General features: G+C 37.1%; 4 protein-coding genes across 4 annotated transcripts; 3 read left to right on the top strand and 1 right to left on the bottom strand.

Annotated features, from left to right (window-relative positions):
- Positions 1–5,685: 5,685 nt before the first annotated feature.
- On the top strand, positions 5,686–15,247 carry LOC132553141 (transcription factor IIIA-like). Its single transcript, XM_060217355.1, has 9 exons — positions 5,686–5,805; positions 7,106–7,221; positions 7,461–7,551; positions 7,784–7,872; positions 8,910–8,983; positions 9,238–9,324; positions 9,813–10,036; positions 10,617–10,670; positions 14,360–15,247. Exons 1-9 carry the CDS (start codon positions 5,686–5,688, stop codon positions 15,029–15,031), a joined length of 1,527 nt encoding a protein of 508 aa, XP_060073338.1. The 3' UTR covers positions 15,032–15,247.
- Positions 15,248–24,502: 9,255 nt separating this feature from the next.
- Positions 24,503–43,006, top strand: LOC132553103 (transient-receptor-potential-like protein). Its single transcript, XM_060217314.1, has 9 exons — positions 24,503–25,438; positions 28,593–28,935; positions 29,330–29,777; positions 30,290–30,485; positions 31,975–32,187; positions 36,810–36,854; positions 37,025–37,087; positions 39,666–39,781; positions 39,895–43,006. Exons 1-9 carry the CDS (start codon positions 24,503–24,505, stop codon positions 40,247–40,249), a joined length of 2,715 nt encoding a protein of 904 aa, XP_060073297.1. The 3' UTR covers positions 40,250–43,006.
- A 584-nt stretch (positions 43,007–43,590) lies between these two features.
- Positions 43,591–46,688, bottom strand: LOC132553099 (uncharacterized). Its single transcript, XM_060217311.1, has 4 exons — positions 46,580–46,688; positions 45,793–46,137; positions 44,645–44,932; positions 43,591–43,649 (listed from the first exon to the last, which is right to left on the bottom strand). Exons 1-4 carry the CDS (start codon positions 46,686–46,688, stop codon positions 43,591–43,593), a joined length of 801 nt encoding a protein of 266 aa, XP_060073294.1.
- Positions 46,689–46,878: 190 nt separating this feature from the next.
- LOC132553093 (uncharacterized) lies at positions 46,879–54,335 on the top strand. The gene is made up of 4 exons (XM_060217303.1): positions 46,879–46,966; positions 47,378–47,734; positions 51,865–52,152; positions 54,260–54,335. The coding sequence occupies exons 1-4, from the start codon at positions 46,879–46,881 to the stop codon at positions 54,313–54,315; spliced, it is 789 nt and encodes a 262-aa protein (XP_060073286.1). The 3' UTR covers positions 54,316–54,335.
- The last annotated feature ends 17,754 nt before the right edge of the window (positions 54,336–72,089 follow it).

Genomic DNA, 72,089 nt, shown 5'->3' with positions numbered 1-72,089 from the left:
CGACGCTGACGACAAGCTTTTTACTACCGAGATAATCATGTTAGGTCATCCGCGCGTGATTTATTACTGACGTCACAATGATACTTTTACACGTGTGACAGAGGTCATTATCTATTTCAATGCCACATTTCCGTGAAGAGTTGACAATGGACCTCTGATATACTAGTCTGACACTCAACCGATAAAACTAAACAGAAGTTACCTCTACCAGAGCGGTATATTGCGAGAAGTCTGACATATTTCACACCCGGAAAGAACTCATCCTCGATTTTCCAATCGTTACATCGATGCTTATACGCATGACCAAGTATTATTCCTAAGTTCCTACACGGGCGTCTATGTTACAAAGGTAATTGCTCGCTTGAATGTCTCCGCTAGGATTCGAACCTCGGACCTCTGGCTTACTAGTTTACTGGAGCTAAAGAGAAGCTCTCTCTTGTCGAATGATATAATACGGCTTTTAACCAGGGTTACTTGTCTAACAATGTGTATGATATGAACGTAAAACCTAACACAACTTACCAGTTATGTGATAAGATTCACGGTCAAATAATTAAAAGCAATTAATTAAAATTTACTAAAATTTAATAAAGAGCAATTGCAATTAGTATCTCGTGGGAAGGACCAGTCGATTTTACATACGAGGTCTGGTCAATGTATGCAATCTAGTACTTGTCATGAAGAAGAATGTATCACTACTTTGAAAACATGGAATGTCCAAGCTGACCATAAAAAGTTCCTGCAAACAAAGACAGTTATAAAAATGGACATTCAAAGCTATATCATCACCGTATCTACCACGTGTAACGTTCTTCATTCCAGGCGCCAAATCGCACCTGTATTTATTTCAAAAGTAGCCAGGAAAGGTTTAGGAATATCATTAAGAAATACACTTACCTAGTCATTTTTTGAAACTTAGAACATTTTGGGAAGCTGTACTGTATAGTTTAATTTCTAGCGGATTTCCTTAAAATCAGGACTGACCTTAAGTGTGGGAATTTCCCCTCAGTAAAACGAAAATTATATCATTGTAACCTTTTCTATAGATATCCAATTATCATCAAGGGATGTCTTAATATAATGATTACTAACCACTACTTACATAAAAAAGTATATAAGGAAGTTGATTCTGTCAAAAATTTCCCTCCAAATAACCAGTATGCTAGGTTAAGGGAAGTGGTCACGGACGAAGTTTTCATAGCAACGTTACACTGTCCATATATCTGTTGTAATGTTAACACAACTTTTCTTTTAATCAGTATGAAGGTCTCTTTGTAATTGCTAGTGAGGAAGGGTTTACAGAAAGTCGGCAGTCTTAATAGCTTAGACTCTACAACATTCCAGCAAATCATGTACAGCTGATTGGCGCTTTATTTCAATTACTGCACTCCTGAATAGATTTAGTGGGAGTGACAGGTATTCAACAATATCTAGAGATGGACTAGCATATATTTAAAACAGGTTGCTGAGGTTAAATGTCGGACAGTCCTAGCTGTGTCGTGACGTCACATCACATTCAGGTCCCAGAAGATCGTCATATTTTCAATGAATAATTCATGAATAAATGTGTCATAGATTAAAGTCTTCTTTTTTTCAGGTTATTGTTGTCATGATCATTTTTGGATGATTACGAAATGTACGGGATGAACAAAATATTGTGAGTTGTTCGCAGTGAGGACTTTTTAGTATCAGTGTAACTAAACTGTGAAGATGAGCCGAAAACTATATGTGAGAGGTCAGACTAATGCCCGTGACCATGACCATGCGATTTTGAAACAGGACTGTTAACTTGTATACTTGTTTTATAATGTTCTGTTTTTGTCCAGATTATGCAAAAACAGAGACCAAACAATGTCGAGTTATCTTCAGATGTCTTATAACTGACTGTCCAATAAATGTGTCACTCATGCAAAAGGCACAGGTAACATGTAGAACGGTTACAGTTAATATATAGAACAATTAGAGGGAAACAATAGGACAGTTAGAGGTAAAGTAAAGGACAGTTAGAGGTAATATATAGGACAGTTAGAGGTAATATATAGGACAGTTAGAGGTCAGTTAGAGGTAATATATAGGACAGTTAGAGGTAATATATAGAACATTTACAGGAAAAGTATAGGGCAGTTAGAGGGTAAGTATAGGACAGTTAGAGGTAATATATAGAACATTTAGAGTGAAAGTATAGGACAGTTAGAGGTAATATATAGGACGTTTAGTGGTAATATATAGAACATTTACAGGAAAAGTATAGGGCAGTTAGAGGGTAAGTATAGGACAGTTAGAGGTAATATATAGAACATTTAGAGGGAAAGTATAGGACAATTAGAGGTAATATATAGGACATTTAGTGGTAATATATAGGACACTTACAGGATATATATAGGAAAGTTAGAGGTACAGTATAGGACAGTTAGAGGTAATATATAGGACAGTTAGAGGTAATATATAGGGCAGTTAGAGGTAATATATAGGAAAATTACAGGTAGTGTATCGGAATGTTACAGGTAACATACAGAACAGTTACAGATAACATATAGAACAGTTACAGGTAACATATAGAACAGTTACATATAATATATAAAACAGTCACAGATAACATATAGAACAGTTACAGGTAACATACAGAACAGTTACAGATAACATATAGAACAGTTACAGATAACATATAGAACAGTTACAGGTAACATATAGAAAACTTACAGATAACATATAGAACAGTTACAGGTAACATATAGAACAGTTACAGGTAACATATAGAAAACTTACAGGTAACATATAGAACAGTTACAGGTAACATATAGAAAACTTACAGGTAACATATAGAACAGTTACAGGTAACATATAGAACACTTACAGGTAACATATAGAACAGTTACAGGTAACATATAGAACACTTACAGATAACATATAGAACAGTTACAGGTAACATATAGAACAGTTACAGGTAACATATAGAACAGTTACAGGTAACATATAGAACAGTTACAGGTAACATATAGAACAGTTACAGGTAACATATAGAACAGTTACAGGTAACATATAGAACAGTTACAGGTAACATATAGAACAGTTACAGGTAACATATAGAACAGTTACATGTAACATATAGAAAACTTACAGGTAACATATAGAACAGTTACAGGTAACATAGAACAGTCACAGGTAACATATAGAACACTTACAGTAAACATATAGGACAGTTACAGGTAACATATAGAACACTTACAGGTAACATATAGAACAGTTACAGGTAACATATAGAACAGTTACAGATAACATGTAGAACAGTTACAGGTAACATATAGAACAATTACAGGTAGCATATAGAACACTTACAGATAACATATAGAACAGTTACAGGTAACATATAGAACAGTTACAGGTAGCATATAGAACAGTTACAGGTAACATATAGAACACTTACAGTAAACATATAGAACACTTACAGGTAACATATAGAACGGTTACAAGTAACATATACAGAAGAGTTACAGGTAAAATATAGGACAGATAGAGGTAATATGCTATTTATAGACAATGTCTGTAACTAAGGCTATGTCTGTAGCTGAGACTGTGTCTGTAGATGAGGTTATGTCTGTAGATGAGGTTATGTCTGTAGCTGATGATATGTCTGTAGCCGAGACTGTGTCTGTAGATGAGACTATGTCTGTAGATGAGACTATGTCTGTAGCTGAGACAGTGTCTGTAGCCTAGGCTATGTCTGTAGCCTAGGCTATGTCTGTAGCTGAGACTGTGTCTGTAGCTGGGGCTATGCCTGAAGCCTAGGCTATGTCTGTAGTTGAGACTGTGTCTGTAGTTGAGACCGTGTCTGTAGCTAAGACTATGTCTGTAGCTGAGGCTATGTCTATGACCGAGGTTGTGTCTATAGCTGAATGTGTGTCTTTAGCTGGGGTTGTATCTGTAGCCGAGACTGTGTCTGTAGCTGAGGCTATGCCTGTAGCCTAGGCTATGTCTGTAGCTGAGACTGTGTCTGTAGCTGAGACTGTGTATGTAGCCGAGACAGTGTCTGTAGCTGAGACTGTGTCTGTAGCTGAGACTGTGTCTGTAGCTGAGACAGTGTCTGTAGCTGAGACAGTGTCTGTAGCTGAGGCTATGCCTGTAGCCTAGGCTATGTCTGTAGTCGAGGTTGTGTCTGTAGCTGAGACAGTGTCTGTAGCTGAGACAGTGTCTGTAGCTGAGACTGTGTCTGTAGCTGAGACTGTGTCTGTAGCTGAGACAGTGTCTGTAGCTGAGACTGTGTCTGTAGCTGAGACTGTGTCTGTAGCTGAGACTGTGTCTGTAGCTGAGACTGTGTCTGTAGCTGAGACTATGTCTGTAGCTGAGACAGTGTATGTAGCTGAGACTGTGTCTGTAGCTGAGACTGTGTCTGTAGCTGAGACTGTGTCTGTAGCTGAGACTGTGTCTGTAGCCGAGACAGTGTCTGTAGCCGAGACTGTGTCTGTAGCTGAAACTGTGTCTGTAGCTGAGACTGTGTCTGTAGCCGAGACAGTGTCTGTAGCCGAGACTATGTCTGTAGCTGAGACAGTGTCTGTAGCTGAGACTGTGTCTGTAGCTGAGACTGTGTCTGTAGCTGAGACAGTGTCTGTAGCTGAGACTGTGTCTGTAGCTGAGACTGTGTCTGTAGCTGAGACAGTGTCTGTAGCTGAGACTATGTCTGTAGCTGAGACAGTGTCTGTAGCTGAGACAGTGTCTGTAGCTGAGACTGTGTCTGTAGCTGAGACTGTGTCTGTAGCTGAGACAGTGTCTGTAGCTGAGACTATGTCTGCAGCTGAGACAGTGTCTGCAGCTGAGACAGTGTCTGTAGCTGAGACAGTGTCTGTAGCTGAGACAGTGTCTGTAGCTGAGACAGTGTCTGTAGCTGAGACTGTGTCTGTAGCTGAGACAGTGTCTGTAGCTGAGACAGTGTCTGTAGCTGAGACAGTGTCTGTAGCTGAGACAGTGTCTGTAGCTGAGACTGTGTCTGTAGCTGAGACAGTGTCTGTAGCTGAGACAGTGTCTGTAGCTGAGACAGTGTCTGTAGCTGCAGCCTAATTACAATGAATCAGACTAATATCCTTTCCTCTCGGGGCTATCACCCAGGTTTGGAACAGTACCAGGCGATGTTTGTCTCTTATGTGTATTATACTTCATGTGCTAATTTATTGTTCTGATATTGGCATTCGTGATGTATGAAACCATTTTATTTATCTATCTGTATATCTGTTTATTGATCTATTGTGTAGATATTTTTCTTCTTTATAACTTTGATGAGCTGGTGTTGTCGTTATATTGTTTCAAGCCAAAAAGTATCAAGTTCTCGTGTTTTGTATTGTATACCTATGTAAAGCTATTTGTGTAATTATTGTTTGTGAACAAAATTTCATATATAGATATTCGTCATATCCGCAAACATGAGATTATACCATTCTTTATCATTTGTTGGTTCATCCCAGACATTATATGTATTTATAACAACCGGTCTAATGGAAAAATAATGTCTTTATAGGCAATGGAAAAGTAAATGGAGTGGCCGAAGAGTAAAGAACGATAACTGCATATGGGGATCGACCAATCCGGTCAGCTATCCAACTCTAATATTAATCACCTTTATGGTTATTCGGAACCTCTCTTGTATTTTCATCCCATTTCTTTACAAGAGCCCGAGAATATGTTATGTCGAAGACAATGGCGGCGAAATGTGACGTTTCGTCGACACATGAGTATATTTGCCCATTTCCTGACTGTCCGAAGACTTTCTCGAGACCCGACCGACTGAAAATTCACCAACGGTCTCATACGGGAGAGGTAAGTTGTTTATCAAATTTCTCACTTGTCGCCAAGTGACCATATTCTGCCCACGTTCTCTTTACCAGTAACCCACGTGTTCTGCTATGGATGATGGGCACACGTATCTGTAATAAGTGTAGGTTAGGTAAAGTATTCTAGTATTTATTTATTTCTATCAGTAACGATAGGGAAGTATGTATTAACAAACCAAAGGGATCTGTATTTTAAACACACTTGCAAATCAGACTGTTATTATTACTTTAAATCTGTGATAGAATTTGAGATGGTTTTTAAATTTGAATAATCTGCCATCGTCAGGTTCGGCAAGTCTCAAAAATATACTTGTTTTGTAAAAATGTATATGAGTTTAGTTTTTTTTTCTTTTTTTTTATAAGAAAAATTGTCTTGCAGCTTTTCATATTCTTTTCGTATAGATATAACTAATGTTATGTGAAATTAATAAGCAATTTTGACGCTTGTTTGATGTAATTGTTTGAAAGGTGACAATTTTTACTTTGATGTTTTATGTGTCAAGACTCATATGCATTCATTGAACCTGTTATCCTGTCTGCAGTTCTGAAAAAAGACTTCATCATAATCACCGGGAAGACTTTAACTTATTTGAAAAATTATAACTTTCAGTGGTGTTAAACTTACTCATGAAAAAGTTGTGCTATCTATACAATCCTTTGCATAGATATAGTATGATATACGAGATGCATCAGAAAACCACTGGGACACTTGAGAAAAATATGGAGTTTATGACAGGTATATGTGTTGTCTTAAGAAATGGAAATGTTAAGAAAAGTTGAATATATTGCTGAACACCTGTTTCATGTCTAAATCAGTTGGTCAGGAAACCTGAAGATGGTTAACATATAAAATACATGTATATGCAGTAAATATTTTGATATTTGATTTCTTTCAACCTGTCATCATTGATCATTTAACAATTATGCCTAAATCAATGCTTTTAATTGTCTAGAATCAATTTAAATAGATAAATAATGAATAACTATAGTCAGTTTTAATCAAACCTAAGAACACCATGTTAACCTGTGAATGTAGATGTCACATGATTGTGTGTTAAAAACAAAATCACCAAAATATTCCTGAGGTTGCCTTTTAGTTTCATGGTACAGGGAATTTTTCCTTTGGCTTAACTGGAAAAGTTGGAGACTGGTAATAAATTCACTTCCTACGAAAAACTGATAATTTCATATCCTGCATAAATTTGATTGGTTTGTATGTAGATATAGTTTCATTTGCTATTCAACTTCATGATGTTAAATTACAAACAACTGATTTTGTGTTTCAGAAACCCTTTAAATGTATTGTCCCAGGCTGTGGAAAAAGCTATGCTCGTTCAGCTCATCTCCGCAGACATGAAGACAATAGTCATGAACTTAATGGAGAAACACAAAATCAAGTGAGGTAGGTATGAGTGACATCACAGAAGCACAATGTAGGTTGGGTAAATTAGTCAGGTGGGTATGAGTGATATCACAGAAGCTCGATGTAGGTTGGGTAAATAAGTTAGGTATGTATGAGTGACATCATGGCAGCACCTTGTTGGATGGGGTCTAAAAGTCAAATTGATGTTCCAGCACATTTTTCTTCAGAGGCAACATAACCATTGCATAAGTATGTGTTACTTTTATTGTTTGTTACAGTTGTACAGTGGATGGATGTGGAATGATCTTCACCTTGGTGCAGAACCTTAAAAAACATATGAAGAGGAAACATGAAAAGCGACAGTTCACGGTGAGTTCAAAGTCCAACAGGGCATTAACAGAATTGTTAATTCACTGTATCTGACTTAACAGCATTACAATAGAGTCATTTAAGGCTATCATGAAATAAATTGTTTATGTTCAGCAGCAACGAACAGGTTTTGGAAAGTTACGGAAAAGAATAAAATATTTGAAAAGAAGATTGCATATGATTTTAGGGGGCTGTCAGTTATGTGTACAGGACTGTATATTTGATATTTCAGTGTGAATACAATGGCTGTGGAAGATCCTTCAAGAAAAATCAACATCTCAAGGTTCATGAGTTTGAACACACAAATATCAAGCCTTTTATGTGAGTATAACAAATACATACACTGGTATCTGAACTGAAAGTGTCCTCCAGTCATTGCTCCATAGTGTCTTTCTAAATAGTTTTTGTGTTGCCTGCAGAACTGTTGGACACTTAGACATCCCTTTGTCCGTCGTCACCCGTTGGCGGCGTTGACAGCATCTGTACGTAAGTTTTCCGGACTTTTTTTGATTATCCTTTTAGTTATTGAAATGAAATTTGTTATATGGCTTCTTGTTGGAAGGGTACAGATTAAGATCAATTCCTGGCTGTCTGTGACCCTTCTTTGCAGAGTTATGCCCCTTTGAACTTAGAAAATTCTCTGGGAATATTGTTCTCTGGACTTTCTTTGCTTATGCTTTGAGTTATAGAAATGAAATTTGGTATTACAACTTTATGGTTGAATGTTGCACATCCAGTGTGATTTCTGGGTGACCGTGACACTTTATGCAGGCGACACATACAGTTTCGAGGAACTTTTGTTTCTGTTTCTGCCCCTTTGTACAGTTATAGCTTATATACAATGACAGCTGATTATACTAGGACTATTCCAGTAAGACATCTATATCCCACCCCAGGACTCCCTGTTTGTTATGGTATACCTATAGAATTTTATTTGTTTAGAAGTAAGAGACAGGAAACCGAAACATGGCAGTATCTTCTTTATTTGGAAACTTTGGATCAAATGTTGGTAAAAGTTTTACTGGAATAGCCCCAATGATCATACAGCCTTAAATTGCAGAGAAAATCTTAAAATCCTGTCAAAAGTGAAGATTTTAGAATAAGACTGTCAGTGTGTAGCAGCTGTGTCAATGTTTATGACATTTACGAGACTATCATATTTACATATAGATTTGATGGTCTTCTGTAGTTATGTATGAAATTTTAGGACCAGTTGGAGTTAGCAGTAGTCTAGGTAATGTTGGTACTGTTATACTGTGTTATACTTATTAGTCACAGGAAAGATATGAGTCCACTAGATAACACTAAATTGTAATGTGTATTTTGATCTGGTCAACATATTTAGCTTTCTTTTACAGGTGTTCATATGAGGGATGTGGCATGAGGTTCCAGGTGCCAAGCAAACTTCACCGCCATGAAAAAGTACACTCTGGTAAAACATTTAAATACATTTTTATATTTGTGTCAGATAGGATGGAGTGATATTTTGATGATTGGTAAACTAAATTCTTGTCAGGGAACATTTACAGCTATTTTATACATAGATGTTGGTGATGACCACATCATATATCATATATATGATTTATGTATAGTACTATTCACTTTACATCATCAACTTAATGTCCATACTGAACACTAATGGTGCCAAAAATATCATATCAGTATGATGTGTGACTTTTTCTTCAGGATACAGATGTGATGAAGCAGGTTGTAGTGAAATTTTCTCAAAGTGGACTTTATTAAGAAAACACAAAGCTACTCAACATGCATTGGGTAAGTGAGAGTTAGCTCCCTTGAGAAATTATATAAATGGTGGTTAAAGAGATTAGTTTAAGGAAACATAATTTTATTTCAGAAAAAAAACCATACCAATGAAGGAGATGTGATATTTTGTAGACATATTCAGTGATATAGGTTCTTAATCAAAATGTTTTAATTTCTGATGGAAGAAAGAATTCAGTCACTGTCTCTGTCAGTGATTTTGATAAGTTAAAGTTAATATGGTAAGTAAAATCAAACAGACAACAGACTTAAGCTCCATTAGCTGTTACTTCCAGTAGCAATATCAATCTTTTTAAACCAATGGCTCTTATTCTTTAGTATTCAAATTATTGTTCACAAAACCTTTCTCTATACTGATACATTTTATATTTTTGTAAATGCAATTATTTTATAACATGTGCTATCATTGTGTAGCTACAGTGTAAGCAGGTTTAGTAAGTATATTGTTCCTATTGTGTCAATCCCTTTGTTGTTTACAGAGAGAAAGTGTCCGCAGTGTTATAAAACCTTCAGTACAAAGCGATGGTTAAAGCAACATATGCATGTTCACTCCTCAGAGCGGGAAATGTTTTCTTGTCCACGTGACAACTGCGGTCGTTCCTATCTTGATCAGCGAAATCTTCTTGCCCACATTCGTTCATACCATGATGGTAATCGTATAGAATGTCCACACCCTGACTGCCACAGACGCTTCACCACTGAGGTACGGTGTATATAACATCTAGTTCCTAGGTTTATCCGAACATGGATTGTTATTTAACATCAGAGAAAAATATCATCATATAACACAGTAATGTTGATGACTACTGTTCTAATGCCAAGTGATAGGACTTACCTTCATTGTCTGCTTTGATTACAGTCTACTTGTCTTAATACCTAAGTTTGTTCATTGACTATCGACTGTTTCAAACCCTAATACAGATTTCCGCTGTTACAAATTTCCTCTTATCTTGTGGAAATCGTTATAAACAAGCTAACTGTAGTTAAAATCAAATCTCTCATTTCAATATCTACTATATGTGCTGTTGCATGAGGGTCTGAGAGACCTGTTATCACAATTGTAAAATTAATTTTCTTAGGTGTATATAGTAAATTTCTGCTGCCATTTTATAATTTCTGAAATGTCGAATAAAGGGTGTTTGTTAACAAAAAGTTGGGCTCCATCAGGTCTCCATTTAACAAGGTTTAAAGCAAAGTGAGGGACCTGATTCTAATTTGATTTATTTAATAAGTAATGCTATTTATATCTTAGATGAAAGTCTTGTGATCACTTTTTGTTTCAGCAAAAGCTTGCCCAACATCAAGCCATACATGATCCAAATAAACTTCCCCCTAAGGTAAGTATCAGGAGTTACTATCCACAATGAAAAAAAGCTCCAAAACTCCCTCCACAAAATACAAATTACACAAACTTCCTCCTACAGTGAATACCCCAGAGACTCCCTCCACAAAATACAAATTACACAAACTTCCTCCTACAGTGAATACCCCAGAGACTCCCTCCACAAAATACAAATTACACAAACTTCCTCCTACAGTGAATACCCCAGAGACTCCCTCCACAAAATACAAATTACACAAACTTTGTCCTATAGTTAATACCCCAGAGACTCCCTCCACAAAATACAAATTACACAAACTTCCTCCTACAGTGAATACCCCAGAGACTCCCTCCACAAAATACAAATTACACAAACTTCCTCCTATAGATAATACCCCAGAGACTCCCTCCACAAAATACAAATTACACAAACTTTGTCCTATAGTTAATACCCCAGAGACTCCCTCCACAAAATACAAATTACACAAACTTTGTCCTATAGTTAATACCCAGAGACTCCCTCCACAAAATACAAATTACACAAACTTTGTCCTATAGTTAACCCAACCCTCCACAAAATACAAATTACACAAACTTTGTCCTATAGTTAACACCCCAGAGACTCCTCCACAAAATACAAATTACACAAACTTTGTCCTATAGATAATACCCCAGAGACTCCCTCCACAAAATACAAATTACACAAACTTTGTCCTATAGTTAGTACCCCAGAGACTCCCTCCACAAAATACAAATTACACAAACTTCGTCCTATAGTTAACACCCCAGAGACTCCCTCCACAAAATACAAATTACACAAACTTTGTCCTATAGTTAACACCCCAGAGACTCCCTCCACAAAATACAAATTACACAAACTTTGTCCTATAGTTAACACCCCAGAGGCTCCCTCCACAAAATACAAATTACACAAACTTTGTCCTACAGTGAATACCACAGAGACTCCCTCCACAAAATACAAATTACACAAACTTTGTCCTACAGTGAATACCCCAGAGACTCCCTCCACAAAATACAAATTACACAAACTTTGTCCCATAGTTAACACCCCAGAGACTCCCTCCACAAAATACAAATTACACAAACGTCCTCCTACAGTGAATACCACAGAGACTCCCTCCACAAAATACAAATTACACAAACTTTGTCCTATAGTTAACACCCCAGAGGCTCCCTCCACAAAATACAAATTACACAAACTTTGTCCTATAGTTAGTACCCCAGAGACTCCCTCCACAAAATACAAATTACACAAACTTTGTCCTATAGTTAATACCCCAGAGACTCCCTCCACAAAATACAAATTACACAAACTTCCTCCTATAGTTAATACCCCAGAGACTCCCTCCACAAAATACAAATTACACAAACTTTGTCCTATAGTTAATACCCCAGAGACTCCCTCCACAAAATACAAATTACACAAACTTTGTCCTATAGTTAATACCCCAGAGACTCCCTCCACAAAATACAAATTACACAAACTTTGTCCTATAGTTAACACCCCAGAGACTCCCTCCACAAAATACAAATTACACAAACTTTGTCCTATAGTTAACACCCCAGAGGCTCCCTCCACAAAATACAAATTACACAAACTTTGTCCTATAGTTAACACCCCAGAGACTCCCTCCACAAAATACAAATTACACAAACTTTGTCCTATAGATAACACCCCAGAAATTACTCCCTCCACAAAATACAAATTACACAAACTTTGTCCTATAGTTAATACCCCAGAGACTCCCTCCACAAAATACAAATTACACAAACTTTGTCCTATAGTTAATACCCCAGAGACTCCCTCCACAAAATACAAATTACACAAACTTTGTCCTATAGTTAACACCCCAGAGACTCCCTCCACAAAATACAAATTACACAAACTTTGTCCTATAGTTAATACCCCAGAGACTCCCTCCACAAAATACAAATTACACAAACTTTGTCCTATAGTTAACACCCCAGAGACTCCCTCCACAAAATACAAATTACACAAACTTTGTCCTATAGTTAATACCCCAGAGACTCCCTCCACAAAATACAAATTACACAAACTTTGTCCTATAGTTAACACCCCAGAGACTCCCTCCACAAAATACAAATTACACAAACTTTGTTTGTCCTATTACACAAACTTTGTTAAGTAATACCCCAGAGACTCCCTCCACAAAATACAAATTACACAAACTTTGTCCTATAGTTAATACCCCAGAGACTCCCTCCACAAAATACAAATTACACAAACTTTGTCCTATAGTTAATACCCCAGAGACTCCCTCCACAAAATACAAATTACACAAACGTCCTCCTACAGTGAATACCACAGAGACTCCCTCCACAAAATACAAATTACACAAACTTTGTCCTATAGTTAACACCCCGAGGCTCCCTCCCCAAACTTTGAGACTCCCTCCACAAAATACAAATTACACAAACTTTGTCATAGTTAATACTTTACAAATTACACAAACTTTGTCCTATAGTTAATACCCCAGAGACTCCCTCCACAAAATACAAATTACACAAACTTTGTCCTATAGTTAATACCCCAGAGACTCCCTCCACAAAATACAAATTACACAAACTTTGTCCTATAGTTAATACCCTTTGTCAGAGACTCCCTCCACAAAATACAAATTACACAAACTTTGTCCTATAGTTAATACCCCAGAGACTCCCTCCACAAAATACAAATTACACAAACTTTGTCCTATAGTTAATACCCCAGAGACTCCCTCCACAAAATACAAATTACACAAACTTTGTCCTATACAAATTACACAAACTTTGTTAATACCCCAGAGACTCCCTCCACAAAATACAAATTACACAAACTTTGTCCTATAGTTAACACCCCAGAGACTCCCTCCACAAAATACAAATTACACAAACTTTGTCCTATAGTTAATACCCCAGAGACTCCCTCCACAAAATACAAATTACACAAACTTTGTCCTATAGTTAACACCCCAGAGACTCCCTCCACAAAATACAAATTACACAAACTTTGTCCTATAGTTAATACCCCAGAGACTCCCTCCACAAAATACAAATTACACAAACTTTGTCCTATAGTTAACACCCCAGAGACTCCCTCCACAAAATACAAATTACACAAACTTTGTCCTATAGTTAATACCCCAGAGACTCCCTCCACAAAATACAAATTACACAAACTTTGTCCTATAGTTAACACCCCAGAGACTCCCTCCACAAAATACAAATTACACAAACTTCCTCCTTTAGTTAATACCACAAAACTTTTTCCACAAAATACAAATTACACAAACTTTGTCCCATAGTTAACACCCCAGAGACTCCCTCCACAAAATACAAATTAATACCTCAGGAACTTTCTTATACTGTAAATACCCAGCACATTACCTCCACATTATAATCTACAAACATCGTCCTACAGTAAATACCCCACAGACTCTCTCCACAAAATGCAATTCAAATACACTTTGTTCCAGCATTAAGTCCTTGGCAAACTTTCTTTTACAGTAAATACCTAAAAGATTCCCTCCACAATATCTTCCTCCTACAGTAAATATCCAGAAGATTCCCTTTATAAAATACTCCACAAACTTCTTCCTACAGACTATGCCTGTCAAATGCCAGCTGCAAAATCTTCCTTCTTCAGCAAATATTTAGTGATGATAATACTTTCATGAATTTCAGAAACGATCAAGGAAAACAAAACAAAAAAATGTTGCTGCTTTGCTTTCTGGTGTGAAGGAGAAAGTTTCCCATGATCTTGATGACATTACCACTCCTCCAGAGGATCGGCTATGTGAGAATCCTTACGACATGGTGGACATCACAACTCGGCTAGAGGATGGGAAAAATCAGACCTCCAACAATAAGGATGGCATCACAAGTTGGCTGGAGGATGGACTGAGAAAAAATTCAAATGTTAAGACTTATGTAGGGACAAAGGAGGAAGGATGTGTTTTAGATGTGGATAGCTGTGAAGGAAAGGGAGTGAACTGTGTAGATCATGCAGAGCAGGATTGTGTAGAGATCTTAGATAACAATGTTGGGACAAAGACAACAGGTCCTTGTGAGGATACAGAATCTATATTTAGTGTAACAAATATATCTGATGATTGTCATATATTGGAAAATGACAGACATAGTCAGTCTTCTTGTGATACAAACTTGGTACAATTCACCTCTGACTTTAACTGTTTAACTTCCGCCCAAAAATCTATGACCTATACATCGCCATCTGTTCCCATGAAGAAAGTGTGTACATGTTTCTGTTACAAACTTGTAGATGAAGATTTAGGTGATCTCTGTGTTGAGTGTTGTGTATCCTCAGCTAGTCCTGAGGTTCAATGTAACAGTTAGAGACATGTAAGCTGACCGTACATGTATGGGACATAATCTCATCTGGTTCAGCAGAGAACGAAGAGAGAAATTTATGATAAGTGATAACTGGCTGTCAGTAGAATAGCCTTCAGAGAAAACTTGCTGATTCCAGCAGATTAAAATACCAAGTGTTTGTCAGTAGTTTTTTGGTCATCTGTTGTATTGAGGAGAATATACACATTTCCAATATTACAACTTAAACATGTAGCATGGAACTGTAACAGTATAACACACTGTGTAAACATTGACAAGAAAAATATTGTAATGTGAGTTTTTAAAGGGTAAACAAAAACATGTCTTTATGTGGACATGTTCAATGCCATCTATCAGAGTTGTCCATTTGTCTTTATACAATTCTGTTTGCTAATGTTTCTTTATAAAATGGATCTTTCTTATCTATAATTATGTATGAAGTTTCCTCATGGTCCCTGGGTGACTAGTAATTATATAAAAGGAAGTGGCCATCGGGTGACTAGTAATTATATAAAAGGAAGTGGCCATCGGGTGACTAGTAATTATATAAAAGGAAGTGGCCATTGGGTGACTAGTAATTATATAAAAGGAAGTGGCCATCGGGTGACTAGTAATTATATAAAAGGAAGTGGCCATCGGGTGACTAGTAATTATATAAAAGGAAGTGGCCATCGGGTGACTAGTAATTATATAAAAGGAAGTGGCCATTGGGTGACGGGTGGCCATCTAGTAATTATATAAAAGGAAGTGGCCATTGGGTGACTAGTAATTATATAAAAGGAAGTGGCCATCGGGTGACTAGTAATTATATAAAAGGAAGTGGCCATCGGGTGACTAGTAATTATATAAAAGGAAGTGGCCATCGGGTGACTAGTAATTATATAAAAGGAAGTGGCCATCGGGTGACTAGTAATTATATAAAAGGAAGTGGCCATAGTAATTACATAAAAGGAAGTGGCCATCGGGTGACTAGTAATTATATAAAAGGAAGTGGCCATCGGGTGACTAGTAATTATATAAAAGGAAGTGGCCATTGGGTGACTAGTAATTACATAAAAGGAAGTGGCCATCGGATGACTAGTAATTATATAAAAGGAAGTGGCCATCGGGTGACTAGTAATTATATAAAAGGAAGTGGCTCAACACCTTGTATTACTGGTACACATGTACTCAGCACCATGTATTACTGGGACACATGTACTCAGCACCATGTATTACTGGTACACATGTACTCAGCACCATGTATTACTGGTACACATGTACTCAACACCATGTATTACTGGTACACATGTACTCAGCACCATGTATTACTGGGACACATGTACTCAACACCATGTATTACTGGTACACATGTACTCAGCACCATGTATTACTGGGACACATGTACTCAGCACCATGTATTACTGGTACACATGTACTCAGCACCATGTATTACTGGTACACATGTACTCAACACCATGTATTACTGGTACACATGTACTCGGCACCATGTATTACTGGGGCACATGTACTCAACACCATGTATTACTGGTACACATGTACTCAGCACCATGTATTACTGGGACACATGTACTCAACACCATGTATTACTGGGGCACATGTACTCAACACCATGTATTACTGGTACACATGTACTCAGCACCGTGTATTACTGGGACACATGTACTCAACACCATGTATTACTGGGACACATGTACTCAACACCATGTATTACTGGTACACATGTACTCAGCACCATGTATTACTGGGACACATGCACTCAACACCATGTATTACTGGGACACATGTACTCAACACCATGTATTACTGGGACACATGTACTCAACACCGTATATTACTGGGACACATGTACTCAACACCATGTATTACTGGGACACATGTACTCAACACCGTGTATTACTTGGACACATACACTCAACACCGTGTATTACTGGGACACATACACTCAACACCGTGTATTACTGGGACACATGTACTCAACACCGTGTATTACTGAGACACATGTACTCAACACTGTGTATTACTGGGACACAAGTACTCAACACCATGTATTACTGAGACACATACACTCCACACCGTGTATTACTGGGGCACTTGTATCTGAACACATTTTGCAACAGCTTTTGGTGGTCTCCTGTCACATTGATGATATATATATATTGAAGAAGTGCGGGAAGTGCTCAACAGCCTGCCTGCCCACCAGGTTGAAGACCGTGCAGTAGTCCCTAGACCTGATATCTGGAGACGTTATAGGTCTCTGGGAAGGAAAATACACCTGAATGATACGATTTGATATAGATTACTTGGCTCTACTGTATCTAATTATAAATATGCATGAAAGATGTCACTCACTTTTATCTTCAGTTCAATTATAAACGATATTCTGAAAAGTGGACAGATTTATCACAAACTTGTGTAGAATATGGACAACAACATCACAAATCATGCGTGATATCTACGTCTGACGTGTTGTCCAGTAGGTTATTACAAAACGTTTACTAGTTTCAATTAGCTTATCACTAGGACAAATGGTCGAGAGATGATAGTACAGCTGCGACAACAGCAGTCTGATGAATAAATCCGATGTAACAGACTGGAGAACGTCTACAAAATAGAAAAAGTTTAAAATTGTTTTACGATAAGATAGAAGTTGATGTAAAATGAGAAATGCAAGAAAATGAGAGAAAACATGTTTCAATGTTGTTTATAGACAATTAAACGAGTCGTGGTGTAAACATCTGATTCTCGGCGAAATGGAAAATATAAAAATCCGTGCACGTGAGAGAGTTATTGTTGAGATATAAGGTACTATTCCCTTATATGTCTTATGCACAATCTTTAAGATAGCAGGTGGTAGATATTACTGGTGGACTTTTAAGTCCCCGATGTTTGCCGTAACCAACCTGCATGACGTTACACATGCATTTGACGCTATCAAAAATTATCTGATAATTGAAAATTACAAAATTTATTTAATTAAGGAGCTACTACATCTCTCCGTCTAGATGTTCACTTTTCTATCACTTTGGAATTTCCTTAGTCGCCTCATAGGCTTAAAACGAGAAGGACGAAATAGCTATATGATGCAATTGAATTTATTGTTTGGCTCAACTGTATCTAACTCAAAATTTGTACCACAGCATTCTATTCTCTTGTGTGTCTCCTAAACAATATATAAAGGAGTATACATGTGGATTGAACTGATCCACAGATTCTACACACTTGTGTTAGAATTCACGCAAACTGCTGTAACTGTGAAAACGTGCGATAACATAGAAATAATCTGATTGTCATATCTATTTCTAGATACTGACAGTCGACATTTGGTATTTTCAATAGATATTTTATTTAAAAAATACTATTTGTTGAATAACCGGAATCTTATAGAGACGATATAAAGGATTTAGAAACTATTTCGTACGTGTGCAGCAATGAAACGTCGAGAATACCACTGAATATTAAAAAAATTAGATCTGACGTGTTATTGAGTTACGAAACCATACCAAAGCCGAGCGATGGAAGGAGGACGAGATCATGAGAGGCGAAGATATCTTCGTCAAACTGTGTGTGTGACCCTGTGAGGTTCTGTGATTATCGATTTTTGGACTTGTGCTGTGCCGAAGCTGTTTGTAGAGAGTATGCGACCCTCCTAACAGTTTTCTCTGCATGTTGGATAACCGACTGTTTCAATTGTATTCCCGTCACAAGCCTTTATCTCGAATGGATTTGTAGTTATTTCGGATGAAGTGAGTGGTATGTATCTTTCCTCTTTAATACTGTTTACCATTCTTGTGTCTAGAACTCGATTTGTAAATATAAGTGGACGATCACAGACGGTAACGAGTACCTTCTCCAGATTTTATACCCTACTGGTAGTTTGGTTTACACAATATCGGTACAGATCGGCAATTCCGTGCAAATGTTGTTCCCATTTATATATATATATATATATATATTGAATATCAGTATCAGTATTGGGTGTGTTATCAGTATAGGTGGTCGGTAGGTATATATATATATATATATATATATATTGTGTGTGTTATCAGTATAGGTGGTCGGTAGGTATTCTATATATATATATATATATATGAATATCAGTATCAGTATTGTGTGTGTTATCAGTATAGGTGGTCGGTAGGTATTCTATATATATATATATATATATATATATATCATGAATATCAGTATCAGTATTGTGTGTGTTATCAGTATAGGTGGTATAGGTATATATATATATATATATATATATATATATATAATGAATATCAGTATCAGTATTGTGTGTGTTATCAGTATAGGTGGTCGGTAGGTATTCTATATATATATATATATATATAATGAATATCAGTATCAGTATTGTGTGTGTTATCAGTATAGGTGATCGGTAGGTATTCTATATATATATATATATATAATGAATATCAGTATCAGTATTGTGTGTGTTATCAGTGTAGGTGATCGGTAGGTATTCTATATATATATATATATATATAATGAATATCAGTATCAGTATTGTGTGTGTTATCAGTATAGGTGATCGGTAGGTATTCTATATATATATATATATAATGAATATCAGTATCAGTATTGTGTGTGTTATCAGTATAGGTGGTCGGTAGGTATTCTATATATATATAATGAATATCAGTATCAGTATTGTGTGTGTTATCAGTATAGGTGGTCGGTATATATATATATATAATGAATATCAGTATCAGTATTGTGTGTGTTATCAGTATAGGTGGTCGGTAGGTATTCTATATATATATATATATAGTATCAGTATTGTGTGTGTTAATATAGGTGGTCGGTAGGTATATATATATATAATGAATATCAGTATCAGTTTTGTGTGTGTTATCAGTATAGGTGGTCTGTAGGTATTATATATATATATAATGAATATCAGTATCAGTATTGTGTGTGTTATCAGTATAGGTGGTCGGTAGGTATTCTATATATATATATAATGAATATCAGTATCAGTATTGGGTGTGTTATCAGTATAGGTGGTCGGTAGGTATTCTATATATATATATATAATGAATATCAGTATCAGTATTGGGTGTGTTATCAGTATAGGTGGTCGGTAGGTATTGTATATATATATAATGAATATCAGTATCAGTATTGTGTGTGTTATCAGTATAGGTGGTCGGTAGGTATTCTATATATATATAATGAATATCAGTATCAGTATTGTGTGTGTTATCAGTATAGGTGGTCGGTAGGTATTCTATATATATATAATGAATATCAGTATCAGTATTGTGTGTGTTATCAGTATAGGTGGTCAGTATCAGTATTGTGTGTGTTATCAGTATATATATATATATATATATATATATAATGAATATCAGTATCAGTATTGGGTGTGTTATCAGTGTAGGTGATCGGTAGGTATTCTATATATATATATATATATATATATAATGAATATCAGTATCAGTATTGGGTGTGTTATCAGTATAGGTGGTCGGTAGGTATTCTATATATATATATATATATATATATATATATATATATATATATATGAATATCAGTATCAGTATTGGGTGTGTTATCAGTATAGGTGGTCGGTAGGTATTCTATATATATATATATATATATATATATATATATAATGAATATCAGTATCAGTATTGGGTGTGTTATCAGTATAGGTGGTCGGTAGGTATGTATATATATATATATATATATATATATATATAAATATCAGTATTTGTATTGGGTGTGTTATCAGTATAGGTGATCGGTAGGTATTCTATATATATATATATATATATATATAATATATCAGTATTTGTATTGGGTGTGTTATCAGTATAGGTGATCGGTAGGTATTCTATATATATATATATATATATATATATAAATATCAGTATTTGTATTGGGTGTGTTATCAGTATAGGTGATCGGTAGGTATTCTATATATATATATATAATGAATGTCAGTATCAGTATTGGGTGTGTTATCAGTATAGGTGGTCGGTAGGTATTCTATATATATATATATATAATGAATGTCAGTATCAGTATTGGGTGTGTTATCAGTATAGGTGGTCGGTAGGTATTCTATATATATATATATCATGAATATCAGTATCAGTATTGGGTGTGTTATCAGTGTAGGTGATCGGTAGGTATTCTATATATATATATATATAATGAATGTCAGTATCAGTATTGGGTGTGTTATCAGTATAGGTGATCGGTAGGTATATATATATATATATATATATATAATGAATATCAGTGTGTTATCAGTATAGGTGATCGGTAGGTATTCTATATATATATATATATATATATATAATGAATATCAGTATCAGTATTGTGTGTTATCAGTATAGGTGGTCGGTAGGTATTCTATATATATATATATATATATATATATATGAATATCAGTATCAGTATTGGGTGTGTTATCAGTATAGGTGGTCGGTAGGTATATATATATATATATATATATATATATATAATGAATATCAGTATCAGTATTGGGTGTGTTATCAGTATAGGTGGTCGGTAGGTATTCTATATATATATATATATATATATGAATATCAGTATCAGTATTGGGTGTGTTATCAGTATAGGTGATCGGTAGGTATTATATATATATATATATATATATATATGAATATCAGTATCAGTATTGCGTGTGTTATCAGTATAGGTGATCGGTAGGTATTATATATATATATATATATATATATATATATGATAAAAATCCCCCTAGATACTTTTATTATGACCATCATACATGTATGCCCCTATATATATATATATATATATATATATAATATCAGTATCAGTATTGGGTGTGTTATCAGTATAGGTGGTCGGTATATATATATATATATATATATATATATATATAATGAATATCAGTATCAGTATTGGGTGTGTTATCAGTATAGGTGGTCGGTAGGTATTCTATATATATATATATATATATATCATGAATATCAGTATCAGTATTGGGTGTGTTATCAGTATAGGTGGTCGGTAGGTATTCTATATATATATATATATATAATGAATATCAGTATCAGTATTGGGTGTGTTATCAGTATAGGTGGTCGGTAGGTATTCTATATATATATATATAATGAATATCAGTATCAGTATTGCGTGTGTTATCAGTATAGGTGGTCGGTAGGTATGTATATATATATATATATATATATATATATAATGAATATCAGTATCAGTATTGCGTGTGTTATCAGTATAGGTGGTCGGTAGGTATTCTATATATATATATATATATATATATATATATATATATATAATGACTATGTGTCTCAGTATGGGGTGTGTTATCAGTATAGGTGGTCGGTAGGTATTCTATATATATATATATATATATATATATAATGAATATCAGTATCAGTATTGGGTGTGTTATCAGTATAGGTGGTCGGTAGGTATTCTATATATATATATATATATAATGAATATCAGTATCAGTATTGTGTGTGTTATCAGTATAGGTATATATATATATATATATATATGAATATCAGTATCAGTATTGTGTGTGTTATCAGTATAGGTGGTCGGTAGGTATTCTATATATATATATATATATATATATATATATATATATATATATATAATAATGAATATCAGTATCAGTATTGTGTGTGTTATCAGTATAGGTGGTCGGTAGGTATTCTATATATATATATATATATATATAGTATTGTGTGTGTTATCAGTATAGGTGGTCGGTAGGTATTCTATATATATATATATATATATGAATATCAGTATCAGTATTGTGTGTGTTATCAGTATAGGTGGTCGGTAGGTATTCTATATATATATATATATTATATATATATATATATATATATATAATGAATATCAGTATCAGTATTGTGTGTGTTATCAGTATAGGTGGTCGGTAGGTATTGTATATATATATATATATATATATATATATATATATATATAATGAATATCAGTATCAGTATTGTGTGTGTTATCAGTATAGGTGGTCGGTAGGTATATATATATAATGAATATATATATATATGTGTTATATATATATATATATATATATATATATATAATGAATATCAGTATCAGTATTGGGTGTGTTATCAGTATAGGTGGTCGGTAGGTATTGTATATATATATAATGAATATCAGTATCAGTATTGTGTGTGTTATCAGTATAGGTGGTCGGTAGGTATTGTATATATATATATATATATATATATATATATAATGAATATCAGTATCAGTATTGTGTGTGTTATCAGTATAGGTGGTCGGTAGGTATATATATATATATATATATATATATATATGAATATCAGTATCAGTATTGTGTGTGTTATCAGTATAGGTGGTCGGTAGGTATATATATATAATGAATATCAGTATCATATTGTGTGTGTTATCATATATATATATATATATATATAATGAATATCAGTATCAGTATTGTGTGTGTTATCAGTATAGGTGGTCGGTAGGTATATATATATAATGAATATCAGTATCAGTATTGTGTGTGTTATCAGTATAGGTGGTCGGTAGGTATTCTATATATAATGTAACGTCTTTCTTCTTTTGTCAAAAATCATTTTTATTTATAATTTATTCGCATCTCGTCAAATCAAGTTTTTTCTATATATATATATGTATGGTATAATATTTGTATAAAGACTTGTTATGATTGTTAGAGCTGTATTATGTAATTGCTTGTTCGCTAGCGTGTTACACATATGGAATATCAGATACCTTTACCAAGTAAAGCTGGTATTGTTTTAATGGCCTGACAACATCGTATACAACTTTAGTGCGATCCTGGTTTACCATGGTCGTCCCCGATATCTCGTGTTCATTCCGTGTTCAGACAACTGAACAACAACATACCAATATACACTTAAAGTTTTATAAAGGACAATTGCTGCGTTACTATGGCAATAGAATGTTTGATATACTGGTGATAATGATTGTCAGGTGAGTCGTTCTTCTTCAGATGAGTTATTGATCAGCTTTGTGTTTCCATAACAACTCCACAGTCTTTCAGATGTAACATATAACTTATTATCGACCGGTCTAAGCTGCATTTGTATAAATATGTTTTTTATTGTCGTCTATGTATGCAGTCATCTACTTTCTTAAAAAATATTTTACAATTCACGGCTATGAATCAGGCATCATCTCCCAACAACATCTGTAATACAAAGCATTGTCTCATAAATCGTTAAAAATGATGCATGACATACGGACCTCACTTGGATTGTCATGGAGGTTGTTGTCGATAAATCGGAAGGCATTTGTCCACCCGGATAACCTTGTCCTTTTTCCTTGAACGTTTTCAAGGACGACCTTCATATTTTGTTCTCTGTTCACTATCAACTTGACTTTTATATTGTATTTTGTTGATAATTGTTTCAACAGTAACTTCTATTTAAATATTGCTCCTTTATTTGCAGTCTAAAGCAGGGCATGACCCGTTCGTCTGTGAAAAGACGAAGTTCACACCGCTCATCTAAGATCCGTCCCATCACCATGCCATTGGAACCCTTGAAGGAGTTCCAGGGCATGGACACGACGGAACGGATCTTCCTGGAGGCGGTGGAGCGAGGGGACAAACACACCGTCATCCGCTGTCTCCAGGGCTCCAACCCTGTCAATGTAAACTGTACCAACATGCTGGGTCGTTCCGCCATTCAGATCGCCGTAGACAACGAGAACGTTGAATTGGTGGAAGTACTTCTACAACAAGATGGCGTCCGCATTGGGGACGCGTTGCTGTACGCTATTAGGGAAGGCGTGTACAAGATTGTGGAAATGTTAATTGATCACCCGTCAATTACTTTAGACATGTTGGGCTCAGATTGGTCAAAGTGTCGTCGCTCGGGAGAGGAGAGTTCCGATTACTCGCAGGACATATCTCCCGTCATTTTAGCATCCCATTGCAACCAGTTCGAGATTCTGCAACTGCTCATCCTCCGGGGAGCGGAGATCAAACAGCCCCATCAACTCTCCTGTTCATGTAAGGTTTGTCAGGAGCACGTGCATGAAGACAGTTTACGTCACTCTTTGTTGAGGATTAACACATACAAAGCTCTTGCTAGTCCAGCGTGGATCTCCTTGACCAGTCCTGATCCGATTCTCACGGCTTTCCGACTTTCATGGGTACTACAAAAACTGGCACTCAGAGAGAACGAATTTAAGGACACTTATATGCTCCTGAGCGAACAGTGTAAGAAATATGCTTGTGATTTGATTGATCAATGTCGCACGAGTGAGGAAGTCATCGCCGTCCTCAACAAAGAGAGCGACGACGAGGATTCTGATGACAGACAGTACGGTTTGATGGACAATAACAAACTCACTCTAGCCAGGTTAAAACTTGCTCTTAAATACGAGCAAAAACAGGTGGGTATCATATTTAACGTTATGAGCTTTAAACCAGTGAGGATCTATAATCCTATCAGGACCAGATGATAACGTATCTACCGCATGATTGATGACGTGAAGGACAAGAATGGACAATTCTGTAAACCTGGACTACTATACCACTATTGTTTAGTTGGCAGTAACCCTGTAACATTATTGTGTGATTGACAGTGACCCAGTAACATTATTGTTTGGTTGACAGTAACCCTGTAACATTATTGTGTGATTGACAGTGACCCTGTAACATTATTGTTTGGTTGACAGTGACCCTGTAACATTATTGTGTGATTGACAGTGACCCTGTAACATTATTGTTTGGTTGACATTGACCCTGTAACATTATTGTGTGATTGACAGTGACCCTGTAACATTATTGTTTGGTTGACAGTGACCCTGTAACATTATTGTGTGATTGACAGTGACCCAGTAACATTATTGTTTGGTTGACAGTGACCCTGTAACATTATTGTTTGGTTGACAGTGACCCTGTAACATTATTGTTTGGTTGACAGTGACCCAGTAACATTATTGTTTGGTTGACAGTGACCCTGTAACTTTATTGTTTGGCTGACAGTGACCCAGTAACATTATTGTTTGGTTGACAGTGACCCTGTAACATTATTGTTTGGTTGACAGTGACCCTGTAACATTATTGTTTGGTTGACAGTGACCCTGTAACATTATTGTTTGGTTGACAGTGACCCAGTAACATTATTGTTTGGTTGACAGTGACCCTGTAACATTATTGTATGACTGACAGTGACCCTGTAACATTATTGTTAGATTGACAGTGAGTGACAGTGACCCTGTAACATTTTTGTGACCCTGACAGTGACCCTGTAACATTATTGTTAGACCCTGTAACATTATTGTTTGTGACAGTGACCCTGTAACATTATTGTTTGATTGACAGTGACCCTGTAACATTATTGTTTGGTTGACAGTGACCCTGTAACATTATTGTTTGGTTGACAGTGACCCTGTAACATTATTGTTAGATTGACAGTGACCCTGTAACATTATTGTATGACTGACAGTGACCCTGTAACATTATTGTTAGATTGACAGTGACCCTGTAACTTTATTGTTTGACTGACAGTGACCCTGTAACTTTATTGTTTGGTTGACAGTGACCCAGTAACATTATTGTTTGGTTGACAGTGACCCTGTAACTTTATTGTTTGGTTGACAGTGACCCAGTAACATTATTGTTTGACTGACAGTGACCCTGTAACATTATTGTTAGATTGACAGTGACCCTGTAACATTATTGTTAGATTGACAGTGACCCAGTAACATTATTGTATGACTGACAGTGACCCTGTAACATTATTGTTTTGTTGACAGTGACTCAGTAACATTATTGTTTGGTTGACAGTGACCCTGTAACTTTATTGTTTGGTTGACAGTGACCCTGTAACATTATTGTTTTGTTGACAGTGACCCTGTAACATTATTGTTTGACTGACAGTGACCCTGTAACATTATTGTTAGATTGACAGTGACCCTGTAACTTTATTGTTTTGTTGACAGTGACCCTGTAACATTATTGTTTGACTGACAGTGACCCAGTAACATTATTGTTTGGTTGACAGTGACCCTGTAACATTATTGTTTGGTTGACAGTGACCCTGTAACTTTATTGTTTTGTTGACAGTGACCCTGTAACATTATTGTTAGATTGACAGTGACCCTGTAACATTATTGTATGACTGTAACTTTATTGTTTGACTGACAGTGACCCTGTAACATTATTGTTAGATTGACAGTGACCCTGTAACTTTATTGTTTTGTTGAAAGTGACCCTGTAACATTATTGTTTGACTGACAGTGACCCTGTAACATTATTGTTAGATTGACAGTGACCCTGTAACATTATTGTATGACTGACAGTGACCCTGTAACATTATTGTTAGATTGACAGTGACCCTGTAACATTATTGTTTGACTGACAGTGACCCTGTAACATTATTGTTAGATTGACAGTGACCCTGTAACATTATTGTATGACTGACAGTGACCCTGTAACATTATTGTTAGATTGACAGTGACCCTGTAACTTTATTGTTTTGTTGACAGTGACAGTGACTGACAGTGTAACATTGATTGTTTTGTTGACAGTTGTGACCCTGTACTTTATTGTTTGACCCTGTAACATTATTGTTAGATTGACAGTGACCCTGTAACTTTATTGTTTTGTTGACAGTGACCCTGTAACTTTATTGTTTTGTTGACAGTGACCCTGTAACATTATTGTTTGGTTGACAGTGACCCTGTAACTTTATTGTTTGACTGACAGTGACCCTGTAACATTATTGTTAGATTGACAGTGACCCTGTAACTTTATTGTTTTGTTGACAGTGACTCAGTAACATTATTGTTTGGTTGACAGTGACCCTGTAACTTTATTGTTTGACTGACAGTGACCCTGTAACATTATTGTTAGATTGACAGTGACCCTGTAACTTTATTGTTTTGTTGACAGTGACCCTGTAACATTATTGTTAGATTGACAGTGACTCAGTAACATTATTGTTTAGTTGACAGTGACCCTGTAACTTTATTGTTTTGTTGACAGTGACCCTGTAACATTATTGTTTGGTTGACAGTGACCCTGTAACTTTATTGTTTGACTGACAGTGACCCTGTAACATTATTGTTTGACTGACAGTGACCCTGTAACTTTATTGTTTTGTTGACAGTGACCCTGTAACTTTATTGTTAGATTGACAGTGACCCTGTAACTTTATTGTTTTGTTGACAGTGACCCTGTAACATTATTGTTAGATTGACAGTGACTCAGTAACTTTATTGTTAGATTGACAGTGACCCTGTAACATTATTGTTAGATTGACAGTGACCCTGTAACTTTATTGTTTTGTTGACAGTGACCCTGTAACTTTATTGTTTGGTTTAATGACATACTTTAGATTTCGTTATTGACATACTTTAGATTTCGTGTAATGAAATACTTTAGATTTCGTTTAATGACATATTTTAGATTTCGTTAAATGACACACTTTAGATTTCGTGTAAAGACATACTTTAGATTTCGTTTAATGACATGGTTTTGTTTTCTTTAATAACATGTTTTCGTGTCGTGACACATTTTCGTATAATGTCCTATTTTCAGTTTGTGGCACATCCGCACTGCCAGCAGCTATTGACGTCCATTTGGTATGAAGGTTTGCCCGGCTGGAGGAAGAGGAATGGAGTGACTAAATTCTTACTTTGTATCGGCCTCATTCTCCTTGTCCCGTTCATGGCTGTGTATTATCTCATTTTCCCACGCAGTAAGATTGGCCAGCTTCTACGAAGTCCATTCATGAAATTTCTATATCACAGCGCATCATTCGGAGTGTTTCTGTTTCTACTAGTATGTGTTTCCACTGAAATCAGTGGCGACTCGAACAGGGAACGTTTCAGAGGACCACCGCCGTCACAGCTAGAATGGTTCATTGTGTTTTGGGTGACTGGTATGCATACATATTATTAGTGGCGACCTCGTCAGTCATAATTTTACATTTGTCACATATTCTAGTCTTATGTCCTACTGAGTAAATCCCCCCTTGCCTTACCCAGTAGGCCACATACCCTCAGTGAGAGAAACAGCTACATGAGGAAGTTTCGTTCATCGTTGTTTCTCTACTGTATCTAACTCGATATTTTTATCAATATATGCTATTCGTTTGTGTGTACTTTGTAAAATCTTCAGAATATTGTGTACATTTCACATATGTTCCATGGAACATTTATTTTTGAACTGGATGAGTCAGCAGATTTGTGTATTGACAATGAAGCGTCTTACATGCGTTTGTTTCATATTATACGTGCTTGTGTGGTTGTGATCTTAGTATTTTGATGTTTCAGGATTTGTGTGGCAGGAAGTGAAACAGTTATGGGAAGAGGGACTAAAAGCTTATATCCGTCAATGGTGGAACTGGTTGGATTTTATAATGTTGTCACTGTACCTGGCTACTTTCTCTTTACGTCTCGTCGCGTACATCCTTATCACATCAGATAAATACGGTCCCAGAGAAATGGCTCGGAGTGATTGGCCTTCTTTTGATCCAACACTTATTTCGGAGAGTTTGTTTGCTGTAGCAAACGTGTTCAGTTTCTCTAGAATAATTTACCTATTCCAGGCGAACCAACACCTAGGGCCGATGCAGATCTCGCTTGGTTGCATGCTTATTGATATTGCTAAGTTCCTCTTCATTTTCTTCCTCGTCCTTACATCGTTTGCCTGTGGCCTGAACCAGCTCTATTGGTACTATAATGGAAGTCGATCAGAGGGAGACCCAGACTCCTTTTATACGTAAGTATACTCTATATATAGCAACGGAAGTCCATCAGAGGGAGACCCATACTCCTTTAATACGTATGTATACTCTATATATAGCAATGGAATTCATCAGAGGGAGACCTCAGGCTATTTTTATACGTAAGTATACTCTAAATATAGCAACGGGAGTCATCAGAGGGAGGCCCAGACTCCTTTATACCTAAATATACTCTATATATAGCAACGGAAGTATATCAGAGGGAGACCCAAACCCATTTTATGCCTAAGTATACTCTATATATAGCAACGGCGGTCATCAGAGAGGGAGACTAAGACTCCTTTTATACGTAAGTATACTCTATATATAGCAACGGAAGTCATCAGAGGGAGACCCAGACTCCTTTTATACCTAAGTATACCCTATATATATCTTGTGAATGTACATTTATACTGATAAAACGTAATGATTTTCTCCCTTTTGATCCCGATGAAGACCGATACTACCCATTCTGTACTTACTGAGCATGTAGATTACTGTATTACAGGTTGGGCGAGTCTTACATTACATTATACTGGTCACTGTTTGGACTGACCGCCCTGAAGGACATAAAGATTCCTCAAGGTCAGTACTTCACTGAACTGATGGGAATGCTGCTTTTTATGGCTTATCACGGTATGGCTTCAATCGTCCTCATCAACATGCTGATAGCCATGATGTCCAACTCCTACCAAAATATAGAGGTATGTAGCATTACAGGAACTAAAACGCGAGTAAGCGCGTGAGTTAAGGTGGGAGTATGACGGGGGTAAGGACGGGAGTAGGACTGGAGTTAGGAGGGAGTAGGATGGGAATTAGGACGGGAGTAGGACTGGAGTTAGGAGGGAGTAAGGACGGGAGTAGGACTGGAGTTAGGAGGGAGTAGGATGGGAGTAAGGACGGGAGTAGGACTGGAGTTAGGAGGGAGTAGGATGGGAGTAGGACTGGAGTAAGGACGGGAGTAGGACGGCAGTAGGGTGGGAGTAGGATGGGAATTAGGAGGAAGTAGGATGGGAGTAAGAACGGGAGTAGGGACATGAGTAGGACTGGAGTAAGAAAGGAGTAGGATGGGAGTTAGGAGGGAGTAGGATGGGAGTTAGGACGGGTGTAGGACGGGGGTAAGGACGGGAGTAGGACGGACGTATCATTTCCTATTCCACTTAAGACACACAGTAAACCCCCGTCTACCCCTGTCAACGCTAGTATGTACATGGATCAACATTTTCTGCAGCACTCATTTCCAGGCTTCTGATAAAGCTTGTCAGAAAACGTGTGCTCTTTGATAATATATTGGTTGTGAATGCTATGCGTGTAGGTGTATGCTGCACAATCTGGAGTGAATATAAAGAATTCCCATAATGGAAAATTTAAGTATTTCCACAAATTCTACGAGTCCAGTGAAAATTCTATGAGTGCAAGATTCGGGATTTGCATGTAGACTTATCACTGTGTATACTATTTCAGCTTTACTTCAATATATCTACTGCCATTTAGACCGACTACTGAATTTGTCGCAAATGTATATATTTATCTGTTGAACGATCGTCAGATTGTTATTAGTTTTGAATCTGTGAGATAATCTATCAAGACATCCTTATAAGGACAACCTGGCATCAGTACAGTAGCTAAAATGTACATTTCCGACATCATATTTAGACACGAATCCAAAGCAACATAAAGTAAGTGACATCAACGTGAAGCGTTTACAAACTTGTCTTCACGTTGGATATTTCATCTCATAAATTAAAAAAAGTATTTACAGTGGTTCATTATAATAATAACAACAGACAGAAAGTCAGATATAAACATTATCGTGTCAAGATCGAAAAGTTTTAGCGTCACGACAGCCATTTACTACAGCTGTTCACAGTTATGCCACGCCTACTTTCTCCAGACAGCAGATGAACAAAAGGAAAATGTTGATGTATTTGAATAATTGTATCTAAATAAAGTTGCACTATCTTATCTATTTCCAACTTTATGAGTATTTAGAGTATACGATTTAGTCCATATTCTGGCATTTGTTTCTTTACGGGGACACGTGGCTTGTAGTAGCAAGTCCACTGATATTTACATATATTCATACGCGATTAACTGCTACTACATTTTCCTGTTGTGCGTAACCTTTTGTTTGTTTCATAAAATTATGTATAGAACGTGCGCTGACAAAGATTATTGTAATGTCACCGACAGAACCACGCGGATATGGAGTGGAAATTTTGCCGCTCCAAGCTTTGGATGGGCTACTTTGACGAAGGATCAACCCTTCCCGCTCCCTTCAACCTCATCATCAGTCCAAAGTCCATTTATTACTGTCTTCGTTCGTGTAACGCTTTCCTCTGCAAGTGTTTCCGTTCCCGCCGGTACAAAAAACGTCAGCATCGCACCTCATCCGGGACGATCAAGGTAGGTCACTCCAGCGAGCACTTCCTGGAAACCATATATGAAACTGACTGATGCATTGTGGGTAAGAACAATTGAGAATTGACAGCATGTGGTGTGTTTTGCCGGGAGTGCGTGACTGCAAGGATTTCATTTAAGTAGTTCACCATCATCAGATGGGCTGTTCAAATTCTGCGTTCGTGGTCCGTCTTTCTCACACTGGTATGAAGGTTCCTCTTAATTCTTTGATGTGGCCTTTTGATTTTTGGGTTTATCAGATAAACAAAATGGCTGACGTTCGTCTGTCTTAGATTCTGAAAATGAAATACTAGCTAGATATATCTCGAATTTAATATTTTTGTTCCTTCTGATACCTTGTACTATTTCGAATTTGAAATTGATCCCTAGTTTTGTGATGCATGTTCTTGTAATTTTGAGACTGATCAGGAAAGAAAATGGTTGTTTTTAAAGAAACAATTAAGATCATACCAAGATGGGTCCAAAGATTCCCCTTGTTTCATCACGAATTATTATCAATTACTTAAACCCCACCCCTTCCCAATTTTATGTGCATCACATCATTAATATTTTCAAAGTTTTTACTTTTATGTTCAATAATCCCCTTAAAATCACGCAGCCATCCTGGAATTTAAGTTATAACATAGAATACATTTGGACTTTCATATATAGGTAATTGGGATTTTTTTTATTTAGTCGAGACATGGAACAAAGCGGCATTGGCCTAGTGTACAACCATTCGTGAATCTTGTAGATAATTTTACTTGTTTCCAAAAATGTCAGCATCAAAATTAAATTGTACCCAACTAGTACAGGACTGTTGCAACGGCATTATACATGATGTGTACAATATATGTATTTGTCGCACATACATGTATAGATACAAATATTTTGTTCTGACAAATAAGTATTTCACAACCTTTTTAATAGTAAGCTCTGGAATGAAAATGTTACTTAGAAACGTAATACATACAGCTCAACATTTTCTTTAAAACAATATCGTTGCGATATTAATATTAAAAAAACAGTGCTTGAATTTACATTTGGCGGAAGACTTATCCATATATCGACAGTTCTTTTTGTAAATGAAAATAGTCTATTGTTTAATCTGGAAAGGTTTTTCAAAAACAATTTTTAAGTCGTGTCCATTTGTTGATGAATCGTCCCTGAAAGATGATGGACACATCATAATCATATCGTGTTTTTGTAGACTTCCATCCTATCTCCGCGGGATCTTCTACACATTAGTGTAGGTGTGTAAGTCTCTGTAACTTCCCGGTAAGTCATACAATAGGAGTAAGTCTAGGTTATTTTCTCTTTGCTTTTCCATATCTTTTATTTTCCTAAAAAAGACGTAAACATGTCTGATATTTGATAATTTATAAAATTCTAACTTGGAAAGGACGCAAACATACCTAATCTTTGATCATTTATAAAGATCTAACTTAGGAAGTAAACGTGCCTTATATTTGATCATTTATAAAGATCAAACTCGGAAAGGACGCAAACATACCTGATATTTGATCATTTATAAAGGTCTAACTTGGAAAGGACGCAAACATACCTGATATTTGATCATTTATAATGATGTCACTTGGAAAGGACGTAAACATACCTGATATTTGATCATTTATAATGATGTCACTTGGAAAGGACGTAAACATACCTGATATTTGATCATTTATAATGATGTCACTTGGAAAGGACGTAAACATACCTGATATTTGATCATTTATAATGATGTCACTTGGAAAGGACGTAAACATACCTGATATTTGATCATTTATAAAGATCAAACTTGTAAAGGAGGTAAACAATTACTTTTTGGCGAACGATAAACTAAAAGACTGTTTAAACGGATTCTGAAGGCTATTTGTTGGTAACTTTGGAAGAAATATTTGATAATTTATAAAGACGTAACTTGGCGATCCATTCATCTACCTTCGTACATTAAGAATAAACAGTATCATGCATACACTTTGTACTCACAGCTTTGTTAATTATTACCTCTATTTAAAATTATGGTCATCTTACCTGTTCAACGAATGATTATTTCTGGATAACTGAAGTAAGACAATTCATTTTTGGCTCCAAAATCGAACTCTACGAGATACCAGGTACAATGATATTCTATTGGAATCCGGTGATCGGTTGTCATGGTAATATGAGGTGTATAAACATTTAACTTGAATTCGTTTATTTTTCTTGTCTGTTTTCCTTTCTATTTATTTTCAAATGATAATTGTTTGATTTTGCTATGTAGCAGAATTTCTCACCCAGCACGGGAGAACATGCTTCTAGGTTACCGGGGCTAGCTTTAGACAACCTGTCAGTGTTTACGGTGAGGGTCACGTGATTATCGTTACATTTCCGGTGGTACTAAATATACGTACAACTGTATCTGCCAATGTCTGTCGATGTTGTCCTCCAATTTGATCACGTCGTGTTTTCCTCCCTGTTGTCTCAAGTAGGACAGAAATTTTATGCTGAATCCTGAAAACCTCATGATATCGTCCGATGATATTTTGAGAAACGCACACATCACACCATGGTCGTGCACTGTCTTGTATCTTGTGTCAGTTCCAAACTTCCTGTTGTCATCGCTTGGTAACAATTTCCATAGATACAGCTTGTTTATATATTGCACAAAAAATCATACCTTTCCTCCTTGACGTCGCTGAACGTGCAAGTATAAACTTCGTTGTGTAATACCCATTACGCGACATCTATTGTTCTTTGATGACCGCAATCTCTCTACAGTGACCGATCATACTGTTAATAGTCAAGTTGTTGACATATTGGTTACACTGTTTGTTCAATCGTCTGAACCACACTAGGTAGCTGTGTGACGATCAACGTAGAATTGGACCCCGTAAAATGTTACAGAAAGACAGGCTGGCTGGAGGCGAAGATTAGCACCTACCTCGGATGTTAAAAAGGACGCCCACCTTTATAAAGAATCTGTGATCATACGACAGTAGTACAAACAGAAGACATGAAGACACCAGTATCTTACATGTCTGATCTAACAATTCACGAGTTCGTCTTTGTCGCTTCTGTGTCTCCTCTGTTGTTGTGCTATTAAGTATCATATTTGCGATTCTTTTCATAGTGATAAGACCTCATATTTCTGTATGGGCTCTTACTTCGCCACATACATGCTTCTGATCTAACTAGGCTCTCGCAAAATGTACCTCTGGAGTCTTTCGCCTTGTCCAGCACTTTCGTCTACCGTGTCTTTCTAATCTGTTTCTGATCTAATTGCATCCTCGTCTTCTTATCTATCTGTTCCGACAATACTCTCACCTTCTGTATCTATCTGTTCCGACAATACTCCCACCTTCTGTATCTATCTGTTCCGACAATACTCCCACCTTCTGTATCCATCTGTTCCGACAATACTCTCACCTTCTGTATCTATCTGTTCCGACAATACTCTCACCTTCTGTATCTATCTGTTCCGACAATACTCTCACCTTCTGTATCTATCTGTTCCGACAATACTCTTACCTTCTGTATCCATCTGTTCCGACAATACTCTCACCTTCTGTATCTGTCTGTTCCGACAATACTCTCACCTTCTGTATCTATCTGTTCCGACAATACTCTCACCTTCTGTATCTATCTGTTCCGACAATACTCTCACCTTCTGTATCCTTCTGTATCTATCTGTTCCGACAATACTTTCAACTTCTGTATTTCACCTTCTGTATCTATCTGTTCCGACAATACTCTCACCTTCTGTATCTATCTGTTCCGACAATACTCTCACCTTCTGTATCTGTCTATTCCGACAATACTCTCACCTTCTGTATCTATCTGTTCCGACAATACTCCCACCTTCTGTATCTGTCTATTCCGACAATACTCTCACCTTCTGTATCTATCTGTTCCGACAATACTCTCACCTTCAGTACAATGTATCTAGCAGTTCTCTCTCACCTTCTGTATCTATCTGTTCCGACAATACTCCCACCTTCTGTATCTGTCTGTTCCGACAATACTCTCAACTTCTGTATTTATCTGTTCCGACAATACTCTCACCTTCTGTACCTATCTGTTCCGACAATACTCCCACCTTCTGTATCTGTCTGTTCCGACAATACTCTCAACTTTTGTATTTATCTGTTCCGACAATACTCTCACTTTCTGTATCTATCTGTTCCGAAAATACTCTCACTTTCTGTATCTTTCTTGTTGGGCTACGTCCTGGTCACTTTTTATTTTCTGGTCAGGCAGTATTTTTGTCTACAATGCCTTTCAAGTTGTGTGTTGTCCTTGCTAAATGTATGGTTCTGTCGAGGCTATATCCTCCTCACGTAATCTATATGTGTTGTCATTATGTCCCGATTACTATGGTAAACATGTTTTGTAGTGTCAAATAAAGACAATTGCCTCATACGGTGCTATGTGATTTAGGAATGTTTCATTGGTTCCTGTTGTACAGACAATGTCCCAATTTATTTAGGCTATAACTATTTTACAAAACACGATATTCAATATTCTGACTTGGTGATTCGTGCCCATAGTAAATATTAAGTGTAACCAATGAATACCTCCGCACCACTGATTTTGTTCCTAGATCATTCACAACACTAACCTTTTGTTTTATTTACAAACCACTACAGACCGGGGAGAGTGGATCCGGACTGCGACGTATAGTGAAACAGTCCGTAAGTGTGGTCACTACCCACCTCTATACTAAAATAATCCTTAACTTTATTGATTGTATATTAACATGATATTGTTTTTTGCTCATTACTAAGATTTTAGAATCCATTGCCAATTAATTTTAAATGTCATCAATGTAGATACTATATGCTGTATCCCATCTTTACTTTAGAGACCTGCTTTCAACGGAGAACCTTACAGCATCCCTCCATCCTACTCCCAGTTAATATACCAGGTAACGAATTCCTCCATCTTACTCCCAGTTAATATACCTCCATCTTACTCCCTGTTAATATACCAGGTAACGAATTCCTCCATCTTACTCCAACTTAATATACCTCCATCTTACTCCCAGTTAGTATACCTCCATCTTACTCCCAGTTAATATACCTCCATCTTACTCCCAGTTAATATACCTCCATCTTACTCCCAGTTAATATACCTCCATCTTACTCCCAGTTAATATACCTCCATCTTACTCCCAGTTAATATACCAGGTAACGAATTCCTCCATCTTACTCCCAGTTAATATACCTCCATCTTACTCCCTGTTAATATACCAGGTGACTCCCTGTTAATATAGCAGTTAACGTATTCCTCCATCTTACTCCCAGTTAATATACCTCCATCTTACTCCCAGTTAATATACCTCCATCTTATCCCTTAGTTAATATACCTCCATCTTACTCCCAGTTAATATACCTCCTCCCCATCTTACTCCCAGTTAATATACCTCCAGGTAACGAATTCCTAATATACCAGTTAATATTCCTCTATCTTACTCCCAGTTATCTTACTCCCAGTTAATATACCTCCATACCCCAGTTAATATACCAGGTAACCCTCCATCTTACTCCCAGTTAATATACCTCCATCTTACTCCCAGTTAATATACTTACTCCCAGTTAATATACCAATTCCTCCATCTTACTCCCAGTTAATATACCTCCATCTTACTCCCAGTTAATATACCTCCATCTTACTCCCAGTTAATATACCTCCATCTTACTCCCAGTTAATATACCTCCATCTTACTCCCAGTTAATATACCTCCATCTTACTCCCAGTTAATATACCTCCATCTTACTCCCAGTTAATATACCTCCATCTTACTCCCTGTTAATATACCAGGTAACGAATTCCCCTATCTTACTCCCTGTTAATATACCTCCATCTTACTCCCAGTTAATATACCTCCATCTTACTCCCAGTTAATATACCTCCATCTTACTCCCAGTTAATATACCAGGTCTTCCACTTACTCCAGTTAATATACCAGGTAACGAATTCCTCCATCTTACTCCCAGTTAATATACCTCCATCTTACTCCCAGTTAATATACCAGGTAACGAATTCCTCCATCTTACTCCCAGTTAATATACCTCCATCTTACTCCCTGTTAATATACCAGGTAACGAATTCCTCCATCTTACTCCCAGTTAATATACCTCCATCTTACTCCCAGTTAATATACCAGGTAACGAATTCCTCCATCTTACTCCCAGTTAATATACCTCCATCTTACTCCCAGTTAGTATACCAGGTAACGAATTCCTCCATCTTACTCCCAGTTAATATACCTCCATCTTACTCCCAGTTAATATACCAGGTAACGAATTCCTCCATCTTACTCCCAGTTAATATACCAGGTAACGAATTCCTCCATCTTACTCCCAGTTAATATACCTCCATCTTACTCCCAGTTAATATACCAGGTAACGAATTCCTCCATCTTACTCCCAGTTAATATACCTCCATCTTACTCCCAGTTAATATACCAGGTAACGAATTCCTCCATCTTACTCCCAGTTAATATACCTCCATCTTACTCCCAGTTAATATACCTCCATCTTACTCCCAGTTAATATACCAGGTAACGAATTCCTCCATCTTACTCCCAGTTAATATACCTCCATCGAATTCCTCCATCTTACTCCCAGATAATATACCTCCATCTTACTCCCAGTTAATATACCTCCATCTTACTCCCAGTTAATATACCAGGTAACGAATTCCTCCATCTTACTCCCAGTTAATATACCTCCATCTTACTCCCAGTTAATATACCTCCATCCCAGTTAATATACCTCCTCCCAGTTAATATACCAGGTAACCATCTTACTCCCAGTTAATATACCAGGTAACGAATTCCTCCATCTTACTTCCAGATAATATACCTCCATCTTACTCCCAGTTAATACACCTCCATCTTACTCCCAGTTTATATACCAGGTAACGAATTCCTAAATCTTACTCCCAGTTAATATACCTCCCTGTTAATATACTTACTCCCAGTTAATATACCAGGTAACGAATTCCTCCATCTTACTCCCAGATAATATACCTCCATCTTACTCCCAGTTAATATACCTCCATCTTACTCCCAGTTAATATGCCTCCATCTTACTCCCAGTTAATATGCCTCTATCTTACTCCCAGTTAATATACCAGGTAACTGCAGAAGGAATTTTAAGACAATGACAACTATAGGTTCTAACCCTGCTTTTGAAATGATTGTCATATCGCAAGAGTTTGTCGTTAATGAAAAATCTCCTAAGAACTTTGGACAGTGCATAAATTATGGCCTAAACACATGTGCAGGTATATAGATTTCCTACCGTCGATTCTAGAGTACATCCCCGATGTCTGAATAACGTTTCATAAAAGGATCTTTATAATTCTGATTTATTTTGAGTTTTGGCTGAGTAATTCTGACATTGATCCATGGCACAGATTGAGAATAAGATAGAAACTCTCCATCGATTGAAATAAGACAGTGAGAAGCCTTCGGTCACAGTGATGTGTATTTATAGGATGTAATGAGACGGCTGGTCAGTAGATACATTCACCAAACCAAGAAACAACGACAACAGGACGGGGTCAATGAAGACGACTTGTTAGAGATCAAACAAGACATATCTAGTCTAAGGTGAGTTGTGAGTAATGTGAACACGTGCTGAAGATGTAGACAAGTAAATAGTATTGATAGATGAAATTATTCGGATAATGCATAAAGTACTCAGAGTTTGTTCATTTTTGTAGGTATGAGCTGAGAGAAGATCGAAAGCGGGAAATAGCTCGCGGGGAGAATCATTTTGAAAGTTTGAAGCACGAGATTCTGTCGGTTGTAAAGAAAGGTTCTACTGCTGGGAGTCATCACCATGGACTCGCAGGGAGCTGTAATGATAGCCAGGGGACCGGTACATCTAGCCATTCAGTTGCTGATTTTCAACACCTGAAGCAGGAACTCATCTGTAGTCTGCGGCAGGAACTGAGGGAGGCTGTGTCCGAATTGTCCAGTTACAGCTCCGCACAGGGATTAACTGGAAATACAGGCCTCACTTTACCACCGGCTGAGTCTGAGCTGTACCAAACCCATCTCTACACACAGTTGTGATGTTCCACACACTTCTCTGTATACAGGTGTGATGTTTCGCACACCAACCTATATACAAGTGGGATGCTCCACACACCTCTCTATATACAATTGTGACGTATCACACACCTTTCTACATACAGTTGTGACGTATCACACACCTTTCTACATACATTTGTGACGTATCACACACCTTTCTATATACAATTGTGACGTATCACACACCTTTCTACATATAGTTGTGACGTATCACACACCTCTCTATATACAATTGTGACGTATCACACACCTCTTTATATACCATTGTGACGTATCACACACCTTTCTACATACAGTTGTGACGTATCAATCACCTCTCTTTATACACTTATGACGTATCACACACCTCTCTATATACAGTAGTGACGTATCACACACCTCTCTATACACAATTGTGACGTATCACACACCTTTCTACATACAGTAGTGACGTGTCACACCTATGTATATACAATTGTGACGTATCACACATCTTTTTACATACTGTACCACATTTTAGACTTGCTAACAGCTCAGTAAATGTTGCTGGTGTATTGTTTATATAAATAATTCTGAAATGTGACGAAGATTTTTTAATATATGGTTAATTATGGTGTTAAAAGCGTAGACTGACGGTATGTTCAAATTGCTTTTAATTTTATTTCATTCAAACATTTTCTTTAGTACATATTTTTGCGTAGTAAGCGGTATGGGAAGGTTGTTAATTCCACAGGTCTTTTCGGCATCGTTATAATTTCTATATACACTGAGTATTACCCGGTACAGGGTGGTAACATATTCAACTGGTTTTTTCGGCTCTGCTTTACATGTAGTTCTACAATTTTGCGTACTTTAAAGCGTACGAGATCGTGATCAAATCTACTGGACTTTTTGGGCTACGCTATAAATTCGTGTACGGTAAGGTAGTAGAAAATGTACGAATGTGATACACTAGGATTACAATTAGGTCGAGTAGTAACAATGTATGTAATTTAAGTAGAAGTAAATCCTGCTATAGTGTTGATTTGCCCAAGCATTCTCCGACCATCTCGTGTTTATTACTTATATGTCGGCAAGATGAGGCGTGCATTTCAACAGGTCAGTCAATGGATTTAGTTTCTTACCAACTTTTTAAAGCTTAAACAGGGTGGCTATGGGATATATTGTGAAGTTTTGGGTTGGATTGCACTGAAACCGTTAATTTGTTTTGAAGCATTACCACGATTTGTCTTGTAAGCCATCTGGTTATGTTGTAGCAGGCCGGTTATAAATCGGGAAGAGGGGTCCCATACATTCTCGCACATTTACGATTAAATTTTAAACAACGCATGTCGTAATCGACTTAAAAACATAACATATATCCATTTGACTACTCATTTGTCTCATAAAAAGATGGTAAAGTGTGATTACCGAAACGTCACAAACAGATTCGAAAATCATATTACACATTACTTACCAACTGATAAAAATGTTTCACAACTTCGGATTTAGAAAAAAAACCCACATCACAACATTTAAACAGTTTAAGACACACCATACTATGTGTAACAGTTAGGACACGATAACATTGTTAATAGTTTTTGGTTTCTAGAACATATAGATATTTTCTCTGTAATTAAAGACCTCCGGCAACATTTGTTATATTTTAACATGTGAGCTCTAATCAAATACAAGATATCATGTGGTGAAGACAGGTGGTGACTTAGAGACGAAGACAAGATATCGTGTGGTGAAGACAGGTGGTAACTTAGAGACGAAGACAAGATATCGTGTGGTGAAGACAGGTGGTAACTTAGAGACGAAGACAAGATATCGTGTGGTGAAGACAGGTGGTAACTTAGAGACGAAGACAAGATATTGTGTGGTGAAGACACGTGGTAACTTAGAGACGAAGACAAGATATCGTGAGGTGAAGACAGGTGGTAACTTAGAGATGAAGACACGATATCGTGTGGTGAAGACACGTGGTAACTTAGAGACGAAGACATGCTATCGTGGTAAAGACACGTGGTAACTTACAGACGAAGACAAGATATTGTGTGGTGAAGACAGGTGGAAACTTAGAGATGAAGACACGATATCGTGTGGTGAAGACAGGTGGTAATTTAGAGACGAAGACAAAATATCGTGTGGTGAAGACAGGTGGTAACTTAGAGACGAAGACACGATATCGTGGTAAAGACACGTGGTTACTAAGAGATGAAGATCGATATCATGTGGTAAATACACGTGGTAACTTAGTAATTGATGCTTGTGCGTCAAGCTATTAGGTGCTATAGCCTTGCGGTCATAGGTGTTACATAGTCGTGGTATAGTTATAGATGTCATAGCGTCGCGGTTATAGATGTCATAGCGTCGCGGTTATAGATGTTATAGCGTCGCGGTTATAGATTTTTTTGTGTCGCGGTTATAAATGTTATAGTATCGCGTTTATTGATATTATAGCGTCGTGATGATTGATATCATATCATCCCGATTATGAATTTTTAGCATCGCGGTAATAGATGTTATAGCGTCGAGTTTATAGATGTTATGGCGTCGCGGTTATAGATGTTATAGCGACGCGATTGTAGATAACATATCATGGCGGTTATAGATGTTATAGCGTCGCGGTTATAGATTAAGTAATAAGACATTACTATCATAGATGTTACGTTTTATATATGGGGGCTTCACTGTTGTAGATGATTATCTTAAAACATGTTGATTATCTCGATCGTTTGTTGTAATTAATTTTATACCAATAAAATAGATTTTGTATTTTGTTGCTTCTCTTTGTGTTTTCCAAATAGTTTCAGAAATAAGCAATAACATTTTTATCACTGTGTCTCTACATTACTGTCTGGTAGATATATATATCTAGAATAACACCATAAACACGGACGGTTGGACACTGATCACTGTGTCTCTACATTAATGTCTGGTAGATACATATGTCTAGAATAACACTATAAACACGGACGGTTGGACACTGATCACTTTGTCTCTACATTACTGTCTGGTAGATATATATGTCTAAAATAACACTATAAACACGGACGGTTGGAACCTAATCACTGTGTCTCTACATCACTGTCTGGTAGATATATATGTCTAGAATTACACTATCAACACGGACGGTTGGAACCTAATCACCGTTTCTCTACATTACTGTCTGGTAGATACATATGTCTAGAATTACATGATGATCATGTTGATTTAACGATTTAAAGGGAATAAGACACAACAGAAACTAGTACAATCCATTGTTTTAATTATAAACATCATTCATTTTACGCTCAGGGATTTGCTCATTTTGAACCTCATTCCTTTGTGTACACGGATACCCTCGGACATCTTCCTTTCTAATCGTTAAGATTGAAAGGAGTGTTATGCATACCTAAGACATCGCCTGCAGCGCCTCCTGTTGAGGAAAACAAAAACATGAAGAAATTAGACAATTAAAAAAACCCTCTTAAATATACAAATGAAATAAAACAATTAATAAATAATTTAACTGGCTGTTATCAGACAGATTGTGATCATATGGTTTGGTTAGATATTCACTGACCGGGTGTGAGCGACATTTTATACTTGTCACATTTGTTCGTTAGGTATCCTCAAACAGGGACTGAGGGACGTGTATTCACTGAAAAGGGGTGAGGGACGTGTATTCACTGCCAATGGGTTAGGGACGTGTATTCACTGCCAAGGGGTGAGGGGCGTGTTATGCTCGCTATGTTGGTTTTGTTGGCTATTCACTGACAGGGTCTGGGACTGAGGGGCGTGTTATGCTCGCTATGTTGGTTTTGTTAGCTATTCACTGACAGGGTCTTGGACTGAGGGGCGTGTTATGCTCGCTATGTTGGTTTTGTTAGCTATTCACTGACAGGGTCTGGGACTGAGGGGCGTGTTATGCTCGCTGTGTTGGTTTTGTTAGCTATTCACTGACAGGGTCTGGGACTGAGGGGCGTGTTATGCTCGCTATGTTGGTTTTGTTAGCTATTCACTGACAGGGTCTGGGACTGAGGGGCGTGTTATGCTCGCTATGTTGGTTTTGTTAGCTATTCACTGACAGGGTCTGGGACTGAGGGGCGTGTTATGCTCGCTATGTTGGTTTTGTTAGCTATTCACTGACAGGGTCTGGGACTGAGGGGCGTGTTACGCTCGCTATGTTGGTTTTGTTAGCTATTCACTGACAGGGTCTGGGACTGAGGGGCGTGTTATGCTCGCTATGTTGGTTTTGTTAGCTATTCACTGACAGGGTCTGGGACTGAGGGGCGTGTTATGCTCGCTATGTTGGTTTTGTTAGCTATTCACTGACAGGGTCTGGGACTGAGGGGCGTGTTATGCTCGCTATGTTGGTTTTGTTAGCTATTCACTGACAGGGTCTGGGACTGAGGGGCGTGTTATTCTCACCATATTTGTTCTGATTAGGCATGATCTGGTGAAGAGCATGTTTGTAATGAGATCGGTCCAGCCACAAGCCTTTCCATTTCCCAGCGTTGACCGGTTTAATGCTTCTGATTTTTCGCGGGAACGAGCCATAGCCAGTATCAAGTTTGAGGAGTTTAAATCCTATCGGAAACCTCGCTGAGAATTCTATCTTGGCTATGTCGTCATCTATCGTTACCTCAAGGAAACCAGAGTCACAGGAATACACTGTGTCTACCAGAAATATGTCGAGATCATCGAAATACGAGTCCTCTGAAACGAAAGGTCCCATTACTATCTGAACAGAAAATGTACATACATGTATTCCCTACCCTCATAAGGAATGTCTCCCATCATGCATTGCACTGTCAATTTACAGGCGTCAGAAAATCCCAGTTCTAACCCAAAGTCTATACCTTCGGGTAGTATATCAGTGTCCCACATACGTAAATAATGGCTAACTCTGTCAAGTTAAGGGTAACAGAAATTCACCATCCCCAGAAAAGGTGTCGATATTTGGTCAAATATTGGGACAACTTTGTTAACAAAATGTTCGAAAATAACCTACAGCAAGACACTGCAATGAATACACTATACTATATTAACATATGCGTTGTACGCCAATTAAGTTCGGCCAATACTACTTCTGTAAAGTGACATATCGATAATCATTACTATTTCTGTAAAGTGACATATCGATAATCATTACTATTTCTGTAAAGTGACATATCGATAATCATTACTATTTCTGTAAAGTGACATATCGATAATCATTACTATTTCTGTAAAGTGACATATCGATAATCATTACTATTTCTGTAAAGTGACATATCGATAATCATTACTATTTCTGTAAAGTGACATATCGATAATCATTACTATTTCTGTAAAGTGACATATCGATAATCAATACTATTTCTGTAAAGTGACATATCGATAATCATTACTATTTCTGTAAAGTGACATATCGATAATCAATACTATTTCTGTAAAGTGACATATCGATAATCATTACTATTTTTGTAAAGTGACATATCGATAATCAATACTATTTCTGTAAAGTGACATATCGATAATCATATAGAAATAACGATATGTGGTTTTTCGTATATTAAAAAAAGATTGATTTTTACCAAAATTCTCAAGGTCAATGGTCATCTCCCCCGGCATCTCATCCAGAGAGGATTTTTCTTTGCCGTTCAGCACTACACGGACTGTCTTACTTTTGCCCTTACTCGTTAGAGATCTTTCGTACACAAAGCTGGCCTCGGTATCTTCCAGTTTTGAGCTGGAGTGGAGAATACGTTGTTTGTCGTCCCACGCAGGATGGAAATCCCAAAGAAATTCTGTCAAGAGGAAATTCTGGGGCCGTCTGAACATCCATTCTCTAAACGTCCGTTCCTTCCGAAGTGCTACAAATCCAGGGGCACACGGGGAACGTTTGCTGCTGAAAGTTGGAATCGGAATGAGGTGCTCACCTGCAATTATACATGTAACAAGGCATTAGATCGATGGGTCGCTGGTTCGAATCCAGCCGGGGGCAGAGTTTTATTTTATTACTTTTTCTTATTACATAGTAATGACATTCATTAAAGTGTACTATAACAGCCAGTTTTCACATTGAAAAAATAAAGCTACATTTTCTGAAACAATGCATGTACTGTATTTTTCAATCTGCTCATTTCAAACGGTATGAAGTTTGTTTCTAACACAATATTGGAAGTGACTTATACTAAACCAATAACGGACTGTATAGACGAAGAATGATTTATTTTCTATTTATATCCAGCGTATACAGTATACGTATACATGCTGAATTACCGTGATTGAAGAGAGACATCATCCGAAAATTATAGCATTTGGCTGTGTTACTAGAAATGTTCCTGTGGAGCTCAGTCTTTTGATGTCGTTGAATTTTACCTGCAAACAGCCTGACCACTTCACTTCCGACAAGTTCCCAAGCGAGGTTCGCGTCGGTCAAATCTAGCTTTTGGAAAATGCTTTTTTTCATGGTAAGATGGCGGGCCATCGTGGCACTCAAAGCCACAGCTCTCTATCTCTTTTGTTGACGCCACCTGTTGTCATGCAGCGTTTTGACGTCATACAATCCAGCCTACTATGACGTCATAGATTGACGAAAATAGGTAGACAATAGCAACGCGTCACGATTCCCATGTCATTGTTTATCTTTTGGTATCGTGTTGCTGGCAGTATCAGAAATGCAGAACCAGTTGTTTAAACAATTGGTGCCTAAAGCGAGGAAGAACTGGCCATTTGTCGGCGATGTTGTATGCGTGCAGTTGATGGGTATGTATTAACGAACAACATGTATTATCTTGCCCTAAGTCTTTGCAGCAGGATATCTATGGAGGGAAGTCCGAGAATAGGTTACACCACAACTATTGACTGGATATAAAGAGACTACATTAGAGGGAGAGATAAGTACATACCAGTATGATATTTGATAAAGTTTGTGGATTACAATGCAATTTCTTATTTGGTAATATGTAACCTCGTTGTCTCGACCTTTGTATGAGAGAACTGGTCGTTATCAATGCTGGATTGTGTCAATGGAGAGGACGTACCGGCTCTTGAGACAAAGGGTCTGTTACAGGCGATTGAGTATTCCATATGTCAAAAGAAACCATGTTACTTATCTATTACATGCGATGGAGTTTTCTATGTGACCAGGAATACAATTCAACTTGTTTATTACAGGTGAGGGAGTATTTCCTGTTCCGTTTCTCAAAGATGCATCCTATTATGACCTCGGCGGTGTTATCGTAAAGGAAGCTCGATCACCTTTTGAAAAGCTTCGCCGACGTGTTCCGGGTGCTATGGCAGTCGGGCGTCTGCAGGATTTTGTTGTTAAGGAAAAATCCTCGTTCCTGATGGAGGACATGAAACCGGTACGAGAGGAAGGCTCGACATTAAATCAAAGCTACAGTTTCTCAGAGAACGATATGCGAAATGGACTGAAAAAGTCGATAAGTGTTGAAGTAAATGGTTGTTACAAAAAGTATTATCCTGTCCTTCCGGAAGTAAACTCTTTACTAGTAGACATCCTCAATAAAGGTAAGTATATAGGAGGTTTAATTATGTGTTTATCATGTTATCGTAATATATGTATTGCTTTAAAGTGTTCTGTACTAGAAGTTAGAGTTTTTTCCCCGAAATTCTGTCACAATAACTGATCTTGTTATGGTATACCATGTGTCGTCCGTCCATTACTGTTCTTTTCCTTGTGACCACTTTTGTCTGTTTTCCGATTTCTTTATCTGATCCAACAGAGTTTCTAATGTAGTAGGCAGATTCAGGAGGTGAGAGTTGCCACACTTTTAGAGGTACCTGAAAGTGCTAGGCCTGATGCAAGTATCTAAAGTCAAAATTGTGGCCAACAGACAGCTCCCGAGTAAACCTTCGGATACTTTACCCTTGATCAGTCCAAGTGTCAGGAACGATCCACAACAATACCAAAGGTTCCACGTGTCTTATAACTTCCGGAGTTCAGTGTAGTTCAACAAAAGTAAATAACTGAACGAAGGAAAAACCAGATAACTTAGGTGTAAAGCCAGTAGAAAAATATAACAGAGTGAACTAGGTGTACAGACAGTAATCAAACTTATTGTTTCCATACGAAACTCAAATACACAATTTTTGTGTCATTTTTTTTATACAGATATTGTGAATCATGCAATTCTACATTGTTCATTAACAGAAATTGTACGTGACGATTTATGGTGCGCAATTGTGTCTATTTCGAGTATTGAATTTAATTCATACTTACAATCGTTGCCAGAGTATATATTGCTTCACATTTTACTAGGAGGTCCTCTAGCATATCAGTTAGACAAACATGATTTTGAACAATTTAGACTGAGGTCAGCATGTTCTATAAAAAGGATGCTTTAACTATTTGGCTATGTATAGTGCGCCAGGAGGCCTTCTGTATTATATACACTTAAAACCTATTATTGTGACATATATACTTAGTATGTTATTATTTCATAACATTATAACTTGTAATATAATTCTTCACAGAGTATAAATTACATAAAACTAATATATTGCATGTATAATCATAATTTGTAACATCTACATTCATTTCCACCTTAATTGTATGCTTTTCAAGTTGATTTATTTTGTAATTTGTATGTAATGCTCTTCATCTTTGCAGGAAATAAAGACAATAATAATAAGAGCAGAGTGAACTAGGTGTACAGACAGTAGACATATATAACAGAGTAAACTAGGTGTACAGACAGTGGACACCTATAACAGAGTAAACTAGGTGTACAGACAGTAGAAATACATAACAGAGTAAACTAGGTGTACAGACAGTAGAAACATATAACAGAGTAAACTAGGTGTACAGACAGTAGACATATATAACAGAGTAAACTAGGTGTACAGACAGTAGAAACATATAACAGAGTAAACTAGGTGTACAGACAGTAGACATATATAACAGAGTAAACTAGGTGTACAGACAGTGGACACCTATAACAGAGTAAACTAGGTGTACAGACAGTGGACACATATAACAGAGTAAACTAGGTGTACAGACAGTAGAAATATATAACGGAGTAAACTAGGTGTACAGACAGTAGACATATACAACAGAGAAAACTAGGTGTACAGACAGTAGACATATACAACAGAGTAAACTAGGTGTACAGACAGTAGAAATATATAACAGAGTAAACTAGGTTTACAGTCGGTAGAAAAATATAAGAGAGTGAACTAGGTGTACAGACAGTAGAAATATATAACAGAGCAAACTAGGTATACAGACAGTAGAAAAATATAGCAGAGTAAACTAGGTGTACAGACAGTAGAAAAATATAGCAGAGTGAACTAGGTGTACAGACAGTGGACACCTGTAACAGAGTAAACTATGTACAGAAAAATATAACAGAGTAAACTAGGTGTACAGACAGTGAGTAAACTAGGTGTACAGACAGTAGAAATATATAACTAAACTAGGTGTACAGACAGTAGACATATACAACAGAGTAAACTAGGTGTACAGACAGTAGACATATACAACAGAGTAAACTAGGTGTACAGACAGTAGAAATAGTTAACAGAGCAAACTAGGTGTACAGACAGTAGAAAAATATAACAGAGTAAACTAGGTGTACAGACAGTAGAACCTATATACTGAGTAAACTAGGTGTACAGACAGTGGACACATATAACAGAGTAAACTAGGTGTACAGACAGTGGACACATATAACAGAGTAAACTAGGTGTACAGACAGTAGAAATATATAACGGAGTAAACTAGGTGTACAGACAGTAGACATATACAACAGAGTAAACTAGGTGTACAGACAGTAGACATATACAACAGAGTAAACTAGGTGTACAGACAGTAGAAATATATAACAGAGTAAACTAGGTGTACAGACAGTAGAAAAATATAGCAGAGTAAACTAGGTGTACAGACAGTAGAAATATATAGCAGAGTAAACTAGGTGTACAGACAGTAGAAAAATATAACAGAGTAAACTAGGTGTACAGACAGTGGAAATATATAGCAGAGTAAACTAGTAACAGAGTAAAATATATAACTATGTGTACAGACAGTAGAAATATATAACAGAATGAACTAGGTGTACAGACAGTAGACATATATAACAGAGTAAACTAGGTGTACAGACAGTAGACATATATAACAGAGTAAACTAGGTGTACAGACAGTGGACACATATAACAGAGTAAACTAGGTGTACAGACAGTAGAAATACATAACAGAGTAAACTAGGTGTACAGACAGTAGAAACATATAACAGAGTAAACTAGGTGTACAGACAGTAGACATATATAACAGAGTAAACTAGGTGTACAGACAGTGGACATATAACAGAGTAAACTAGGTGTACAGACAGTAGAAATATATAACAGAGTAAACTAGGTGTACAGACAGTAGACATATATAACAGAGTAAACTAGGTGTACAGACAGTAGAAAAATATAACAGAGTAAACTAGGTGTACAGACAGTGGAAATATATAGCAGAGTAAACTAGGTGTACAGACAGTAGAAATATATAACAGAGTAAACTAGGTGTACAGACAGTAGAACTAGGTGTACAGACAGTAGAAATACATAACAGAGTAAACTAGGTGTACAGACAGTAGAAATAGTTAACAGAGCAAACTAGGTGTACAGACAGTAGAAAAATATAACAGAGTAAACTAGGTGTACAGACAGTGGACACCTATAACAGAGTAAACTATGTGTACAGACAGTAGAAATACATAACAGAGTAAACTAGGTGTACAGACAGTAGACATATATAACAGAGTGAACTAGGTGTACAGACAGTAGAAATATATAACAGAGTAAACTAGGTGTACAGACAGTAGAAATATATAAAAGAGTAAACTAGGTGTACAGACAGTCGAAATATATAACAGAGTAAACTATGTGTACAGACAGTAGACATATACAACAGAGTAAACTAGGTGTACAGACAGTAGAAATATATAACAGAGTAAACTAGGTGTACAGACAGTAGAAAAATATAGCAGAGTAAACTAGGTGTACAGACAGTAGAAATATATAGCAGAGTAAACTAGGTGTACAGACAGTGGACACCTGTAACAGAGTAAACTATGTGTACAGACAGTAGAAATATATAACAGAATGAACTAGGTGTACAGACAGTAGACATATATAACAGAGTAAACTAGGTGTACAGACAGTGGAAATATATAGCAGAGTAAAATAGGTGTACAGACAGTAGAAATATATAACAGAGTAAACTAGGTGTACAGACAGTAGACATATATAACAGAGTAAACTAGGTGTACAGACAGTAGACATATATAACAGAGTAAACTAGGTGTACAGACAGTGGACACCTATAACAGAGTAAACTAGGTGTACAGACAGTAGAAACATATAACAGAGTAAACTAGGTGTACAGACAGTAGACACATAAAACAGAGTAAACTAAATTATATATAAAGTACATAAACAAATTATAAATGTTATAAAACAGTTTATAATTAATATATAACTAATCGTACAGATGATGACAACACACGGATTATATTTAAACTTTCTGGTTACCATGTTTTAGAGCGCTTGAACTGTGTATCTTTGTCACAAGTTCTAGTTACCTGTTGATGCTAGCCTGTACTAATAAGTCACACATTTTTTTCACGTGTTTGCCATGTTGTCACCTGCTGCAGGTTTTCACCACCTGACCAAGTTTTACCTCATACACACGGTATATTACGCCACGTCAGTACGTATTGACGTCACTGTAGGCGATGAGAGGGACCAATATTACGTCCACGATACCATTCCACTCGGATTCAAACTGCGCAAGTACAATTTTGCACAGGACGGGAAACTTACTAAATACAAGGACTTATCCGACCAGAAATGGATGGTTACGTGGATAGAAAAGTCCAAAATCAGAACTCCAATGGATCGTCTTCCAAATGTTCCGCATGACCGCCCTAGCCACAGTGAAGGTAAGCACCATAGTGACTAGTTATATAATCCCCAACAACGACTATACGTCCGTCCGTACATCGGTCCTTGTCGTTGGTTCAGAGGCTAAACACGGAGAAGGTGAGCATGTAACATGTAGCAGCTTCTACCCACATTATCTGATGATGTTGCCGTTATGAAATATTTATCACATCGTGACACAGACTTAAGAAACCGGACCAGATCTCTTTAACTCCGAGGACATTTCGGGAGGTCAAATGTCATTATCGCATTGGTTTGATTCATATTTAAAATGCATCGTTGATGGCAACATAATCATATATTTCCTCATATACTTTCTAAAGCTTCACAATACCCGGGAAACACCTAAAATTCACAAAATGATTAAGGTCGGAATACCCGTAAGAGATCCACTACGTCCTGTCAAGGTCGAAATATTTGTAGGCCTCACTGGTGGATTGTTCTAATACGTCCTCTTCAGGTCGGTATACTGGTGGTTCGTTCTACTACGTCCTATTAAGGTCGGTACACTGGTGGATCGTCCTACTACGTCCTGTTAAGGTCGGTATACTGGTGGATCGTCCTACTACCTCATATGAAGGTCGGTACACTGGTGGATTGTTCTAATACGTCCTGTTAAGGTCGGTATACTGGTGGTTTGTTCTACTTCGTCCTGTTAAGGTCGGTATACTGGTGGATCGTTCTACGACGTCCTGTTAAGGTCGGTATACTGGTGGATCGTTCTACGACGTCCTGTTAAGGTCGGTATACTGGTGGTTTGTTCTACTACGTCCTGTTAGGGTCAGTATATTTGTGGATCGTTTTACATGTACATTTGCATCCCTTGTTAATATTGCAGATCAAGGATTTATTTTTTAATGTTAGAAGCTGTTTGTTATTAATTCTTTGTCTAATAGTGATAGGATAATCATTGTAATATTGTTTCTTGTACTTGTACTAGATGTTTTTGGCAAGCGAATTCGATGTAGACACGTTTGTTTTTAAGATTACTTAGTGTAGATATACATGTATTTTATTAAGTGTAGACACGTGATCTTGGTTTATGTAACCAAGGGAAGACACATGATTTTTGTGTATGTTATCAAGGGTAGACACGTGATTTTGGTGTATGTTACCAAGGGTAGACACGTGGTTTTAGTGTATGTTACCAAAGGCAGACACGTGATTTTGGTATATGTTACCAGGTGTAGACACGTGATTTTGGTGTATGTTACCAGGTGTAGACACGTGATTTTGGTGTATGTTACCAGGTGTAGACACGTGATTTTAGTGTATGTTACCAAGGGTAGACACGTGATTTTGGTATAGGTTATTAAATGTACTCGGTATAGTATGACACGTGATCGCTAAATAAATAAATCCACAAACAAAATCCGATGTTATGTTTTGTTTTATATTGAATCCCAAAACATAAAAAAATATGAATTTCTGTCAATTGTTTTAATGTGAAAATGACGAAAGTGTGTTTACTTGTATGATAATTACAGCATACATATTTACATGTATATAAAGGCGTTGTATTCTGGGTTCCATTATGTTGGTTTCCTATAAGAATTAATTGGAATATGAAATCCCTCTCTGTGGATGTTTTAGATAAATCTGTATCAAAAGACAAAGACAACATTTGTACACAATATCGATTTATTTGTGAAAACAAACCCCAATAACAATGTCAATTTTTATGAATCGTATCTGAAAAAATGTATCAAGTGGTTTTACAGGTACTGCGAAGTGAAAACTAAGTTTTATGATAAAATTACTGGAACTCTGACAGGAAACGTCAGCGACTAAATTAATCAAGTTTGTCGTTATAAGACATCACCTGTTTTATAGTAGTTTCTAAATATCTCAACATCCATCGCTAAATTGTAGGAATTCATCAACGTAACCGTCACTTTCTTATTTTACGGTATCGGAGATTAGCTTATATCTATGTTATTAAGAATATCCTTAAAATAATCCTGCAATTTTCATTCAATTTTGGTTTTTGAATGTCATTTGGGTTTAGATATATACATTCAGTAAAAGTATATGCTTACAAAACAGAAATACTGGGGCTTCGTTTGTTATATCATAATGTGCTGACTCCATTATATTATTTTTCAGATTCTGATGGTTACGTCACACTTCCCGGCGCACGTGCAGGCACCCGCGACAGCTGATTGGTGAATGAATTCTGTGGTCTTCTTCATTGTAGTCATCGTAATTAAGGCGCTACAAATAAATACCATTGGTTTTAACAAAGCATTTTCTGATTAATATATAATAATATATTTGTACAAGTTTTCTCCGATTAATAGCTTAGGTATATTGTTTATCTTAGCAAGCAAGTACACTTGTAGCCATTCTTGCACGCGTCGATGTAGACGCAGTTTTGAACGATGTAGTGATCATAACATACACCATTGTGTACAATTAACAATCATAATTAATTGAATATTTATTTAACGTATTGTAGTGGAATATAGACTCAAGTGGAATTTCATTCTGTTTAACGGTTAAAGCGCTCGCTATATATGCCTTGGTAACAAAGCTGGTAATATTTGTACATAAACATGCTTTTAGAAGTTAATATGTAGTCAATCGACATCGTTCTACAGTGAATAACTTACTACACTATTTCATAGTCATTTGATAAACATTCTACACTATTTCATAGTCATTTGATCAGCATTCTACACTATTTCATAGTCATCTGATCAACATTCTACACTATTTCATAGTCATTTGATCAACATTCTACACTATTTCATAGTCATTTGATCAACATTCTACACTATTTCATAGTCATTTGATAAACATTCTACACTATTTCATAGTCATTTGATCAACATTCTACACTATTTCATAGTCATTTGATCAGCATTCTACACTATTTCATAGTCATCTGATCAACATTCTACACTATTTCATAGTCATTTGATCAACATTCTACACTATTTCATAGTCATTTGATCAACATTCTACACTATTTCATAGTCATTTGATCAACATTCTACACTATTTCATAGTCATTTGATCAACATTCTACACTATTTCATAGTCATTTGATACACATTCTACACTATTTCATAGTCATTTGATCAACATTCTACACTATTTCATAGTCATTTGATCAACATTCTACACTATTTCATAGTCATTTGATCAACATTCTACACTATTTCATAGTCATTTGATCAACATTCTACACTATTTCATAGTCTTTTGATAAACATTTGAATATATTTCATAGTCATCTGATCAACATTCTACACTATTTCATAGTCATCTGATCAACATTCTACACTATTTCATAGTCATTTGATCAACATTCTACACTATTTCATAGTCATTTGATCAACATTCTACACTATTTCATAGCCATTTGATAAACATTTGAATCTATTTCATAGTCATTTGATCAACATTCTACACTATTTCATAGTCATTTGATAAACATTTGACACTATTTCATAGTCATTTGATCAACATTCTACACTATTTCATAGTCATAGTCATTTGATAAACATTCTACACTATTTCATAGTCATTTGATAAACATTTGACACTATTTCATAGTCATTTGATCAACATTCTACACTATTTCATAGTCATAGTCATTTGATCAACATTCTACACTATTTCATAGTCATCTGATCAACATTCTACACTATTTCATAGTCATCTGATCAACATTCTACACTATTTCATAGCCATTTGATAAACATTTGAATCTATTTCATAGCCATTTGATAAACATTTGAATCTATTTCATAGTCATTTGATCAACATTCTACACTATTTCATAGTCATTTGATCAACATTCTACACTATTTCATAGTCATTTGATCAACATTCTACACTATTTCATAGTCATAGTCATTTGATAAACATTCTACACTATTTCATAGTCATTTGATCAACATTCTACACTATTTCATAGTCATTTGATCAACATTCTACACTATTTCATAGTCATAGTCATTTGATCAACATTCTACACTATTTTATAGTCATTTGATCAACATTCTACACTATTTCATAGTCATCTGATCAACATTCTACACTATTTCATAGTCATAGTCATTTGATCAACATTCTACACTATTTCATAGTCATCTGATCAACATTCTACACTATTTCATAGTCATTTGATCAACATTCTACACTATTTCATAGTCATTTGATAAACATTCTACACTATTTCATAGTCATTTGATAAACATTTGACACTATTTCATAGTCATTTGATCAACATTCTACACTATTTCATAGTCATTTGATAAACATTCTACACTATTTCATAGTCATTTGATAAACATTCTACACTATTTCATAGTCATTTGATCAACATTCTACACTATTTCATAGTCATTTGATCAACATTCTACACTATTTCATAGTCATCTGATCAACATTCTACACTATTTCATAGTCATTTGATCAACATTCTACACTATTTCATAGTCATTTGATCAACATTCTACACTATTTCATAGTCATTTGATAAACATTCTACACTATTTCATAGTCATTTGGTCAACATTCTACACTATTTCATAGTCATTTGATCAACATTCTACACTATTTCATAGTCATTTGATCAACATTCTACACTATTTCATAGTCATCTAATAAACATTCTACACTATTTCATAGTCATCTGATCAACATTCTACACTATTTCATATTGATTAACATTAAGGTAAACAGTGACACTGTCTAACAGTGAGAAGGTTAGCATTGACATTGTCTTACAATGAGAAGGTTAGCATTGATACTGTCTAACAATGAGAAGGTTAGCATTGACACTGTCTAACAGAGATAAGGTTAGAATTGACACTGTCTTACAATGAGAAGGTTAGCATTGACACTGTCTAACAGTGAGAAGATTAGCATTGACACTGTCTAACAATGAGAAGGTTAGCATTGACTCTGTCTAACAGAGATAAGGTTAGCATTGACACTGTCTAACAATGAGAAGTTTAGCATTGACACTGTCTAACAGTGAGAAGATTGGCATTGACACTGTCTAACAGTGAGAAGGTTAGCATTGACACTGTCTAACAATGAGAAGGTTAGCATTGACACTGTCTAACAGAGATAAGGTTAGCATTGACACTGTCATACAAAGAGAAGGTTAGCATTGACACTGTCATACAGAGAGAGGGTTAGCATTGACACTGTCTTACAGAGAGAGGGTTAGCATTGACACTGTCTTACAATGAGAAGGTTAGCATTGATAGTGTCTAACAGAGAGAAGGTTAGTATTCACACTAACAGTGAGAAGGTTAGCATTGACACTGTCATACAGAGAGAGGGTTAGCATTGACACTGTCATACAGTGAGAAGATTGGCATTGACACTGTCTAACAGTGAGAAGGTTAGCATTGACACTGTCTAACAATGAGAAGGTTAGCATTGACACTGTCTTACAATGAGAAGGTTAGCATTGACACTGTCTAACAGTGAGAAGATTGGCATTGACACTGTCTAACAGTGAGAAGGTTAGCATTGACACTGTCTAACAATGAGAAGGTTAGCATTGACACTGTCTAACAGAGATAAGGTTAGCATTGACACTGTCATACAAAGAGAAGGTTAGCATTGACACTGTCATACAGAGAGAGGGTTAGCATTGACACTGTCTTACAGAGAGAGGGTTAGCATTGACACTGTCTTACAATGAGAAGGTTAGCATTGATAGTGTCTAACAGAGAGAAGGTTAGTATTCACACTAACAGTGAGAAGGTTAGCATTGACACTGTCATACAGAGAGAGGGTTAGCATTGACACTGTCATACAGTGAGAAGATTGGCATTGACACTGTCTAACAGTGAGAAGGTTAGCATTGACACTGTCTAACAATGAGAAGGTTAGCATTGACACTGTCTTACAATGAGAAGGTTAGCATTGATAGTGTCTAACAGAGAGAAGGTTAGTATTCACACTAACAGTGAGAAGGTTAGCATTGACACTGTCTTACAATGAGAAGGTTAGCATTGACACTGTCTTACAATGAGAAGGTTAGCATTGATAGTGTCTTACAATGAGAAGGTTAGCATTGATAGTGTCTAACAGAGAGAAGGTTAGTATTCACACTAACAGTGAGAAGGTTAGCATTGACACTGTCTTACAATGAGAAGGTTAGCATTGATAGTGTCTAACAGTGAGAAGGTTATCATTGACACTGTCTAACAGAGAGAAGGTTAGTATTCACACTAACAGTGAGAAGGTTAGCATTGACACTGTCTTACAATGAGAAGGTTAGCATTGATAGTGTCTAACAGTGAGAAGGTTATCATTGACACTGTCTAACAGAGAGAAGGTTAGCATTGACACTGTCTAACAGTTTCTAGATTGAGATAACACAAGGTTTTACTGTTTTGTTTTAATTATAAATTAACTGATGTCTTAGAAAATTGCTACACTTGTCGGCTGTATATAGGAACATACGACACGGTATAGCATCAGTCAAGGTTACAAAGACTTATGTCGATAAAAAGACAGCATTCTGAATATTGAGATGGTAACCCTTGAAAATCTGTGTAAATAAAAAAGTACTTTGTTTTCGTAATGAACTCAGTTAAATATGATTCTCTGGCGGACTAGAAATGTCCATATTGAAAACAGCTGAGACAAGGTCATGCCCTGTAGTGTCTCCTTGATACGGGCGTACTTGGATAAAGTCCCACCTGTGGTCTGAGGGGGACACACTGCTTCTTCTATGTCCTTGTTGACCTCATCACAATTAACATCAGCAGGGGTAGCATCATTATGTTCACAAATACCTGCAAAACATCATCAGGCATCTATATCATGATCGATTAGAACGTAGGAATCAAGCAGTGGTTATAAACGTTTGGAACCTGATGACGTCTCGTTAAATGGAAAAACTAGAGATTAACGATGTATTAACAACACTGTAGTTCTCACATAAAATTCATAAATAAAACAAAAGCAAACAAGGTACGTATTTGCTGTGTATTGCTGTACTGTTTGGTTGATAAAAGTGTGATTTGGTACCATAATCCGAATATATTTCCTAAAACTCACAATAGGTGAGTATCGTTGGCATAAATATTGGTGACGTGCATGTGAAGAAATTGCTACCTCCCAATAACGCTCAGAAGATATTTCTGAAGTTCATCTAAATAACTATTTGACAAGGGGTCAACCAAGTTCTAGCATGATCCTAGAAATACAGGAAAACAGGCATGAATGAACATCATACTGTCCTGGTAAATTACTTAATTGGTGCCAACTGATATACATACCTTGGTGGTCTAGAATTATTGAGGATAACATTGATTATAGCTACTGGATTAATCAAGGTTTGAGACAACTAAAGGTCATTGCAATGACTGTAGTTATAGTTGTTTGGGTCTGTGATTATAACGACCTGAGATACCTTATTACCTGGGTGACCTATAGGTGTCGTGACAGTGACCGTGATGTTTATTACCTGGGTGACCTATAGGTGTCGTAACAGTGACCGTGATGTTTATTACCTGGGTGACCTATAGGTGTCGTGAGAGTGACCGTGATGATTATTACCTGGGTGACCTATAGGTGTCGTGAGAGTGACCGTGATGTTTATTACCTGGGTGACCTATAGGTGTCGTGAGAGTGACCGTGATGATTATTACCTGGGTGACCTATAGGTGTCGTGAAAGTGACCGTGATGATTATTACCTGGGTGACTTATACGTGTCGTTGGAGTGACCATGATGAATAATAACCTGGGTGACCTATAGGTGTCGTTAGAGTCACCGTGATGATTATTACCTGGGTGACCTATACGTGTCCTTGGAGTGACCGTGATGATTATTACCTGGGTGACCTATACGTGTCCTTGGAGTGACCGTGATGATTATTACCTGGGTGACCTATAGATGTCGTTAGAGTCACCGTGATGATTATTACCTGGGTGACCTTTACGTGTCCTTGGAGTGACCGTAATGAATAATAACCTGGGTGACCTATAGGTGTCGTGACAGTGACCGTGATGATTATTACCTGGTTGACCTATAGGTGTCGTGATAGTGACCGTGATGATTGTTACCTGGGTGACCTTTAGGTGTCCTTGAGAGTGACCGTGAATAATAACCTGGGTGACCTATAGGTGTCGTGACAGTGACCGTGATGATTATTACCTGGTTGACCTATAGGTGTCGTGATAGTGACCGTGATGATTGTTACCTGGGTGACCTATAGGTGTCTTGAGAGTGACCGTGATGATTATTACCTGGGTGACCTATAGGTGTCGTGAGAGTGACCGTGATGATTGAGGTGTCGTGAGAGTGACCGTGATGATTATTACCTGGGTGACCTATAGGTGTCGTGAGAGTGACCGTGATGTTTATTACCTGGGTGACCTATAGGTGTCGTGAGAGTGACCGTGATGATTATTACCTGGGTGACCTATAGGTGTCGTGAGAGTGACCGTGATGTTTATTACCTGGGTGACCTATAGGTGTCGTGAGAGTGACCGTGATGATTATTACCTGGGTGACCTATAGGTGTCGTGAAAGTGACCGTGATGATTATTACCTGGGTGACCTATAGAGTGACCGTGATGATTGTTACCTGGGTGACCTATAGGTGTCTTGAGAGTGACCGTGATGATTATTACCTGGGTGACCTATAGGTGTCGTGAGAGTGACCGTGATGATTGTAACCTGGGTGACCTATAGGTGTCGTTAGAGTCACCGTGATGATTATTACCTGGGTGACCTATAGGTGTCGTGAGAGTGTGATGATTATTACCTGTGACCTGTGTCCTTGGAGTGACCGTAATGAATAATAACCTGGGTGACCTATAGGTGTCGTGAGAGTGACCGTGATGATTATTACCTGGGTGACCTATAGGTGTCGTGAGAGTGACCGTGATGATTATTACCTGGGTGACCTATAGGTGTCGTGAGAGTGACCGTGATGATTATTACCTGGGTGACCTATAGGTGTCGTGAGAGTGACCGTGATGATTATTACCTGGGTGACCTATAGGTGTCGTGAGAGTGACCGTGATGTTTATTACCTGGGTGACCTATAGGTGTCGTGAGAGTGACCGTGATGATTATTACCTGGGTGACCTATAGGTGTCGTGAGAGTGACCGTGATGATTATTACCTGGGTGACCTATAGGTGTCGTGAGAGTGACCGTGATGATTATTACCTGGGTGACCTATAGGTGTCGTGAGAGTGACCGTGATGATTACCTGGGTGACCTATAGGTGTCGTGAGAGTGACCGTGACCGTGATGATTATTACCTGGGTGACCTATAGGTGTCGTGAGAGTGACCGTGATGATTATTACCTGGGTGACCTATAGGTGTCGTGAGAGTGACCGTGATGATTATTACCTGGGTGACCTATAGGTGTCGTGAGAGTGACCGTGATGATTATTACCTGGGTGACCTATAGGTGTCGTGAGAGTGACCGTGATGATTATTACCTGGGTGACCTATAGGTGTCGTGAGAGTGACCGTGTTGATTATTACCTGGGTGACCTATAGGTGTCGTGAGAGTGACCGTGTCGTGAGAGTGATTGTTTATTACCTGGGTGACCTATAGGTGTCGTGAGAGTGACCGTGATGATTATTACCTGGGTGACCTATAGGTGTCGTGAGAGTGACCGTGATGATTATTACCTGGGTGACCTATAGGTGTCGTTAGAGTCACCGTGATGATTATTACCTGGGTGACCTATAGGTGTCGTGAGAGTGACCGTGATGATTATTACCTGGGTGACCTATAGGTGTCGTGAGAGTGACCGTGATGATTATTACCTGGGTGACCTATAGGTGTCGTGAGAGTGACCGTGATGATTGTTACCTGGGTGACCTATAGGTGTCGTGAGAGTGACCGTGATGATTATTACCTGGGTGACCTATAGGTGTCGTTAGAGTCACCGTGATGATTGTTACCTGGGTGACCTATAGGTGTCGTGAGAGTGACCGTGATGATTATTACCTGGGTGACCTATAGGTGTCGTTAGAGTCACCGTGATGATTGTTACCTGGGTGACCTATAGGTGTCGTGAGAGTGACCGTGATGATTATTACCTGGGTGACCTATAGGTGTCGTGAGAGTGACCGTGATGAATAATAACCTGGGTGACCTATAGGTGTCGTTAGAGTCACCGTGATGATTATTACCTGGGTGACCTATACGTGTCCTTGGAGTGACCGTGATGATTATTACCTGGGTGACCTATAGGTGTCGTTAGAGTCACCGTGATGATTATTACCTGGATGACCTATAGGTGTCGTGAGAGTGACCGTGATGATTATTACCTGGGTGACCTATAGGTGTCGTTAGAGTCACCGTGTTGATTATTACCTGGGTGACCTATAGGTGTTGTTAGAGTCACCGTGTTGATTATTACCTGGGTGACCTATAGGTGTCGTGAGAGTGACCGTGATGATTATTACCTGGGTGACCTATAGGTGTCGTTAGAGTCACCGTGATGATTATTACCTGGGTGACCTATACGTGTCCTTGGAGTGACCGTGATGATTATTACCTGGGTGACCTATAGGTGTCGTGACAGTGACCGTGATGATTATTACCTGGGTGACCTATAGGTGTCGTGAGAGTGACCGTGATGATTATTACCTGGGTGACCTATAGGTGTCGTGACCGTGATGATTATTACCTGGGTGACCTATAGGTGTCGTGAGAGTGACCGTGATGATTATTACCTGGGTGACCTATAGGTGTCGTGAGAGTGACCGTGATGATTATTACCTGGGTGACCTATAGGTGTCGTGACCGTGATGATTATTACCTGGGTGACCTATAGGTGTCGTGAGAGTCACCGTGATGATTGTTACCTGGGTGACCTATAGGTGTCGTGACAGTGACCGTGATGATTATTACCTGGGTGACCGATTGGTGTCGTGAGAGTGACTGCGATGATTATTACCTGGGTGACCTATAGGTGTCGTGAGAGTGACCGCGATGATTATTACCTGGGTGACCTATAGGTGTCGTGACAGTGACCGTGATGATTATTACCTGGGTGACCGATAGGTGTCGTGAGAGTGACCGTGATGTTTATTACCTGGGTGACATATAGGTGTCGTTGGAGTGACCGTGATGATTATTACCTGGGTGACCTATAGGTGTCGTAAGAGTGACTGAAGTCACGTCCTTTCTCCATTGTTTTGCCAGAGAACAGTTAAGAAACCCAAGCTCTTTTCCATTACTTATACCATCTTTGTCTGAATCAGCGTCACACAAGCTGGACGTCCAAGTATTATTTTCAGTATAAAACGCCTGTAGAAATAAGATTAAACACGAATGCAGTAAGATAACACATCACCAAAACACTGATGTTCGTCGGTGACACGATACTTGCTAACGGGATGAGTCTCGGAGACGGAAAACCTGTCAACCAACCAACCACTTAATTATGTAAAAACAACGAAAACAATTATTACGCTTAACATTAAAATTTAAAGTAGGCTACATGTAATGAATATCTAATAATGTCACTGTTTCTCCCATGGTTTGTAAACAATATTGTCATATTGAAAAATAACGTTGGAAATGAAGACATCCAACTTCACATTTCACAAGGAGACGAGGGATGTATAGGACGAGGGACGATAGCAATAATATAGCAATGATATACTACAAGTTTGTTATTTATAGCCCTGGACTTGTACAACAATCCATTTTTTTCAGAAAAAAGGTTTTCATAACTAGATCACAAAGGCATTTTTCCTCCAGTTTTTGCACTTGGAAAGGTAAGGCAGAGTATTGAGATTTTTCAGCCGCCAATACTGAATCAACATTGCCAACAAGCTAGTAGCTAGCTGAGTCAACCATAACACATTGGTTTGACTGATTGTATTATGTTCAGAAATTCAATACAAACGAAATATGTCCATCTTTATCATCAACTACTTGCGCTAAAGCTTGTATATAAAATATTCTTCTTTGAATTCTCATGCGATCAGGTAATATCATTTCCGACGAGGTTTTGGTAATAAAGCATAAGTTGTCGTGTTGACATTACGATAAAGAAATAATTATACAACATTGTCATTCCCATTTCAAACTACAAAATAGTCCTGTCGGTGAACCCGTTCCTCTAGCCGTCTGTGTGCCCAAACGTTCCTCTAGCCGTCAGCGTATCCAAAGTTTCCTCTAGCCGTCAGCGTGCCCAATCGTTCCCCTAGCCGTCAGCGTGCCCAAACGTTCCTCCAGCCGTCAGCGTGCCCAAACGTTCCTCTAGCGGTCATTGTGCCCAAACGTTCCTCTAGCCATCAGTGTGCCAAAACGTTCCTCTAGCCATCAGTGTGCCAAAACGTTCCTCTAACTGTTAGCGTGCCCAAACGTTCCTCTAGCCGTCAACGTGCCCAAACGTTCCTCTAGCCATCAGTGTGCCAAAACGTTCCTCTAACTGTTAGCGTGCCCAAACGTTCCTCTAGCCGTCAACGTGCCCAAACGTTCCTCTAGCTGTCAGTGTGTCCAAACATTTATCTAGCCGTCAGTGTGCCAAAACGTTCTCTAGCTGTATACGGTACAGTGTTCAGGTGTGAAGTGGTGACACACATAGGAAGTTTGAAGTACGGGTTCAATACGTCTTCAATAAGCAGTTATATACGGGTTTTGTGTTGTTGAGTTTCACATTTCGAAATGACTAAAATTCTAACGCCTACAAGGTGAATCAATATGTGACATTGTATTAAGACACCTTACCTTTCCGAAAGCGTTCCGAGGGAATGTTGAATTGACTTTGGTGGATGAAATATGTCCGACAGCCTTCCATGGAATGGGGCAGTCTTTGATTTTTACGTTTTCACCATTAGGGATCATTTGAACGAATGGCTCAAACGAGATCACAACACATATGCACGTGCTTATCAGCAACACCGTGTATATCAACATCGTGCTAATCCGTGGAGACTGTACAAAACGTCACATGAAACACAGATATTTACTGTACCGTGTTGGCGTCAACAATATATCTGTACATCTATGTCTTAAACAACAGGATGCTATTCCAGTGATACGTGATAATTGCTTTAAATTACTTAATGTCACTCAACCTGTCCGTCTTTGTTTCTTACTGCGTTGAAGGGCGGAGTGCCGTACTGAACAATAACACTGTTTAACATATTGTTAGTGACATAGATATAAACTAGATGACACTACACACCAGTCTCGCCGTACATCTTAGTAATTAGCATATAGCAAAATATATCTCGACGTAGACATTAAAGTAACGACGCCTTAACTTTCTCTTTACACTGAAATCTCACTAATATATCTTACGGTTATTATCATTGTTATCATTGTAAGTAAACTTTCACCCATCACAAACAGGAATATTTTTTCTGCGATAATTATGACTCTGATTTCATCAACTATGCCTAAATGGTCTGCCCCTTTTGTCAGCTGTCGCTACCTACCATAACTTGGGCGAATGTTAACTAACATCAATTATCGTAGTTTTCATCAATGAGTTTTCTTATCAACTGACCTGACAATAACTTGATATTAAGCGGGTTGTACATTTTATGCAATCCAAGAAGATAACGTTGCCTTCCCAAAAGAGAACAACGCTAAATTCGACGAGGCGACTAGGCGGACTAAAAACGTCTAAAACACATCTGAAATTTAACGCTGAAAACGCCTCGCATCTCACAAATCGTAGAATATTTCCAAATGTTTGGTGACAATTATATAACTTTACCAAATATGGTGTTTATCAATCTGTAACAAATCACTGTGTGGTACTGTGTCTGTCTGTTGTAGATATGACACCAAAAGGTTGGTGAAACATGATTGTTACGTTATATACCAGTATTACCATTCGCTGTGGAAATTAAAACTTATTTCAACATATAACGTTTTGTCTAAAAATGATTACTTCATGTCCAACAACTTGTCTATTTTCATTTAAATCTACAACTATTTAACAATCAGGGGACATTAAGTTGGTAAATATCTGATAGTAGACATCTGGACTTTAGTGTATGTACTGGGAACTAGAAAATACTGTCCCGAACGTGTTGTTTTTGTAACCATTAGTAAAATTAAAATATTAAAAAATCCTTGTTGGACATAAAGTTGTCACGCGTCAAAATTGAAAAAATAACCTAGTCCGAAACGATTGATTTATATATAGATTACTTCATTAAAATTAGATTTCCAAAAGTTTAAACTTCTGAAAAATAGCTAACGAGAATTGAAGAAAAAAGCTGAGTTTTTGTGACCTGTTTGACAATAAATGATCTAGGTACATGTATGTAATATGACCTGCTAATTAATATGCAAATTTGAACATTTTATAAATGTTATATACATATTTTATATATAAATATATTAACAGGTTAATGATCTTTAAAGTAAAATAAAAATGTTTAAAAATTCCGTATACATGTCAAATCAAATTATTACAAAAACCAATCGCAAACTACTTTTTGCGCGTTTTGACTTCCGTGGGTGCACGAAAAGCCCTTTCAGCCGAATTATTCCCCACAATGAAATGGATGTGGCTTTAAACGTTTGTCATCCCTTGTGCTTAGTATGAGCGATCGGAATCTAGAATGACGTAGAAACGAATAGAACAGGACAAACACGTTCATGCAAAACGAAATGTATGTGTACCTTGATACCAAGGTCAATGTTCACAACACACACGTAGATAATCACTTAAAGTCAAAAGAAACTTAAATTACGTAGACATAAGGTAAGTAAATATTGCTGTACCTCCAATAAGTGTCTATTTTACCCTGGAGCAATGAAATTAATACGAGACTACCAGTGTTTAAAACTGAATTCATGTTACTGACTCGACAGGACGATTAATCAAAGCCTCTTAAAATGCTTTACATGTGGTTAACAAACAATGTATTTTTGTTGTTTACCACTGTGTAAGCGGCGCCTCACAGTGCTGGACAGCATCTCACTGTGTTTGGCGGTCCCTCACTGTGATAGGTGGCACACCACGGTGGTATTCAGCGCCAAGCTGCTGTGTTAGGCGACGCCTCGATGCCTCACTGTAAGGCGGGTCCTCACCATGATAGGTGGCACACCGCTGCTGTGTTAGGCGACGCCTCTATGTGCTTGGGGCATCTTACTGTGCTAGGCTGCTCCTCACGGTGTTCGGCGGTAACTCACTGTGTTGGCCGACTCCTTACTAAGAAATGCCTCACTGTGTTAGGTGGCACCTCACTGTGCAAGGTAACTCCTGTTTGCATTAGGTGGCGCCTAACTCTATGTAAGTCAACTCCTCACTGGGTTGGGGCGGTGCCTCATTGTGTAAGCGAGCGCCTCGGTGCCCCCCCCCCCTTTTTTTTGGGGGGGGGGAGGAGGGGGGGTGGGAGGAGCACCTCAAAGTGCTAGGTGGCGCCTCGCTGTGTTGAGTGGAATCTCATGGTGTTAGGTGACGCCTTTCTGTGTAAGGCGGTCACTCATTGTGTTAGTTGGCGCCTGTATGTGTAAGGCGGTCACTCATTGTGTTAGTTGGCGCCTGTCTGTGTAAGGCTGTCACTCATTGTGTTAGGGGGCGCCTCTCTGTGTAAGGCTGTCACTCATTGTGTAAGGTGGCGCCTCTCTGTGTAAGGCGGTCACTCATTGTGTAAGGTGGCGCCTGTCTGTGTAAGGCGGTCACTCATTGTGTTAGTTGGCGCCTGTCTGTGTAAGGCTGTCAATCGTTGTGTTAGGTGGGTCCTCACTATGTTTGGTGGTGCCTCACTGTGTAAGGTGGCTACTTACTATGTAAGGTGGCGTCCCCTATGTAAGGCGATCACTCAATATGTTTGAAGGCGACTCACTGTTTAAGGCGGCCCCTCATTGTATTGTTTAATATTATGGCTGTAATAGACATACTTCTGTCTGTGGTGTTTACTCGAAACAATTCAAACTTATCGTTACTATAGAATTTTTAAGATATATATATTAATTGTTGTCGTAACACGCAATCAATATATTGAACATATCGTGACAATAACATATCAATCACGGTTGTTACTTGGACTTTTTCTAACATTTATCTCTTTATTTTAGAATTTCATGGTTTTTGCTTGAACGTGCAGAAATGTTGATACCTAAACTATAACATAGGAATTAAATCGTATGTTAAAAATCTGCATATAAATGTAATGTAACAGGTGTTTGACTGATATGTAACCTTTGTTTTGGTTATACGTTGATATCTATAATCAAACTGTATGATCTAATATTGTTCTAAGATATGTCAGTTGTGTGGGATATGAACCCTTTATATTATCTAAGTTTGTATAGTAATATGTCAGTTGTGTGGGACATGAACCCTATATACATGTATTATCTGAATTTGACCAACACCAGCGGATGTCGTCGATGAAGCTGAAGACGGTAACCGTTCTGGAACACCTGGTCTTATTATCCGTGTCTTTTTTCCGTGTTTTATTTTGTTCATATTTTGTCCTGGTTTTATCTAATTAGAGTCCGAGATAATATACCTTTTGAGCTGTCGATATTTTTTGTTGTTTTTTTTATACAATAATTGCAAATTTCTCATTTGCATACTTAGCCCAGAAGGCGATTGTTAATGACTCTTATTGGCCCCGACCTGACATCAGGAATAATAATTTTAATGTTATTGTTGTCACAAATTATGTGCATTTTAATTTGGAATTAAAAAAATTGGTGTACTTAATAGTTGTGTTTTGTTTGTTTAAATCTTGTATCTTTGTCACGCTTTTGTGGAGTACTCTAATCAAATACCGGTTTTAAAACTCGAATTATGACCGTGTTTCAGTTATTGACCAGTTTAAATGAAAATATGATCAGTGTACACATCTCACGTGCGGCTTGAGTAAGTTAGAATTAATCAGACATTTGATTATAAAGGAAGTGATAACCATACAACTGATATATTAATTTAAGTAGTTGTTTAAACAAAAGAAACAGCTAAAAGTTAGGAATTCACTTTCGGCGATCGCACTAAATTGTTGGACATGCATTGATAGCTTGTACACCGATCTTCCTTTTGTATAGAAATTTTCATCCTTTCAGTATTAAATCTATGACGGACATATTGTCGAGGATCAAGTGCTACCATTTACAATATTAAATCTGAATGTTATATATGCTACAGGTGTTTTGTAACATGGCTTTAGGACATGTGAGATCGGTATTCTTGGAAATTGTTTGTTTGGTTATTTTTTACACATGCAATAATAAGGTTGTTAACGAACGCAATAACCTTTTTTTACGCCCCTTTCCCGACCAATGCGAATATTCACTATTTAAGCCGTATAAATATATATGTAATGAACGCCCAGTAACAACTGTGTCTCTGTCAGACAATGTACCTTGTGATAACGGACAGTCATCACCCAGCGCGGTCTGTATTTACCCCTGAGGCAAACATTTACAGGATGTCACTAGGCATTAGCCTAATCTCATTCTCTTTCTTTTCCTTTTTAATTTACAGATTTAATATCAAATTATACTGCAATAACATTAAGTTAAGTAGCTTTGGTTATGAGTCGTGACTGTTGTCACAGGGCCTTGCAAAGCATTAAATGCTGTCTCGAGCTCGAAACATTATCTACACACTAATTTCTCACAGTATCACATGAAAATCAAAAAGGTAGATAATTTTCTAAAATAAAAATTCTGCATTCACGTCAACAATGCTGTTCCGACCTGATTGTCCCTAAATGGGGTATTTTCTGTTCTACTCTTTCCGAAACTTTCTACATGAGTGTAAAGCGCTAACTTTGATATGTCCCTGTGTTGTTAGATTTATAATAGTATAACACATTAATAAAACCATGAATACAGATCGGCCATTTGCAGATTGGCTCTAATTTATTTTCATTTTTATTAATATTCATTAATTCCAGAAGAGCTGTTTTAAATCATATTTAGATCCAAGCCGTTATAGAAAGTGGCGACTGCATGCTCGATATTATCCCAATAATTTTCTAAAAACGAATTAGGTTTTAGAGATGCATATGAAAGCCATCGGTCACCGTGATGACATCAAACAAAGCTGTAAGACAACACGTTGGTATCAACGGTTTGTAACTAGGAAGCGTATCCACTTCATCGCGCGTGAGACACCCATAGAAAATGTAGAAAATAGTAGAACGTATTGTTATAACGTGAAATCATCTGAAGTTACCTCCCTTTGAACCGTAGATAATGGCCGTACGACAAAATGGTACATTTTTACCATTAGAATAACAACTTATCTATTTGATAAATTATAGATACTACCACTGCAAATAATTATTGACTTCTCTTTCTGACCAATCAGAACCCTGCTTTTCACCAGTCTCACTTTGAATTCAACCTAAATTTTTCCGAATAAGGGGTGTAAGTATGAGAGCGTAGGACAACTAACTTCTTTTCTAGAATTGCTACATACGACACAGGTTTTATTTCAAAACGTAAGATTTTATTTTAGAACAATTATCAAACAAGTTACAGTGTATTTTATCTTACAAATAAACCACTCTATTTGGCCTGAATAGGAGCGAGGGGTCTTACTGTGATAGGAAACCAAAGTACCCGGGGAAAATCCATGTAGTAAGAAATGTACGTAATTCCATAGTTTTTCGACGGAATCGAACCCCTGACATCTACGCAAGCCTACAGGGCGAGTGCATCTCTCTGTGCCACCTGTCCACCCACAAAACATGGTGAAGTCAGTATATCAAACGTAACGTCATTACAATATTCCTGCGCTTTTTGACAAAAAAATATGCCTGCCTAACCTAGATTAACCAAAATCTATACCAAACTATATCAAACTATACCAAAATCTATACCAAACTATACCAAACTATACCAAACTATACCAAAATCTATACCAAACTATACCAAACTATACCAAAATCTATACCAAACTATACCAAACTATACCAAACTATACCAAACTATACCAAAATCTCTATACCAAACTATACCAAACTATACCAAAATCTATACCAAACTATACCAAACTATACCAAAATCTATACCAAACTATACCAAACTATACCAAACTATACCAAAATCTATACCAAACTATACCAAACTATACCAAACTATACCAAAATCTATACCAAACTATACCAAAATCTATACCAAACTATACCAAACTATACCAAAATCTATACCAAACTATACCAAACTATACCAAACTATACCAAAATCTATACCAAACTATACAAAACTATACCAAAATCTATACCAAACTATACCAAACTATACCAAACTATACCAAAATCTATACCAAACTATACCAAAATCTATACCAAACTATACCAAAATCTATACCAAACTATACCAAACTATACCAAACTATACCAAACTATACCAAACTATACCAAACTATACCAAAATCTATACCAAACTATACCAAACTATACCAAACTATACCAAAATCTATACCAAACTATACCAAACTATACCAAAATCTATACCAAACTATACCAAAATCTATACCAAACTCTAGCCCAAACAAAACCAAACTAAACCAAACTATACCAAACTATACCAAACTATACCAAACTATACCAAAATCTATACCAAACTATACCAAAATCTATACCAAACTATACCAAACTATACCAAACTATACCAAAATCTATACCAAACTATACCAAACTATACCAAAATCTATACCAAACTATACCAAACTATACCAAAATCTATACCAAACTATACCAAACTATACCAAAATCTATACCAAACTATACCAAACTATACCAAACTATACCAAAATCTATACCAAACTATACCAAACTATACCAAAATCTATACCAAACTATACCAAAATCTATACCAAACTATACCAAACTATACCAAACTATACCAAAATCTATACCAAACTATACCAAAATCTATACCAAACTATACCAAAATATATACCAAACTATACCAAACTATACCAAAATATATACCAAACTATACCAAACTATACCAAAATCAATACCAAACTATACCAAAATCT

Source organism: Ylistrum balloti, unplaced genomic scaffold (genome assembly GCF_031769215.1).
Source record: "Ylistrum balloti isolate Yb309-2 unplaced genomic scaffold, AGI_CSIRO_Ybal_v1 Utg370298, whole genome shotgun sequence".
NCBI lineage: Eukaryota > Metazoa > Mollusca > Bivalvia > Pectinida > Pectinidae > Ylistrum > Ylistrum balloti.
The sequence above is the reverse complement of the archived record's forward strand: the minus strand, read 5'-3'. Positions and strand labels throughout refer to the sequence as shown.

Bases quoted from the DNA above. Each gene is read 5' to 3' on its own strand.
- LOC132553099 (XM_060217311.1), bottom strand. From the start codon at position 46,688: ATGGCCCGCCATCTTACCATGAAAAAAAGCATTTTCCAAAAGCTAGAT. The intron at 46,138-46,579 runs GTAAAATTCAAC...GTATAATTGCAG, and splicing joins AGTGGTCAGGCTGTTTGCAG to GTGAGCACCTCATTCCGATT. The intron at 44,933-45,792 runs GTAAAAATCAAT...CTTTCGTTTCAG, and splicing joins CATTGACCTTGAGAATTTTG to AGGACTCGTATTTCGATGAT.
- LOC132553093 (XM_060217303.1), top strand. From the start codon at position 46,879: ATGCAGAACCAGTTGTTTAAACAATTGGTGCCTAAAGCGAGGAAGAAC. The intron at 47,735-51,864 runs GTAAGTATATAG...CACCTGCTGCAG, and splicing joins AGTAGACATCCTCAATAAAG to GTTTTCACCACCTGACCAAG. The intron at 52,153-54,259 runs GTAAGCACCATA...ATTATTTTTCAG, and splicing joins CCGCCCTAGCCACAGTGAAG to ATTCTGATGGTTACGTCACA.
- LOC132553103 (XM_060217314.1), top strand. From the start codon at position 24,503: ATGACCCGTTCGTCTGTGAAAAGACGAAGTTCACACCGCTCATCTAAG. The intron at 36,855-37,024 runs GTAAGTGTGGTC...TCTTTACTTTAG, and splicing joins GACGTATAGTGAAACAGTCC to AGACCTGCTTTCAACGGAGA. The intron at 39,782-39,894 runs GTGAGTTGTGAG...TCATTTTTGTAG, and splicing joins CAAGACATATCTAGTCTAAG to GTATGAGCTGAGAGAAGATC.
- LOC132553141 (XM_060217355.1), top strand. From the start codon at position 5,686: ATGGCGGCGAAATGTGACGTTTCGTCGACACATGAGTATATTTGCCCA. The intron at 7,552-7,783 runs GTGAGTTCAAAG...TTGATATTTCAG, and splicing joins ATGAAAAGCGACAGTTCACG to TGTGAATACAATGGCTGTGG. The intron at 7,873-8,909 runs GTGAGTATAACA...TTTCTTTTACAG, and splicing joins ACAAATATCAAGCCTTTTAT to GTGTTCATATGAGGGATGTG.